At 33.9% G+C, this 72,089-nt stretch overlaps 1 protein-coding gene and 1 long non-coding RNA gene across 3 annotated transcripts; one reads left to right on the top strand and one right to left on the bottom strand.

Annotated features, from left to right (window-relative positions):
• Positions 1–29,011: 29,011 nt before the first annotated feature.
• On the bottom strand, positions 29,012–32,152 carry LOC141661707 (uncharacterized). Its single transcript, XR_012550094.1, has 3 exons — positions 31,983–32,152; positions 31,167–31,308; positions 29,012–29,478 (listed from the first exon to the last, which is right to left on the bottom strand). It is a non-coding gene; the product is annotated as an uncharacterized LOC141661707 (long non-coding RNA).
• A 1,494-nt stretch (positions 32,153–33,646) lies between these two features.
• On the top strand, positions 33,647–51,753 carry LOC141661692 (uncharacterized). 2 transcript variants are annotated; one of them, XM_074468706.1, is made up of 14 exons: positions 33,680–33,779; positions 35,100–35,358; positions 41,167–41,387; positions 41,468–41,594; positions 43,919–44,046; positions 44,125–44,194; positions 44,310–44,412; positions 45,735–45,852; positions 45,933–46,014; positions 48,891–48,952; positions 50,430–50,502; positions 50,586–50,669; positions 50,752–50,832; positions 51,470–51,753. In XM_074468706.1, exons 3-14 carry the CDS (start codon positions 41,191–41,193, stop codon positions 51,638–51,640), a joined length of 1,296 nt encoding a protein of 431 aa, XP_074324807.1. In that variant the 5' UTR covers positions 33,680–33,779; positions 35,100–35,358; positions 41,167–41,190; the 3' UTR covers positions 51,641–51,753. The 2 variants fall into 2 exon arrangements, with proteins under 2 accessions (XP_074324801.1, XP_074324807.1); XM_074468700.1 differs by lacking the exon at positions 35,100–35,358 and having other exon boundaries at positions 33,647–33,779.
• Positions 51,754–72,089: the final 20,336 nt, after the last annotated feature.

Below are 72,089 nucleotides of genomic sequence, written 5' to 3'. Positions count from 1 at the left end.
TCAACAGTTAAGTATTTAAGGGGGAGTTTCTTTTGAAACTATAGTCAAATTATTTAGAGTATGTCGAGATAATATTCTTCGACGATCTGAAAGTATTAGTATGATTTTCTGAAACTCAAAAAATATTTTAAAATAGGTTTTATGATTTTTAAATGATATTAAATCATTTAATAATTATTTAATAAATAATAATATTTATTAAATAATTAAACCTCAAATAATTATATTTTAGAAGAATAATTAAAATTATATTCCTTAACTAATTTATGTTTAGAGAATTAAATTAATCTTTAATAATATAAAATAATTGGTTTTAAAATAAAATAAACGTTGGAGAATACTTCTCGCTTTTTAAATGAATACCTGAAATAATATTCATTGCTCGGGTAATTAAATAGAGTTGAAGGAATACGATCTTTAGAAATTGTTTTTAAATAAAATTCGAGGTATTTAATAAATCGTAAGAGGACATTAAGTCCCTTGGAATAATATAGATACGGAATTTTAATCATCCAAAACGTCTCCGGGATGATTTACCGGGTTTATACTTTATGAAAACTGACCGACTCTCGGTCTTATAACTTATACCTCATTCTCTACTATAGCGTTAAAATATTCTACGATATATTCATCGTAATCTCGATTGTTATTTGATACGTAAAACTTATATTTTTACTGTCATGGCGAACATGGTATTTGTATGAAAATAGAAAAACAATCTTCACAACACAACATTATGTAGAAAAGGGTTCATGAACTTGCCTGGGTGTTTTGAGGTGGAGGGTGCTCTAGGGTCCGCCCGGAAATCTATAATCATAAACAATTTATCGTTCCGTTATATTCTGTTCGTATTAATCGTTACTTGTACATATGTGATACTTACTATTCCTTTACGTGACTCCCTTTACTCTCATTATTCCAATAAGCACAAGTACGTGTCATATTCGCTTTCTTTTCGAAATCCCTTATGTCCGTTAATGTCCTTTACATTTTGTCCCTTGGCTATACTCTCGATTCTTAAGGGTTTCTATTCGCGCGATTTCGGCTCCGACATTTTTATAAAATTGAAAAATCCATATTTTCACTTGAAATATTTATTGCTATTAATAAACTCCATTTCTTACTCTCTGTAAAAATTTCATTATTTTTAAATATTTTTAAGTCGATCATTTCTATTTCCAAAATTCGTAATTTGTAGCAGTTTTTATCGCGTAAATCGTTTTCATTAAGACGGACTTAACTTTTGAACCGTAATTCGAATTCAAGCGATTCAAGCACCTAAACGATCCTAACAACAAACTCTATCATTTTTAAGTATTAATTTCAAATAAATCATATTTTATAAATTCTATATTTCTTCAGAAAAACTTATGGTTACGTTTATCTCATTTTAACGTCGTTACGCTCGCGACTCGGGTTTCATTTTCGCTCTAAATCATTAAACAACCATCAACCATCCCCATACCATCATTTTAACACTTAATCCTCTTAATAACATCATGTTCTTGAGGCCTCAACATCAACCTTAATAACTAACTAACTAAACATCAAGAAAATATCAAAATAATCATCAAAACTAGGTTTACAACTAAGATCCTTAATCTTCTTGAAACTTAAACCTTAAACAAAGTTTGGGTAAGGTTTTATACCTTTATTAAAAGCTTGGAATATTTTCTTCTTGATGGTTAAACCTTGGGGAGTCTTAGTTGTGGCACCCTCCAAACCCGGGTCAGAAGTTTGGGGTTCACACACACACACCTTATTTATAACCTGCTTATAACAATATTAAAGATAATAATAATATGCAGTGACCCTACTTACCAACTACCGCGGATCGCAACAGGTTAAAGTATGCACACAAGCCACACACACACTTATATTACAAACGCCCAAATCTCAACTATTTAAACTTAACCTGAAATCCTAGCTCTCGCACTGGATTGGGGATCCTCGCTACCAACCAGTTCCTTCTTAACTAGAAAAGAGTACAAACAAAATCGCACAAATGAGCTAACTAGCTCAGCAAGTCACATTGACAATACTGAGAATAAATAATGATCAAGTGAAATGAGTTAAGGTATCAAGTGAACAATGAATAATGATTTAGAATTGGATATTAGATTTTCATTTTAAAAACCAAGGTTAGGCTGTTGATCAGTCATGCACTAACCCCGAGCAAGGCACACAGTTTTGGAACTTGAAGAATCTGATAGTACTCTTAAATCCTTTGTTTTGGTTACTAGAGCTTCCCAAGCAGATTTCAATAACACCTCGAAATTAAAGTTTGATTCCTAGAAGGTTATAAGAAATTAGGGTTTTTCTCTGTAAAATTATATAATTACTGGATGTAAATAATTTTCTGTACAAAATAAAATACGGTAAGGGCTATTTATATTTACGGAATATTGGTACCCCGTTGGATCATACCGGATGTAAAATAGTACGTTTATTTATAAAAACAGATCCAAAACGGTACCGGTTTCGGGATAATTATCCAAATCTGTACAATTTGTACTACGGTCTTGGTCTCAGCGCCTGGTTACACGTATTTCGAGGTGATAATTATAATAGTTTAATAAAAAAATCCCGTTTAACAAAAAAACGAGTTTTATTGATTTACCGAAATAAATTTTGTATCAAAAATATTACGCCGGGACCCGCACAGGACAAACCGTACGCCGCATCGAAAAATTTAAAACATGGAAAATGCTCGGAATATTGCAATTAGGTTAGGAAGAAGTTCTCGGAAGAGTTTCGGGCTATAAAAACCTAAAAACGGGTGAAGTCGGTTGGTTCCCGATTATATTATATGATTTAAAAAAAATACTCGGAAAAAGAATTTATTAAATCCATAAATTTTCTATAAAATCATAAATCAATATAAAAATAAATAGAAAGATCTGACAATTATCTATATTTTATTTTGGACATATAAAATTTAAAATACTCAATTTATATTATTTTTAATCACCCAAACACATATACCACTTAACAAATAATTCACAGAATACATACTGAACATGCGTAATATTTATTTATTAACCAAAATAATTGCACGATATATCTCAGATATTACATCCTTCCCCCCTAAAAGGATTTTGTCCTCAGAATCTCCTAAGAAAAAAAATGTGGGTACTTTTCTCTCATATCACTTTCTAACTCCTTGGTTGACTCTTCAACCTTTGGGTTTCTCCACAATACTCTTACTAACTTTACCACTTTATTTCTTAACACTTTCTCTCTTTCTTCTAGAATCTCTATCGGACTCTCTACATACGACAAATCTGCTTGAAGTTCTATTGGCTCGTACTCAATTATAGGCCTGGAGTCTGGATTATACTTCTTAAGCATCGATATGTGAAAAACATAGTGAATGTGCTCCATGTGCGGGGGTAACGCCAACTCATAAGCTACGTTGCCAACATGCTTTAGAATCTCAAAAGGTCCGACAAATCTAGGGCTCAGTTTTCCTTTCTTCCCAAATCTTGTCAATCCCTTCCACGACGACACTTTCAGCAATACTAGATTTCCTTCTTCGTATTCCATATCTTTCCTTGATTGGTCTGCATACTTCCTCTGACGGTCTTGTGCTGCTATTAATCTCTTCTGGATAACTTCAACAACTTCCTTTGTCTGTTGCACCAATTCAGGCCCAAGTATCTTGTGTTCTCCTACTTCATCCCAATATACTGGAGATCGATATCTGCGTCCATAAAGAGCTTCATATGGTGGCATCCCAATACTGGCATGATAACTGTTGTTGTAAGCAAATTCTACCAAGAGTAAATGCTCATCCCAACTTCCTTTGAAATCAATAGCATAAACGCGTAACATGTCTTCAATTGTCTGGATTGTTCGTTCACTTTGGCCGTCCGTCTGTGGATGGTAGACCATACTCATATTCAGACTCGTTCCCAAACATTCTTGAAAACTCTTCCAAAATCTCGAATTAAATCTCGGATCTCGATCGGATACGATAGACACAGGAATTCCATGCCGAACTACGATCTCTTTCAGGTACATATGGACCAACTTGTCTAGTGAAAATCTTTAATTTATAGGCAGAAAATGAGCTGACTTGGTAAGTCTGTCCACTATAACCTAAATGGCATCGTGATTATCTTTTATCCTTGGTAATCCGACTATGAAATCCATGGCAATTTGCTCCCACTTCCATTCTGGAATCTCTAATGGCTGCAACAATCCACTTGGTCTCTGGTGCTCTACCTTGACTCTCCGACATGTATAACATCTGCTAACCATTCTGCAATCTCCCTCTTCATATCTGGCCACCAATAATTTTCCTTTTAATCTCTGTACATCTTTATACTCCCTGGATGGATTGAATATCTCGAATTATAAGCTTCCTGTAAAATTTCATTCTTCAACTCCGTTACTGGTGGAATTCAAATTCTAGAAGAAAACCTAAGAATACCTTGATCGTCCTTTTGTGTGCACAACTCTTCACCTACCAAACGATTGATGTCCTGATCCATTATCTCCTCTTGACACTTCCTTATCTTTTCTAACAACTCTGGCTGGAAAGTCATACTATACACTTTCACTTCATCAAGCTTGCAAACTTTGATCTCCAATTCCAATTTCTGAAATTCCTTGTATATCTCCTCGGGTACTGATAACACATTCAACTTCTCTTTTCGACTTAACGCGACCGCCACAACATTTGCTTTTCCGGGATGGTAGTTAATCGTGCAATCGTAATCCTTAATCAACTCTAACCATCTTCTTTGTATCATGTTAAGCTCTTTTTGTCTGAATATGTACTTCAAACTTTTGTGATCTGTATAAATCTCACATTTTTCTCCATATAAATAATGTCTCCAAATCTTCAAAGCGAATACTATGGCTGCTAGCTCCAAATCATGAGTAGGATACTTTTGCTCGTGTGGTTTCAGTTGCCTTAACGCATATGCAATAACCTTATCGTGTTGCATCAGAACACATCCTAGTCCTTTATGAGAAGCATCGCTATAGATTACAAAATTCCCTTGGTCATCTGGAAGTGATAAAATAGGTGATGTAATTAATCTTTGCTTCAATTCGTGAAAGCTTTCTTCACATTTGTCGTTCCATATAAACTTTTCATGCTTTCGTGTAAGCTTTGTCAATGATGTTGCAATCCTCGAGAAATTTTGAACAAATCACTGATAATATCCCGCTAATCCCAAGAAACTTCTTACTTCTGTCGGTGTTTTCGGCCTTTCCCAATTTGTAATAGCTTCAATTTTTTTCGGGTCCACTTTGATCCCTTCTTTACTGACTATGTGTCCTAAGAACTGAACTTCCTATAGCCAAAACTCACACTTCGAGAATTTAGCATATAACTTTTTCTTCCTCAAAATCTCCAAAGCGGTCCTCAAATGTTCTGCATGTTCCTCTTCTGTCTTTGAATAAATCAAAATATCATCTATAAACACAATAACAAACTTGTCCAAGTATTCCTTGAAAATTCTGTTCATCGGGTCCATAAATGCTGCCGGGGCATTGGTTAATCCAAAAGACATCACTAAAAATTCATAATGTCCGTACCTTGTTCTGAAAGCTGTCTTTAATATATCCTCTGGCTTAATCTTTAGTTGGTGATATCCCGATCTCAAATCAATCTTGGAGAAGTATTTGGCTCCTTTCAACTGGTCAAACAAATCGTCAATTCGAGGTAACAGATACTTGTTCTTGATTGTAAGCTTGTTGAGCTCTCGATAGTCGATGCACAGTCTCATGCTCCCATCCTTCTTCTTGACAAATAATACCGGTGCACCCCACGGGGATACACTGGGTCTGATTACTCCTTTCTCTAACAACTCTTGCAACTGCTTTGCTAATTTCTTCATTTCGACGGGTGTCATTCTGGACGGGGCCTTGGATACTGATTCCGTTCCAGGTGCTAAGTCGATTGCAAACTCAATTTCTCTGTCTGGAGGAAGTCCTGGTAACTCATCAGGAAACACATCTAGAAATTCATTGACTACTGGAATATCTTCAAGTTTTGCTGGCTCCTGACTTCTATCAATTACATATGCAATGAAATGCTCGCATTCTTGTCATAGCAACCTTTTAGCTTGGATCATCGCTAGGAACTTATTTGCTTGCTTCTGGCCCTTAAACGTTACTATCATTTCGTCTGGCGTCTTTACAATCACCTTCTTATTACGACAGTCTATTTGGGCACCGTGCTTAGATAACCAATCCATTCCTAAGATAGCGTCAAACTCTCCTAGCTTAAATGGTATCAAATCCACACAGAACTTATTACCAGAAATCTCAATTTCACAATTCCCAAAAACTTGATTAACAGATACACGTTCTTGATTTGCTAATTCCACAGTCATTATTTCATTTAAATACTCATCTGGACAATTTAACTTACTAAAAAAATCTTGAGAAATAAAAGATCGAGTTGCTCCCGAATCTATTAACACTTTGGCACATAAAGAATTCACATTAAGCGTACCTGCCACGAAATCAGTGTCCTGAATAGCGTCCTTCACAGACATATCAAAAACTCTAGCCTTTGGAGTTTCATTCACTACTGGAGTAGATCCCATAATCCTCAATGCATTATTGACTGGGGCTGGTGTCTTGCAATCCCTGGCTATATATCCTGGCTTCCCACATTTAAAGCATGTAAATCCAATGGCTAGAACCTTAATTGTTGGATTCCGGGTAGGCTGATCCTTGCTCACTTGCTCTCTTGCTGGCTAGTTGCGGCACTCCCTCGAATAGTTCCCTTTTTTATTACACTTGAAAGAAACCACACTCAACTTATTACAAACTCCACCGTGCTTCTTCCCACATACCTGACAATCTGGAAAAGTTAGCCTCAACTAATTTGGCTTATTCACAGTGGATGGACGGATGCCTTGACCTCCGTCGTCTGCATTCTGCTTCTTGAAATTAGAATTCCTTCCTGGCTGAAACTTGCCCTTCTTAAAATTTGGAAACCTCCATGGCTGTGACTGTCCTTCGTTCCCTTCAAACTTCCTTTTCTTGCTTTCCTTCTCTTTCTGTGACATCTCGCTCTCTGTTTCTGCAATCATGGCCTTCTATACAACTCCTGCATAGGTATCCAATTCAAATATGGCTACCTTCCCTCTGATCCATGGCTTTAGACCTTGCTAAAATCTTTTAGCTTTCTTCCTGTCAGTATCCACATATGATGGCACAAATCTTGACAATTCCTCAAACTTACTTTCATAATCAGCTACCAACATACTTCCTTGCTTTAGCTCCAAAAATTTCAACTCCATCTGGTCCTGAAAAAACTGGGGAAAATATTTTTCTAAAAATAATTATTTAAACCTTTCCCAAGTAATAGCATCTGTACCTTCCAATGTCTTCACAGTTTCCCACCAGTAGGTGGCCTCATTCTTCAAATAATAACTTGCAAACTCAACCTTCTATTCTTCCTTTACCTTAACTAAAGTAAACGACTTCTCTATTTCCTTTAACCAAACATTCGTTTCGATTGGATCTAAGGAACCCTTGAATTCCGGTGGATTCACCGCCTGAAAAGTTTTGAAAGTTACCTGGGGGTTGGTCTGTCTTTGTTGCTGTTGAGTCAGGTGAACTGTTTGTTGAGCCAAGATCTGAAGAATTTGGGCTACTGCTGGGTCTATAGGTCCTGGGTTTGCATTCTGGTTGGTATTATCTTGGTTGTTGTTGTTGGTTTCTTCATTCTAGGTGTTGGAATGGTTATTTCTTCTGGGAGGCATTTTCTGTAAAGAATCAAACAACTTATTTAGCCTTTAAATCAAATTCTTTGAATAAAAGAAAAGTTTTGTAAAACAGAAATATCTCTTTTTGAAAACAGTTGTAACAGTTGAACTAAGTAAATTGCATGCTTCTTTACAGAATGTAAACAGTTAAGGGGTTAGGGTACATGGTATCACAAGAGGTACAACTGGTGTAATAAGTAAAGTAGATTAAAATAGGTGCAGTAATGTAAATGATAATGCTGGAAAGGAAAATGTACTGATATATATAGATCAAAATTTTAGGTAGTACAAATGTAAAAATGCTTCAGAAGTAAAACCAAAAGGGTACAACAAACCTACTCACTAGTCAGCAGATCTAGTCTATAAATACAACCCAAAAGTCTACGGATATATACTACACACTACTGTACATAATAAACAATCACAACAACATTGCTCAGCATCTTCATCTCTGTATTTCTGTCTCTAACTCCAACAAAACTCTGGTCCGCCTAGCCTCTCGAGGTCCTCCATCAGCTCCCTAGCCCATCCCATAAATGCATCAGGGTCGGCTAATGTAGCTCTATGCAATCTGGCCTCAAGAATCCTGCATGTCCCATGGATCTCCTCTCGAAGCTCCCTCACACTACGATCAACATCTGTAGTCCTGATTATATGCTGCAGCTCTCGAATCTGTGCTAACGGGGAATCACGTTCCTGAAGAAGAGCCTCATAGCGGTAATAAGGAACAGGATGCAATGTAGACTGTAATGGAGCACCCACAACTGAAAGCCCAGTAGAATCTAAATCAGCAGGTGGGGGTCCTCTGATAGGTGGCCTCATACCCGGGGGTGGAATGGCCTGCAGTGGTACGGGCTGCAACATAGCTAGGGGTAGTATAGCCAACACTGGCGGAGCAACATGACGTGGATCTGAAGATGGTCCTCCAACTGAGGGCTCAGAGTGGTCAGCTGGTACTGGGATGAAAGAGTCGGTCATAGATGCTATCCGAAATCATATCATAAAATAAGAATCTCGAACCATAGCGCGAATCATACTAATACCTGTTATACTGTTGCACTCAACCTCTCGATGTTCTATATTTCTACTTCCTTACTTCTAATCCTAACTCTCTACCCATTCCCGTCAATTTAGGCTTGTGTCAGTGACTTATAACCTGTAGCTCTGATACCAAACTTGTGGCGCCCTCTAAATCCGGGTCAGAAGTTTGGGATTCACACACACACACAACTTATTTATAACCTGCTTATAACAATAATAAAGATAATAATAATATGCAGTGACCCTACTTACCAACCACCACGGATCGCAACAGGTTAAAGTATGCACACAAGCCACACACACATATTTATATTACAAACGCCCAAATCCCAACTATTTAAACTTACAACTGAATATTAAATATTATTACAAACTACACAAACTTAAACTATTCCAAAAGCAGTTAGCTAGCTTATTCCGATCAACCTGGAATCCTAGCTCTTGCACTGGATTGGGGATCCTCGCTACCAACCGGTTCCTTCTTAACTAGAAAAGAGTATAAACAAAATCACACAAATGAGCTAACTAGCTCAGCAAGTCACATTGACAATACTGAGAATAAATAATGATCAAGTGAAATGAGTTAAGGTATCAAGTGAATAATGAATAATGATTTAGAATTGGATATTAGATTTTCATTTTAAAAACCAAGGTTAGGCTGTTGATCAGTCACGCACTAACCCCGAGCAAGGCACACAGCAATATAAATAACTGGAATCAAGGTTTAGGGTTCAGTGCTTCAGATCACTTGCAATATAAATAAGAACTATCAACTATTCACAGTATATCTCGAGAAAGTTCAGAACACTTGCCTTGTATCAATCACAACCTCTTATTCCTCGACTACTTACTTCCCTTTCCTACGCCTTGCCTCTTCTGCTTACATAGCATAAGTATCTATCAATACTCAACTCATATGATTTTACTCGATATAAGCTTCTATCTACCCTCCGTTTTACCCAAATCCGATTTACGGATTTAAAGATACGATCAAAACAGTCATATAACGTACACATACGCATTTAACACGTTAATCAATGCACATATAACACATAAAACGTAAGATATTTGATTGAAAATACTTTTCAAAGATGGTTTGATGTTAAAAGGATTTTTCAGATACTTCATATGGATTTTAAAACATTTTTCGGAATTTAAACGGGTCGTTGAACCATTTTTGAAACAATAAACAGGGTTTGGTTGGCCGAATCTGAAAATAATTTTATAATAATTATCGAGCCTTGAAAACAATTTAGAATAATATTATAAAGCTCGAAACTATTTTTCGGAATTTTTAAATCAAAAATAAATAACTAAATATAATTAAATAATTAATTAAATCAATTAATCAATTCATTTTCAAATTAATTGACCAATTAACTAATTAATTATTAACTAAAATTAATTAACTAATTAATTCAGATTTTTTTTGAATTAAAAATAATTTTTGGAATTAAAATAATATTTTTTAGAATTTTTAATAATTAAAAAGAATGTGTGATTAAAATAAATGGAAAATATGATTTTTGAATAATTTATAAACAACAATCCTATTTTTGTAAATTCTGGAAAGTTCAGGGACCAAACTTCATCGTTTTCAAAAGTACAGGGACTAAAGTGCAATTTTACAACCCCGTCGCCGGAAAACGCCCTGTCTCGCCGGAGACGGCGTTCCCGGGATCCTCACACCTCCACAAGCTCCAGATCACTTCTCCTAATCACCAGGAACACAGCCCAACAATCAAATCGTTCTAATAACCCCGGAGTTGGCCGAGAAGTTCGTCGGTTCCGGCGAACTTTGTTTGCTTCGATTCGAGCAAACCTGTAAAATACATGAATCGATTGCAAATTCAACAAGGAACACGATACAATCAACAAAAACATCTAATAACCCCTAGAACAAAAATGCCCAAATTTCAATTAAAAACATTCACACGAGTTATAAACCCTAATTTTGAAATTCGAAAATTAAACCCAATTTTGAACATGTATTTGAACTCCAAATCAGTCATATAATATATCAAAATCATCAGTAAGAAAAGCTCTACAACATGCAATCATCAAATCATCCAAACAATCATCCGAACAAAAATTCATAATTTTAATCAAAATAATTCGAAAATAAGTAAAAATATAGAAAATAAACCTTGATTTCTGCAGTTCTGAAACTTGAAGAATATGATAGTACTCCTTAAATCCTTTGTTTTGGTTACTAGAGCTTCCCGAGCAGATTTCAATAACACCTCGAAATTATAGTTTGATTCTCAGAAGGTTATAATGTTAGATATATTTGATAATGTCATGGCTAATATGTTTTATGTTTAGATTTCAGATCTTATTTGAACAGGACAAATCAGTTCTTAACTTTAATCAGCTACTGTCCTTATCTGATCATCCTTCAGCACTTAAGTTCTGATATCTATCTCCTGATGCTTATCTCCTGATAACATAAGTACTGATATCCCTTAAGTCCTGACTTCCAGTATAAGTACTGATCAACAGTTAAGTACTGATTTGTCCTGTTCAAATAAGATCTGAAATCTAAACATAAAACATATTAGCCATGACATTATCAAATATATCTAACAATCTCCCCCAACTTGTAAATTAGCAAAATATACAAGTTTAACAGATATTTGATGATGTCAAAAACATTAAGTACAAATGCATGAGAATTAGACAAGATAACTACAACTTACAGTCCTTAAAGCTTTTACCAATTCAACTTCTGATAACAACTTTAGTCTGTATACCCATCAGAATTTAAGCAGTTGTAGATCTTCGACTTGGCTTCATCATTTTCTGATCTCTCTGATGTCAGGAGTTGTTCTGAGATAATTCTTCAACAAACATTTCTCAGCATATCTGAGTTCATCAATCATTCTCCGTTTGACATCTTTAAGCTCTGCAGTATCTTCACCAGTTTGAAATATTGCAGCTCTGAGATCATTAATCTTTGCTTTTCTCAACTCCTGATCTAGTCTTATGACATAAGCTTTGTCAGACTCTAGATTGAATTCAAGCCCCTTAATACCAAGATATGTTCTGATCTGTGCAGTATTAGGCTTCATATCAACAATATCACCATTGTGATTTCTGTACTTTGGAACATATATGCTGTCAGACTTAACAGAATAAAGTCTTTTTTGTCTCTGAATCTGTTCTTTCAAATAGTTTGCAGCAGTCCCTGTCAATCTGTCATCCACTTGAAGTAAGAATAATACATGCTCCAATTCTTCAAAATACTTCAATGGAATGGCATTTTGTCTTATATGATAAACCCTACCATCTGTCATGAAATACAACAAGATGTGTTCCTTCAAGTAGGTATGGTAAACCATTTGTACAGATTCCAGTTGATTCAATCTTTCAGGAGTTGCTCCAATACCTGGTTCACTCAAGGAAGTTGGATCATTGGTAGTGTTGTGTACTCTTCTTTCATCAGCACTTCCCAATCCAGTTTTATCTCTTGCTTCCTTTCCAGTAACTACTCTAGCTTCAAAACGACTTGCAGTAGTCTTCAAAGATTGAGTTTGTTTTGCCTTAGTGAATCCTGGTAGGAGTGTTTTTGATCTTCCTTCTGATATCAAGTTAACTTGAGCTGTGTCAGAGGTTACTTGCTTCTTTTGAATATCAGAACTTTAAATTTCTTGACTCTGAACAACTTGAGCCATGTCAGAGGTTATTTTAAGAACTTTTCTTGAAGTCAGAGCAAGATTATCTTTGCCATCAGTAATTTCTTCATCTTCAGGAGGTACATAAACTTTAACAGGTTCACCAACCTTTTCTTTACCCTTGGATCTTGGATCTATCTTTGGTTGTGATTTAGAAAATGTTGCTTCAGTTTGTGCCTTTTCTTTAATCACAATACCTTTCAGTTTTGGAAGTGACTTTTTACCAGAAGCTTCAGATTTAGATGTGGCTTTCTTTGATTTAAGTCTAGCTTCTTCTTCCTTTAAACTTTCCAAGTCCATTCCTGGATTTTCTTGAAGAAATAACTGTCTTGACATTTCTTCATCAAGATCTAGAAGTTCATCAGAATTTATTCTTTTACCAGTATCAGAACTTATTCTCTTCCCAGTATCAGAACTTATCCTGTGACTTGCAATTTCAGCATTTCTTGATGAGAATCTTTTACCTTGACTATGACCTCCACCCATTCCAGAGTTTCCTTGGTCATCTTTTTCATCATCCTTTCCTTGCAGTGTCTTGTCATCCTTGCATTTGGACTTAATTACTTTCTCCCCCTTTTTGGCATCAGCAGGAAGTAGAAGAGAGATAAGCAATTCCACTGAAGATTGGATTTCAGTCAATTGTGATTGCTGAGAAGCTTGATTTTGCAGAATTTGATCAATCTGTGCTTGTTGACGATCTTGAGTCTTCTCAATATAAGCAATCCTGTCAATAGAAGGTTGAAAGAACTTTTTCTTATAAAGTTTCCAAACTTGTTCCTGCTTGATTAAGTTCTCCTGAATCTTGTGTATTTCTGCATGAGTGGTTGAATGAAGACCTTGTAGATGTTTAGTACTCAATGCAGTGACACGAAGCTGGGTTTTGAAATCATCAGAATTTAACATTTCATCAGCTTTAGTCAAGTGCTCAGTAAGATGTAACGCAGATGGAATACATGAAACTGAGTTCCATTCCTTAGTCCACTCCTGACCTGCAGGAGTTTCACTCCAAGGCACTGGTGGTTCCTCTGTAACAAACTTCTTTACTAGTTCAGACTTAGAAAGAGGAATGTGTCCTGAAGGACCTGCTGCATCAGTATTTGCAGTTGGAGCAGCATCACCAGTATCTCCAGCATGTGCAGCATCAGAACTTATAGAATCAGTATCATCTGATATAATAGCAGTGTGAGTAGCAATGGAGGCGTCAGCATCCTCTAATTGCTGATCTGATGCTAAGTTCTGATCAACAACCATATCCTGATGCTCACCTAAAGTCTGATCATCAGTGTCTAGATGCAGAGAAGGTGACTTAGATAAGTCCGGAGTTTGAATAGCATCAGTAACAGGTGTTGGCAAAAGGTTTGTTGCTGTTGGAGCTTCTAAGAAAATTACTCCAGGCACAACTAAGTGTTGATCAGCATTATCAGCACTTGTGCCTTGATTACCAAGAGACACAGATGGGAAATTAGCCTTGTCAGATACAGTTTCCTGAGATGGAGTAGATGGAGAAGAAGTAACTGGATCAAATTCTTTTTCTTGTGAGATCAGAGATTCCTAATCCCCTTCCTTAGCTGCTTCCTCCTCATCATCTAAAACTGGCCTTTTTGCCCTCTGTTTCTTGTATTTCCTTGGTAATTTAGAGTCCTTGGAAGTTTCAGGAATTGTCATTTTTCTAAGCCTCTTGAGAAGCTTAGATCCTCCAAGTTCAGAATCCTTCTGAGAAATCTTTTTCTCAGCTGCAGTTACCACAGGTTCTGAAGAAAGAATCTGTTCCTCAGAATCTGATTCATCTCTCAAAGTAATCCTCCTCTTCTTCTGAGGTGTTTGAGAAACAGTCTTTGTTCTCTTTGACTTAGAAGATGTAGGCTTCACATAGGACTTGAGATATGTTCTGAGAGATGGTTGAGAGGTTTGAGGTGGCTGAGTAGAGGTGGTAGGTGCTGATGAACCAGGTTCTGATGTTTGAACATCAGGATAAAGTGCAGTGTACTTAACAGGATCATAGGTGATTAAGGCTTGTTTGACAGATAAAGGTATTAAGAGGGGTCTTAACACAGCCTTTTTAGTATCAGAAGATAATAAATCAGTAAAAGCTCTCTTAGCTATTCTAAAAGATGGAATTAGATCACCAAAATTTTGGGGCGAATTACAACAAAAACTATAAATAAGCTGACAAAATCTTGCAAAATATACAGTATTGCGATCTTCTGTCATCCTATCCCCAATAAAACCTAAGACTGCTCGTGCATAATCAAAATCAGTGTGATTTAGAAGTGCATACCCGATTTGTTGGCTGAATATGGGAATTGCATCAAAATTTGAACATTTGTTGGCGAAAGCTTTGGTAATGCAATCAAAGAAGAAACTCCATTCCCTCCTTATGAAAGATCTCTTCAACTGTCCAAGCTTGGTCAATGTTCCTTCATATCCCAGACTAACCATCATGTTTTGAAGAACTGAGTCATCAACAGTAGAATAAACACAGTCCTCAGGTAGCTGTAATGCCTGTCTAACCGTAGACAGAGTCACAACATACTCATTTTCCCCTGATGAAAATATTAAACTTGGGGACCCTTGAGCACCACCATTGTCATATACTCCACTCCTCCAAAACTCCAGTACTTGAACTCCAGAAATGGATGTAGGCTCAGTTAGAGCAAACCCAATATCAGAACTAGTGAGAAAGTCCTGAATGAAATGAAGTTCAGAGGGTGCCTCTGTAGTGTTTAGTATCGCAGAGAAGTTATTAGGAACAAACTTTGCTCCATCAAAGAGAATGTCCTTGGGTGCCATTATGTTTGGAAAGAAATCGGTAACCTGTAATGTGTTTGAGAAAATGCCTCTTAAAAGAAAATCGTCAGTAGATGAGAGAGTTGAAAAGTAAAGAGAGAGAGATAAAATATTAAGGTAAATAAAAGATTTGACAATCTTTTCTCTCTTTTACTTATACACAAAAAGTAACCGTTGAGGACACCTGGCAGACATGCATTTAAAAGTAGTGGTAAATACCTTGACACCTGTTATACATAGAGAAGGCAAAAAGTAATGGGCATGGTAAATAAGGAATAATTACCACCCACTTGCAGTTTTTCAAGGAAAAAACCGTTCCACTTACCTAGATTCCATTAATCAAGGTGAATCAGTTTTAATTTAAAATTGAAACTGTTCCCACTAATTCAAATATTTTACTCTGCAATATCATTATTCTGAAAAAAAAACTGTGGGTGAGAATGAGTAAAATCAATCAGTTAAGTAAGTACTGATAAAACATTATCAAAACTTAAAGTCAGACACAATTTATACGATCATCAGAATATTTATCAGGATTTATCAATGCGTATCAAAATTTCTCAGAGACAAGATCATAAGACAAAAACAAATTCCATTAATATATCAAAATAATACATTGATGAAATTGAAATTACATCAGAACTTTTACAATCTTGTCCTAAGCTTCTAAATCTAACATCAACAGCCTTAGTCCTAGCTAAGAAGCCTGACAAAGCTGAGGATGAAGAAGAACAGGAAGAAGACGAGATTAAGTCATCTTCCTCTTCCTATCTTCGACAAACAAGATAGCGAGTCGAATGATTCGCTCTTGCTGACGGATAGCTTTCCGCCTTTCCTCCTCCAATCGATCAAGATGAAGCTGGTAGTCCATCTCGAAGAACAGAAGTCGGTTCAGCACCGCCTGTGGGACAGAGCCCCATATCTCTTCAGGAATGGCAGTTACATGCCACTCCTGCTGCCAGTCGGCGCAGCTTAGCTCCATATGAAAATTTTGGTAATTCAAAAACATGTTGAATCGGACCATGATGTTTTTGAAAAAGAATATGAAGTTAAGATTGTGAGAAAAATTGATGGAAAGGCTAATGTGAAGTGGCTGTTTATATAGGCAAGAGAATGCCAGGAGACGCGAAGATATTTAATGCTGACAGATAGAGTTAAGTCTACCTCGTCTCCCTAGACTTGAAAAAGAATAACAGTCATGTGAAAAGGAATGTGCACATGTAACAGGAGTGAACTGTTCAAGGATGAGTGCCATTAGTCCTACCCATAGACTATTAATCTTCCACTTCAACATATTCTCAATTAATCTGAGACTGTTACCAAATTTTACTCACAGATAAGTCAAGTAAAGGGTTAGACTGAAAAATCAGAACTTAGACCTATACCAGAACTTAACAGTCATCAGAACATAATGTCTTAATTCGAACAAGGAATATCTATCTTAGTAAGTTTTCATACAAGTTCTGAGTTATAGTCTTCAGAACTTAATCATCAGAACATATAACTAGAACGTGTCCTCAGAATTTGTGCAAGGTGACACAGTGACTGTTTGTCTAAAAGAACATAGACCACCACAAAAATTTCATCATTCATATGGAGTGATTTGTGTGTGCATTAAGCTAAATAACTAATAAAGAGTAAAGTCTGATTTACTTCAGTACATCTTAGAAATAAGTCATAATTAAAATTTTGCTAAAGAGCTGTCATTATCCTGAAACCTACTGATAAATGAGTTCATGCATGAGTCCACCTCAACTGTTTTTGTGCTAATTTTATGCATCTTTTTAAATTCTATTTTATAGTGGCTTCTCAGTGTAAGTGAGTTACGACTGCTTATCAGAATTTATGCTATTATCAGAGTATTTCTCCAGTAATCATAGAGTGTGAAAAGTCACCAAGAAAATATTTTGCTTTTCTAATGCATATTTACTTAATACCAGCTATGCACTTGGTTCGTCCCATTCACATTTTTACTCTAGATCTCAAAGGAGTACCTGATATTATTCTTTGATTCTTTTTCTTCTTCTTTTGATAAGTGAGGTTTATCAGCACTTAGTACATTCAGCAGTTTTACTAGAATCAGAACTTAACAGATGAATAGCATTATTCTAATTTGTGACTTAGTAATAAGATGAACAAAGTAAACTTAACTAAGCTCAAGTATCAGAATTTGCTTGTGTCATGAGATTTCCACAGAAATAATTACTTCTTTCATGGGATCATTTGTTTATTGAAGACTAGTAGGTCAGTATCTAGCACAATTATCCTCATAGGATTGAATGATTACTTAAACAGATATATCACTTATTAGAGTTAAGAGATATATATCAGACAACAGTCAGTACTTAAAAACATTTATCAATTAAGCACAGAATACACAAAGAGATTAATTCTGTAAATACTGATCATAAAGTCTGATAACATAGAACAAGTTTAAGCAGATTTAGAGAAAGAACCTGAAATCATTCCAAGTTCATTTACCAATCTTGTAAAGGTAGCTTCACACAGTGGTTTTGTGAAGATATCTGCTACTTGTTGATCTGTGGGAACAAAATGCAATTCCACTGTACCTTCATCCACATGTTCCCTGATGAAATGGTACCTGATGCTGATGTGCTTTGTCATAGAGTGTTGAACTGGATTACCTGTCATAGCAATAGCACTTTGATTATCACAGTAAATAGGGATTTTGAAATATGTTAACCCATAATCCAGTAACTGATTCTTCATCCAAAGAATCTGTGCACAGCAGCTTCCTGCAGCAATATACTCTGCTTCTGCAGTTGATGTGGAAATTGACTTTTGTTTCTTGCTATACCAAGAAACCAATCTGCCTCCAAGAAATTGGAAGCTTCCACTTGTGCTTTTCCTGTCAATTTTGCAACCTGCAAAATCTGCATCTGAGTAACCTATTAATTTAAAATCTGATTCTCTAGGATACCATAATCCTAGATCAGCTGTTCCTTTAAGATACTTAAAGATTCTTTTTACAGCTGTTAAGTGAGGTTCTCTTGGATCTGCTTGAAATCTTGCAAAAAGACAGGTAGCAAACATGATATCTGGTCTACTAGCAGTTAGATAGAGAAGTGAGCCAATCATACCTCTGTAATCAGTAGTATCTACTGAATTACCAGTATCCTTATCCAGTTTTGTTGCAGTGGCCATGGGAGTGGATGCACTTGAACAATCCTGCATTCCAAATTTCTTCAGCAAGTTTCTGGTGTACTTAGATTGACAAATAAAAGTGCCTTCTTCACTCTGCTTGACTTGAAGGCCCAGAAAATAACTAAGTTCTCCCATCATACTCATCTGATATCTTGACTGCATTAGTTTGGCAAACTTTTTGCAAAGTTTGTCATTTGGAGACCCAAAGATGATATCATCAACATAAATCTGGACCAAAAGTAAGTCCTTGCCTTGGTTGAGATAGAACAGTGTTTTGTCAATAGTTCCTCTGTTGAATCCACTTTCCAGAAGAAACTGAGCTAAAGTCTCATACCATGCTCTAGGAGCTTGCTTAAGTCCATAAAGTGCTTTATCAAGCCTGTAGACATAATCTGAATGTTTGGAATCTACAAAGCCTGGAGGTTGTTCAACATATACTTCCTCCTCCAATTCTCCATTGAGAAAAGCACTTTTCACATCCATTTGAAAGACAGTAAACTTTTTGTGAGCAGCATAAGCCATGAATATCCTTATGGCTTCTAACCTAGCAACTGGCGCAAATGTTTCATCATAGTCAATTCCCTCATGTTGAGAATATCCTTTTGCAACCAGCCTTGCCTTGTTCCTTACAATTATGCCATCACTGTCAGTTTTGTTTCTGAATACCCATTTTGTACCAACAACAGATCTATTCTTAGGTCTTGGCACTAAGGTCCAGACTTTGTTTCTTTCAAATTCATTCAACTCTTCCTGCATTGCTTGCACCCAATCAGTATCTTGAAGAGCTTCTTCCACTTTCTTTGGCTCAGACTGAGAGAGAAAAGAATTGTAAAGACATTCATTCGAAGTACCTGTTCTAGTTCTAACACCTGCATCAGGATTTCCAATTATCAAATCAGGTGTATGTGATTTTGTCCACTTCCTTGAAGATGGAAGGTTTTCTCTAGAACTGGATGTTCCCCCATGATTCATGCTGTCTTCGTTTTCATTTTCTGATGCTCCCCCTGAAACTATGCTCTCTGAGTTGGATCCTTCAGCATTTAGATTTTCAGCACTGTCAGTACTTGGCTTATCAGAACTTGACGAATCAGAACTTGAAGAGCCAGATGTATGTTCTGATGCTTCTTGAGATGTGATAATATCTTGAGTATGCTCCCCCTGCATTGGTGCATCTTCCTTTGACGTAGTCACCACAGTTTCAATAACATCAGAGTTTAATCCATCAGAGTTTACAGTATCAGGACTTAGACTGTCAGGATTTAAGGTATCAGAATATGAATCTTCATTTTCAAATCTCAGCTGATCATGATCAATGCAATCTTCAAGTCCAGTGATCTTCTTGTCATCAAAAGAGACATTGATAGATTCCATGACCACTTTTGTTCTCAAATTATAGACTCTGAAGGCTTTTGTGGAAAGTGGATATCCAACAAAGATTCCCTCATCAGCTTTTAGATCAAACTTGGATAGCTGTTCAGGATGAGTCTTGAGAACAAAACACTTACATCCAAATACATGAAAGTATTTCAGATTTGGCTTCTTGTTCTTCACCATCTCATATGGTGTTTTTCCATGCTTGTTAATGAGTGTTGCATTTTGAGTAAAACAAGCAGTCTGCACAGCTTCAGCCCAGAAATAGGTTGGAAGCTTTGCTTCTTCAAGCATTGTTCGTGCAGCTTCAATGAGAGTTCTATTCTTCCTTTCAACAACTCCATTTTGCTGTGGAGTTCCAGGAGCAGAAAATTCCTGCTTTATTCCATGATTTTTGCAGAACTCTTCCATTATCAGATTCTTGAATTCAGTGCCATTATCACTCCTCAAAATTTTCATAGAATCTTTGATCAATTTATCCAGACGTTTGACATGATCAATCAAGATAGATGTAGTTTTACTTTTTGTGTGCAAGAAATACACCCATGTGTATCGGGTGAACTCATCTACTATGACCAACGCATATTTCTTCTTTGCAATAGACATGACATTCACTGGACCAAATAGATCAACATGAAGTAGATAATAAGGCTCAAGAATTGATGATTCAGTCTTGCTCTTGAATGAAGATTTTCTTTGTTTGGCCTTCTGACATGAGTCACAAAGACCATCAGGAGCAAACACTGATTTTGGCAGTCCTCTCACAAGATCTTTCTTGATCAGTTCATTTATCTTGTTGAAATTTAAATGAGAGAGTTTCTTGTGCAAATTCCAGCTTTCTTCAATTGAGGCTCTACTCACTAAACAGATTGCAGAACCATCAGAACTTGTTGAAAGCTTAGCTTCATAAATGTTACCACGCCTGAATCCCTTCAGAACAACTTTTCCTTTAGATTTACTAACTATTTCACAATGTTCTGCAAAGAAATCAACATGATAACCTCTGTCACAGATTTGACTTATACTCAGTAAGTTGTGTTTAAGTCCTGAGACCAGAGCTACATCTTTAATGATGACATTCCCAAGATTGATATTGCCATATCCCAAAGTTTTTCCAATGTTGCCATCTCCATAAGAAACACTTAGGCCAGCTTTCTCCACAAAGTCTGATAGCAGGGCCTTATTTCCAGTCATATGTCCTGAACATCCACTGTCCAGAACTAAAATATTTTTCCTGTTGCCCTGCAATCAAAAAGACCACTAATTATTAGTTTTAAGGACCCAGACTTGCTTGGATCCTTTGGCCTTTTTAAGTTTGTTAACATTTGCAGCGGATTTAGCATCAGATTTTATGTTAACAGTTTTCTTATCAGAACTTATACTACCAGACTTTGAATCAGAACTTACACTAGAAGGAACAACAGAAACTTTCTTTAAAGAAGGTTTTATTTGATAATAATCATAGTACGAACTATGATATTCCTTACAAGTATAAATGGAATGCCATAAACTACCATAATGAAAACAAGGATTTTGTGGTTTGTATCTAACAGACTGACTCTTAACTCCTGATTTTGAAGATAAGGAGTTAATATTCTTATTCTTCCTGCAAAAAGAAGCCAGATGGTTAGAACTTCCACAGTTATGACATGCTTTCCTAGGAGCATCAGGAACAGATTTATAGTTATTGCTTTTATTCACACCTTCCTTTCCATTCCTGTTTTTCCTAGGTGATTTTACCTTGTTTGCATTCTTAACATCTTTCAGCTTATGCTTAAGCTGCTTCTTTGTCATTAAGCCTATGTTAACTTCAGCTGTCTTTTCCTGTTTTACTTTGTCAGAAGCTAATTCCTTTTTAACTTCTGATTTCTCATTTTCAGATTTTTCAGTTACAAACTTAACAGGTTTTAACTTCGGCTTTTGCTTATCAACAGGCTTAATTTCTACAGTTCCTTTTTCATTTTTATTTTCTCCATAACCTAAGCCCTCTTTCCAGTTTCCACTGCTTAGCAAATTTTGAGTTGTTTTGCCAGAGTTAGTCCAAGTCCTAATAATCTCTCTCTCCTTTTCTAACTCAGTTTTTAGAGATTCATTCATTTTTAGCACTTCATCCCTAACATAAAAAGCATCATCTCTATCCTTCTGAGTTTGATGGAACATGACTAACTCTTTTTCTAAGAAATCATTTCTTTTCCTAAAAGCAAGATTTTCAGAAGTTAATCTTTCACATGTTAAAGTTTGATCTCTATAACTAACAAACATGGTTTTAAGATATCTTCTCAACTCATTAATATCATCAGTATGAAAAGCATAAGTAGTCTGAGGTACCTTTGTTTCAGCAGCTTCAGAACTGCTCTCAGAACTTGATTTATCAGCATTTGCCATCAATGCATAGTTCTCCTCACTTTCAGAGTCTGAGGTGTATGTCCAGCTTTTCTGCTTTGTGACAAGAGCTTTGCCTTTGTCACTCTTGGTCTTCTTGCAATCAGGAGATATGTGGCCTTTCTCACCACAATTATAACATTTAACATTGGCGTAATCTCCTCTGTCAGACTTTCCTCCTCTTCCTTCAGATCTTCTGAAATTCTTCTTATCAGAACTTATGCCTTTCCTGGAAAACTTCTTTCCCTTCCTGAACTTCCTGTATGCAATCTTTGTGATTCCTTTCACCATAAGAGCACACAGCTTCATCATCTCCTCATCAGCATCAGTTTCAGGCAAGCTTTCAGAATCTGAGTCATCATCACTCTCAGAACTTGATGACTCAGTATCAGACTTTATGAAAAGAGCTTTACCCTTGTCTTTCTTTGAGGAAGGTGCTTTGGGGGATTCCTCTTCAGCCTTGAGAGCAACTGTCCTTAACTTTCCTCCTTTCCTCTTGCTTCTTTGTTCCATCTCAAGTTCATGAGTCTTGAGCATTCCATAGATTTCATCAAGAGTTGTTTCATCAAGATTGTAGTTGTCTCTTATTGTTGTTGCCTTCAAATCCCAGCATTCAGGAAGAGCTAACAGGAATTTTAGGTTGGTATCTTCAAGATCATACTCTTTATCAACCAATGACAAATCATTCAAAAGTTTGACAAATCTATCATATAAATCATTCAATGACTCATTCGATTTTGAGTCAAAATGTTCATACTCTTGAGTGAGTATTGTCTTCCTGTTCTTCTTAACTGTTTCAGTTCCTTGACACCTTGTCTCCAGTGCATCCCATATCTCCTTGGCAGTCTTGCAGTTGATTACCCTGTTTGACATTACATTATCAATGGCACTATGCAGTAAGTGTCGTACCTTGGCATCCTTAGCAATAGATGTTATATCTTCAGCAGTGTAATCACTCTTTTCCTTTGGTACAGTCTTTGCTGCTTCACCTGCAACTACAACAGCGAGCTTGGTAGGTTTGTGAGGCCCTTCCTTGATTCTATCAAGGTATTCTGGATCTGTTGCTTCCAGAAACATGGTCATCCTTACCTTCCATATGGGATATTCAGATGGTCTCAGTATAGGAATTCCGTAAAGAATGGAATACTTGGAAGAAAAGATATCTGATTGATATATATTAGGAAGCAGAATTATATTCCATATCAATTAGCGATTATCTTGTAACTGTGTAATATATAAACACAGACATAGGGTTTACACTATAAGTGTTATCATTATCGAGAATATTATTTACTATAACCCTAGCAGCTCTCGTGATATTTTGTTCATCACTGAGAGATAACAGTTCCAGATTGTAACAGAGTTTATTGTTTCAATAAAGTTTGTTTTCTGTTACATAAGTTCTTGAAATTTGATTTGATTGTAATAAACACTGTATTCACCCCCTCTACAGTGAAAGTGTGACCTAACATATAAGAAGTTAGGGTTTTTCTCTGTAAAATTATATAATTACTGGCTGCAAATGATTTTCTGTACAAAATAAAATTCGGTAAGGGCTATATATATATTTACGGAATATTGGTACCCCGTTGGATCATACCGGATATAAAATAGTACGTTTATTTATAAAAACAGATCCAAAACAGTACCGGTTTCAGGATAATTATCCAAATATGTACAATTTGTATTAAGGTCTTGGTCTCAGTGCCTGGTTACACGTATTATGAGGTGATAATTATAATAGTTTAATAAAAAGATCCCGTTTATCAAAAATACGAGTTTTATTGATTTACCGAAACAAATTTTGTATCGAAAATATTGCGCCGGGACCCGCACAGGACAAACCGTACGCCGGATCGAAAAAGTCAAAACATGGAAAATGCTCGGAATATTGCAATTCGTTTAGAAAGGAGTTCTCGAAAGAGTTTCAGGTTATAAAATCGTAAAAACGGATGAAGTCGGCTGGTTCCCGATTATATAAAATGATTTTAAAAAAATAATCAAAAAAAGAATTTATTAAATCTATAAATTTTCTATAAAATCATAAATCAACATAAAAATAAATAGAAAGATATGATAATTATCTATATTTTATTTTAGACATATAAAAATTAAAATACTCAATTTATATTATTTTTAATCACCCAAACGCATATACCACTTTACAAATAATTCACATAATACATACTGAACATGCATAATATTTATTTATTAACCAAAATAATTGCACGATATATCCCAGATATTACATTAGTTGTGCTTAAGGATCCTAAATCATGGCATGAAAATCAAGAAGTGTTACTATTTGGCACTATTTATCATCACTTTCATGAAATTATTTTCCTACCCAAACCTTAATGAAATGCTCTCAAAAAATTTATCTTACCTTAGTTTGATACGTAGTAAGCTTAGGAATTAATTGGAGAATTTTGTCATGGCTTGAACTTGGATTTTAAAAATTGATTTCTCCTTCTTTTTTCAAGGGCCAAATAGAATGTTTCAAGAGAGAGAAGAGAGAACGTTTGGTTCTTGCTTGGTTGCTTCTTGTAATTTTTATGTGTTTATGTGTGTATATCATCCTAGATATGCATATCTTTAGTACATATCTTCTAGCTTAGCTATTTTCCAAGCTATCTTGCTAGCGTAGTACCACATTTACTATTCATGACACTATTTGCTAGCTAGGTCACTATGTTCACTAGGTAGGTTACTATTTGGTTGCTAACCTTGGTTACTTTCTTAACTTAGTTAGTTTGCATGGTTTACATTGCTTGATACGCTTTATTTATTCACTTACGTGTTCGCTTGGTCGCTTATTCGTTTTCATAATAAATCTTCGTAAGCGGTTTGCGGGGTAAATCCTTTCTTATACGTCCTTTATACTTTGAAGCCTTGTACCTGGGTTTGAATTTTTAGGATTTTAGATTCGTAATTACATTGTGATTCTCGTATTCCTCAACGGTTCGTAGATACGGCCGTTTTTCTAAGTTCGTTTTCTTCGAAAACTAATAGTGTTTACATACACTTATTTGGTATGTATAATCACGTTATCGACTCGGAAACTAAATTTCCCATGCATAACATAGTATGGGCTAAAATGTTTTCCCCGATTGTCAGGGTTACTATTAATTAATCGTATTACAAAGTTTCAAAAATTCGAGTTATTACACTGAACATATCTGTCTCATTTGTTAAGGATTCTTCTTTCGATATGATTACCAAGGTCATCTGGTTGTTTTTAGCAAAAAGAAAATATGGGAGTTGTATTAGAAACAGATGAGGAAGATAAGGCTGCAAAGTACTTTTGACAGGCTGGTCGCTCCGGGGGTAGGTCACCTCTCATTAGTTCTGTGGTGTTACATATTTCCATATGAGTAAGATATATGGTTTTGCCTAAAAATCAAGGAGATGCTCAAGGTCAGGAAAACACCCACGTTTAAGAAAACACTCAACTTTAAGAAAATATATCTGAGAGTGAGATGACATTTATTGGATGCCACTTCGTGAGATGTCTCGCTAAGAGATGTTTCTACATGAGATACTTTCTGCATCCCTTGAGTTTCATCGAAGATGGAAGCCTTCTAAGAATATTGATCTTTGATTTGGTTTTGTTGCATGAAGATTCTGTAGAAGACCCTTATCGAGGTAGATGCTCCTCTTACAGAGGACGCGCTCTTCAAGGATGAAGACCTTGTCGAGATAAGCTGCTTCTCTTAGAGAGGACGCGCCCTTCAAGGATGAAAACCCTTGCTGGGGTAGATGCTCCTCTTATAGAGGACGCGCCCTCCAAGGATGACTCTCCTTGTCGAGGTAGATGCTACTCATACCGATGACGCGCCTTCCAAGGATGAAAACTCTTGTTGAGGTAAGTCGCTCCTCATACCAAGGACGCGCCCTCCAAGGATGATTCTCCTTGTCGAGTTAGACGCTCCTCATACCATGGACGCACCCTCCAAGGATGATTCTCCTTGTCGAGGTAGATTCTCCTTTTACAGAGGACACGCCCTTCAAAGATGAAAACCCTTCTCGAGGTAGAAGCCCTTCTTAAACAGGACACGCCCTCCAAGAATGAATACCCTTGTCGAGGTAGATGTTCCTCTTATAGAGGACGCACCCTCCAAGGATGAATACCCTTGTCGAGGTAGATGTTCCTCTTATAGAGGACGCGCCCTCCAAGGATAAAAATCCTTATTGAGGTAAGTCTCTCCTCATGCCGAGGATGCGCCCTCCTAGGATGATTCTATTTTTCAAGATAGATGCTCCTTTTACAGAGGACGCGTCCTCCAAGGACGAATACCCTTGTTGAGGTAGATGCTCCTCGTACCGAGGACGCGCCCTCCAAGGATGAAAACCCTTGTTGAGGTAGATGCTCTTCTTATAGAGGACGCGCCCTCTAAGGATGATTCCACTTATCGAGGTAGATGCTCCTCTTATAGAGGACGCACCCTTCAAGGATGAAAACGCTTGTTGGGGTAGATGCTCCTCTTACATAGTACGCGCCCTCCAAGGATTATTCCCCTTGTCGAGGTAGATGCTCCTCTTATAGAGGACACACCTTCCAAGGATGAAAACCCTTGCTGAGGTAGATGTTGCTCTTACAGAGGACGTGCCCTCCAAGGATGACTACTCTTGTCAAGGTAGATGCTCATCTTACAGAGGAAGCTCTCTCCAGGGATGATTCCCCTTGTGGAGGTAGACGCGCCTCTTACAGAGGAAGCTCACTCCAAGAATGATACCCTTGTCGAGGTGGACGCTCCACTTATAGAGGATGCTCCCTCCAAGGATTTCCCTTTTCAAGGTAGAAGCGCCTTATACAAAAGACGCGCCCTGCAAGGATGTGACCTTGTCGAGGTGGTCGCGCCTCTTACAGAGAAAGCTCCCCCCAAGGATGAATACCTTTATTGAGGAAGACGCGCCTCATACAAATGACGCGCCCTCCAAGAATGAATGCCTCCTTCGAGCAAGACGCTCCTCGTAAAGAGGACGCGCCCGTGAAGGATAAAAACCTTGTCGAGGTAGACACTCCTCTTAAAGAGGACGCGCCCTCCAAGTAACTTACCTTTGTCGAGGAAGACGCTCCTCGTAAAGAGGGCACGCCCTCTAATGCCATTAATTTTTTTAGGAAGACGCCGCCACTATAAAGGGCGCGCCCTCTAAAAATAGATGATTGTAGAAGATCGTAAAATTTTGACTTTGATTGGAATAAATGAATCACAATATTTATGAAAAAGACGAGATCAGCGATTTGGAGTTATGATTTGGCAATAAGTAAGAAATCAAATATGGAATGGTATTGTGTCTTCGGTGGAAGGATCACTCTCACCAACAAGGCACGTCCTCCTTGCATCAAAGATTATTTATTACTTGAAGATCGGAGAGCTAGTCTTTTATTCTGGTTGCGCCCTCCTATGATGACCCTTTCAGTTTAAGGCGCCCATAAGAGACCAATATTGGGATGAAAAAGTTAGAGAACATCCTCAAACATTTTTAATGGATTGTGCTTTTCCAAGGTATGCGAGGTGCACGCTTTTGTACGATTTCTCTTATTTCTTATGCCGCATTAGCTCATGTAATCTTAGAGATGTGGTGCATAAGTGGTAAATCTCTCTAGACAAACCAAGGTTAAAGCCATCAAGAAGAGAAGTGATAGAGAGTGACAAATGTTAGGCTGGGGGTGTGGAGTTGTGATACAGATTCATGAGATGCGCATTCATCTAGGGTGCGCCCTATGGTGTTTAAAGAAGAAATGGGGGAGGATGAAGAAAGGGTAATGAATAAGTTCGTAAGGGTACACCCTCAAGTTGGTAGATGCTCATACAAAATTTTCAAGTTTGACAGGGGGTTTAAAATTTCAATCCCATTTCCAATGGCATATGGAATTTGGGGGGTAGTTGTTATGCCCAAAATTTGGTACGAGCAGTATTCGGGTCAAAATCAGGTTAATTGGACAAAATTGGGCCAAAAATATGAAGATCACCTCAAATTAGGGCTTGCCCCCTTTCTGATAAAGAAAGGATGCGCCCTCTAGGGGAGGAAATCAGGCGCGCCCTAACTTATATGGTTATTAGGGTGTGCTCTGTTGTTTTGTTGGCAGGAGATGGATTTTTAGGCAGATTCTTTGGACGCTTCGTGAGGATGAGAAGACGATGGATGATTAATACTAACATATTTTCTGCAGGTACTCTATTGAAAAACTCATTCCTGTAATGCAACCACAGAAAGGCGGTGTCCATGGTCAGAGACCTCCAGGGGTATGCCTGGACGGAAGGTCTCCTCCTGTAGTCAATGGGTGTTCTCATTGGGGATGTGGGGTAAATTCTGGTGTGTTCTTTGGGAGCTTTGTCTCTGTAGTCAATGAGTCCTCGTTGGGAGATTTCGGAGTATTCTGTACTTTGCACCCAAAAGCCACTACACCATAGATTACTTATTGCAACGCCGAGAAAACATTGCATTAAGTGCAATTTATGTTGTAATAGATTCTATGGCAGCAAATATGCAAAAATTGGGTATTGCATCCGAGTGCGTTGCAATTGGTCGATTTAGCAACGAATATAGTAACTTATATCAACAGATTTAATTCATTGCAACGGATCGATATTCGATATAGAAACAATTTGTAGTATACATCAACGCCTAAATAATATTGCATTAGCTTAGACCCTTATCTTTTTATGACTTTAAGACAACAATATTGGACCAATTGCAATAATTTTAACCAAGATATTACAATGATTTCAAGCCTATTGCAATAAGTTTTTAATTTTTTAGCAAGATGAAATAATAAAATTTTAAAAAAATCATAAAATTCTTGTTGTAAATACAATAAGTCAGGCATATATACCACAAATTCAAGCATCATTTGACAAATCCAAGCATCAAATATCCAAGAACCCAAAAGCGGTAAAATCACTGTTCAAATATCTTCATACAAACTAATTCATTTCTAAGTCGATATAAAATGAAAAAATCACAAACATAAATTGGCTAAAAATAAGTTACAAAAGCAGTTAACATGGACCCACTCTAACAATATTAGCATCCCTTCAGTTCATCAGTATCCCAAAGGCTCATATTTAAATATGCCAATTTCCTTGGGCTCTTAAGAAATAACAAAATCTGACCTATCTACTGGATTCTGCTATGGCTTTTGCAGTTTCTAAACCAGCAGGAACAATGGAGTGAATGCTCTTTTTGTCGTGCTTATGCGCTTAATGGAATTGAACACGAACTAGCGAAATTTTCCGTGCTTGCTAAAATTGAACACGGACCGGAGAAACCTTTATAAATATTTTACCTGTTACCGGTGGCAAACCTAACTAAAACTGGTGTGGGAGCAAATCCATTGTCCGAGTGAGTGAGGTCATCAACATTACATGGTGAATAAGAAAGCAACAAAGAAAAAACTCAATTATTAAAATAGTAGAAGCAGAGACAATGTTATTTACTATTATAAACATTTGTAATATACTCCCTCCGTCCCTTTCAATTGTTTACATTTTTTAGAGAGTGTCCGACAAGCATTTTAAGATGCATATAAAGTATAGTTTTGTAATTTTTTTTTACAATTTTGTTTTTCTGAATAAAAATTAAAACATTCAACTTTTATTCGGAAAAAGAAAATTATAAAAATAAGTTATATAACTATACTTTTTATGCACCTTAAAAAGCGTGCCGGATACTTGCTCAGAAATGTAAATAATTGGAAGGGACTGAGGGAGTACCTCGTATGCATATGCCCGAGCAATAAACTATTCTGATGCCTTTTTAAGGCTCAACTATTAATGAATTTGTAAAAAAAATGATGTCTTGATTATGTACACGGGGCATGATCCATTACTCTTCCTGTTAAATTCAGTTACACATAGAAAGTAGAAACAACCAAGATTAATTAAACAGTTGGATAAAATATAATATTAATGTATCATTAAAGATGAGGTGGCTATAAATTAACAAGCTTCTCTGTAATATATATAAGTCAGGACTGGAACAAAACGTCAAGAAGTGGCTATTAAAGATGTGACTTTAATGCTAGCCACCTTAAAATATTTTTGCAAACTTCAATCCTTCGTTATTCACAAACCATAAACTTATGCATGCCTGATCTGTTTAAATTAATGGTTGTCATATCACAGACAGAGATTAGCGACATAGGAGCACATTTTGGCCCCTTCATATACATATTTGTTCATCATTAGAAGATAACAAATACACAAGGAATCAACTCCTGCCAGTTAAAGAATATGAAGCAAGCAAACAAATGGTATATTATGGTGACAACTGAGATTAGTTATTTTTTAAGGAGTACGATTTACAAACCAGATTAGATTAGTGTGTTGAGTTTTCTCGATTTTATCAGAAGCAACAATGAATTCAGCAAAGAGTTTGGGGATAATAATAGTTGCCAGCCAATACAGAGGACTATGGGTTTACATGGTTGGTCCTATAGCAGGTGGCGTAGCAGGTGCATGGGTCTACAATATCATTAGATATACAAATAAGCCTTGCACGAGATAACCAAGAGTGCCTCTTTTCTTAGATCCTCGCCTCACAGTTGATCAACTTCTTTAATATTACTATACAATGATAATTATTCTACTTGGATTTACGGTTTGATATATATATCAACTAATGAATAATATGTTCCGGGAATGCGGTACTTTGTGAAATTGCACAAAATCACCTACATATTCACAAACAAGTAGTCCATGCACAAAAAGAGTGTTTATTTTAGAATCACTTGCTGTAAATGACTATATAGCCTATTATACAAAGACAATAATGCTGAAGCAGTACATTACAATTTATATATACAACAACTTATGTAGGTGAATACTTGTAACAAAAACATGATAACCTTTTTACCTTTGCAATTATAAAATAATGCATTGAACATAAACAATTTGAAAGAAAGCATTTGATATCGACATCTTTATTGAAAAGCATACATCTTGGGATGAAGATTCATATTCTTTGTTAATACAACAAAATTAATAAGCTTCAATATACTTACATTGTCGACTAGCAGGCATTGGCTGACGCGTGATCAGCTGTAACCTGTTTGCCACCAGTAACATGTAAAGTTTTAAACTTTGATAAGCTAGCTGAACTCTCCTTCAACTTTTGTGTCAATACTTTTCATACTGAGTAGACTCCTGGAGTCAAACAAAATTTAAATATTCAAAAACCCAAAAAAAAATTGAAATTAAATAGAAAGACTGAATAGATTGAAGTGTTTCGAGACGGCACAAGTGTGTTGTGTCTCGGTCGATAGAAAAAACATTGCTATGAGTTTCCATGTCCATGTCTATATCTTGTATTGAGAGACATCAACCTTATCCCATAAAATTCACATATACTTTGCACTAAAATTATACAAGTGGTTCCGAGGAGGACAAGATAATCAGTCTGCCTATTAGGTACATTTATCCAGCTACACAAAGATAATAAAATTAACTTCTACATAATAACATAGATTATGTAGCAAACACGAACAAAGCATAAAAATTTAAAAATCCCAAATACAAAAAGAGAATACAAATTTACAAGAACCCATTCAAAAATGAAGCTTACAAAGACAATCATAGAAACTGATCCCTAATTTAATAGGATTACGGTCACATTTGAAGCCCTTATTTTAAAATTCTCAATTTAAAAATTTGGAAAAAATCAAAATCGAATCCCTAATTTTAAATTTATTAACACAAATTGTCAATTGAAAAGCCTTAATTAACCTAAAAATTGATTTATATTTTACCAATAATTCACAAACAACCCCTAATAAAAATGGATCTGGGAAGAAAATCGATTGTAAAGTTTATACTTTTACCTTCAATCTTAAATATTGTCTGAGCTCGACTATTTTTAGAGTTTGAATCTTCGATCTTCAAGCTCGAATCTCCAAGTTTAAATCTTCGAGTGGGAGCTCTATTTGTCGCCCTTGACCTTGAGTGTAGATTGCAGTGCATGTGTTCTTTAACAAACAAGGTAATAAAAGAATTTTTTAATTATTGATTTATGGTCTTGTTTGGGAAAGGCAGGTAAAATAATTGGATATCCGCTTTCTTTTTAGTAACCGGGAAAATTTTGGGCCCAAAATTTTGAATTTTTTTGCTAACAGTTTTACAAATTCGTTGCAAGCTGTTTACATTTTTGTCAAAAATATATTGTTTTGTAACAATTAATAAAAACATTACAATAGCCAAATATTTGTTAAAATTACTTCACAAATAGTAATGTTTTACTAACAAATTTTCAAGTTAGCTTTGCTATAGCCAAAATATGGTGCAGTGAGCTTGGTATCACTTGTCCTGCAATCTGGCAGGGGCTCCTTATCCCGGGGACAAGAATGTGGTGGACCACAGCTACACCTGTGTCCACGGACTAGAGAAGCAGCCGGTAGTGGAGGGTTATCCTCGGCCGGGAAGATGCCCTGTCCGCGAAGTCTGGAAGCCGTGGACGAACCTTGGGTTTTTGTGGTTGAGCCCTATCGGCGGACATTCTTAAAGCTAGTAGAACTTGGTTTACAGTAGGTTTCCTACTGGGTTTGTGTCTCGGGATGAGAAATCTAAGCTCATTACGTTTCTTGTCTCTTAAGAACTACGTTGGTTTGATTCTCTATAAATAGGGATACGTAGGAAAATCGCAAGGGATCGGAAGCGATGGCCTTAAGGAACCCTCATCAACTCTAAGCAATCTCAGCCCTCAATTCATCACAACCACTATACTCCGTTCACCTTCCGTTCACCTTTCAGGTGAAAAACCACCATCGTAGATTTTGATTCCGGCGACGGATCTCAAATTTTTTTGTTACCAAATTTCTCCGTTAACAGTGTTGATTGCTTGAAATACTTATTTTCTTGGGATAATATTGCTATCGTCCGTTTCAGGATCAGTCCCGCCATTACTGTTTATTACCGACTAAATGATTTTTTCATCCGTACGTGATTACATAACCGCATCATTGTCGTTTGGATAATTTAAGCGATGCTCAACATCCATAACATTCTCATATCATAAATTAGAGATAGCTTCTTTTAATTATTCGATAAGTTTATTTATCTCACCAAATTCTTATTCATCATTTTCTTGTGGACTGAATCTTGCAATGCCGAAAATAATTTGTAATTGGGCTTGTTTTCACATCCATATTCAATAAAGTAATAAAATATTACTTTCTCGATAAATTAATAAAATATTATTATATCGATCAAGTAATAAATTTGATAAAATAATATTTTTTTCCCTATTCCGAAGGTATTACTTTAATGAGGTTTAACCGGATACATCTTAAAAAATTTCTAAAATTCTACATAACTGATCAAACCCCACTCATTCGATTCACAAATATGCACAAAATCTTATGCACCATTTAATTAATAAATATTCTTTTAAACTTTTCCCAAGAAATTTTATCCTAGAGTTGAAATGGTTCCATGAATAAATTTTGGAATTTTTTGGATTTTAATTTCACAGACCATTTTGGAATAAATTTGGGGTTTAACAAGAGCTCCAGCAAGACTGAACCCACATCCACTCAATGAATAAATAAAAAAACATTTTCTGTTCGGAAAAAAAAACACATACTCAAACACATTGTGGCGGTGTAAATTCACAGCAACCAATTGTAAGTTTTCTCCCTTACGTAAAACCCTAATATACACATTGTGTGCGTGTAATTAAACAGTTGCGCTTCTGATTGAGTATAATTATGTATGTATATGTGTGTGCTTATATGTACTTGTTTTGTTCTCTAACTAGTATAGTTGTTGAGTCCCTGTTAAGCCTAGAATGTGATTTTAATTTTGTAAATTTCGTAATTCTAATGTGATATAAGATTGGAATAGATTTCGTAAGCGAAAATAGATAAGATAAGGAATATATGAAATAAGAATAGGTTGTTACTGTGATATATACTTGGCTTTCGAAATTTTGATTTTTTAAATGTGATACTGTCCCAGCATTAATAGTTCCCTAGTGTTTTTGATATTCTTTGTTTCTGTTAGTTGATTCACTTTGAATCGAGTAGTGGAAAGTCCAAGTGTAGTCAATTATGAGAGTTCTGAGAAGTGAGAAGATAATTCAGGATCTCGACTTATTATAAACTTATACAATCTTCTTTATTTTGAATGATGTCAACTAGATGTCGAAGCCGCATAGGGTTCTTCTGGAACAAATAAATTGGGGACACAACATAATATATTGACACTATTTTATAGATAAGAATATGTAGCAAATTAACAATAACACTCGTATTAAACATGCTTTTGTAAGACCTGGAAAAATACACACTTTCTTTTTCCTCGGTTTTTTATTTATCTGAAGTTCATCCATACGTGGTCTTTCAGTTGATGAATGTATCCACATTGTTGTAAAAGGATCCAAAGCGGAATTTGTGTCTTGTCCATGTGCCACTCTCACATGTATGGTTGCCGAAGCTGAAAAGTCGTTTTAGAATAAAGGAAAAATTGTAGCATAGTAGCAATGTAATGGGAAGTTGGTCCACATTCTTACATAAGTTTGATAGTTTGCAGAGTGGGGTCTGTCCCAGAGTTAACAGTTCCATGGTACTTTGAAATTCTTTGATTCTGTTAGTTTATTCACTTTGAATCAAGTAGTGGAAAGTCAAAGTGTAGTCAATTATGAGAGTTCTGAGAAGTGAGAAAATATGAGAAGATGGCATACATGACTTGAAGAGATTTAGAAGAAATTGAACCTGTAAGTAAGGAAGAAATTTGATAGTAAGGAAGATATAAAACAAACTGCGCAGGCTACTACTAAGAGATTAAGAGGAAATTGAACCTCTTAGTTATGTTGCAAATTGACTACCTTGGTACCTATACATTGGCACTATAACATAGGTAACAAGAAAATATATATGAAGATTTCAAAATTGTCAGTTGCTAATGAACATCCATTATTCATGACCGTCTTCTTCATATTACAGCCTAGGAAGGAGCTGTGATGTATAAAAAGTAGATCCAGAAATTAGGCCGAGACTGGCCCATATACTTCCAGACAGGTGTAGTTAGTCGTGCAGGGGAATTGTTCAGTGTGGGTGGGCGGTGCAGGTGGATTTTATGAAACATTGAATCATTCTGATTTTCTCAGTGAAGTGATATGTATTTCTGACAACACAGAGCTTCAAAATCCAATTAATTACGTTCGGTACTTAACAAGGAAAAAATAACGGTTATCAGGCAGTGGTAAATATACATACCAATCAGTATCATGTTGCTGCTTATTTTAGAAGCTTCAAATTTAATTTGGCACTAAAATATATGTTAATAGAAAATTTGGAAATTAAAGAAAATGTAGGGCTATTCTTCTTATTATTCCATCCTGGATACTAAGACATGTATATATTGTCTGTTCTATATAGAAAAACAAGAAGAAATTATGGACAAACCCACTCATAATGCCAGATATTTATTTGTAATCATCTTAGATTCTTAACGTATCCATCTGATTTTCACGTCCCCGCACTTTTATTTTTCTATTAATTTAGGAATCTCTGATTCTTCTAATTACGAAGTATCCTTATATTTGTGTGATAGAGTGAAAGGTCCTTTGATAGGCGCCTGAGTTCTGGATCGAGTTACGGGACCTTTTACGGTGAAGTCTTGGTCGATTCTTTCCCTTAACGGGGTGTTATTCTTATTCTTCCTACCTCTCTGTATGTTTGCTTAAATGCAAAGAATAGGAAAATACTAAGAGCTTAGTTAGAGAGAGCTCACTGATCTCATTTGATATCTGATAAGGAATATTTTTCTCCCTTTTCTTATTTCTCAATGAACCTTTAAATACTTACAAGGACAAAGCTAATAATCAGTAGCTACTAGCAATAATTCTGCTTCTAACAAATAGCCTGAAAATCTGCATCAATTAGCAATAAATCTGCTACTTTTATGAAGCTAGAAATCTGTAATTAGCCCAACTAAAAATCTGCAATCAAACAGAATCTTCTCCCATAATTCTAGCTTGCTTGTTTTGACTGCGTCTCTTGTAATAATGACGAAAAGGAACCACCTGGACACTTTGTTGTTGACGAGGTGTATTACTTGTAACATTACTCCTTTCCTCCAAAAAGCGTTTGACCTCAGGAGCGAATGTTGGATATTGTTTCTCAATAATTTGAGCTGATTCCCATGATGCTTCAGAAGGAGATAAGCCATCCCAATGAATTAGAATATGATACTCTCCTGCAATAATCTTTTTGTCCAGTACAACTTTTGGGCTTGGCAGTACTTTCCCTTGGTGAATATCTGGATACGTAGGTGTTGTCTCATCAATAGATCCCTATAAAATTTTTTTAAACAGGAGACATGAAAAACTGGGTGTATTTGGACTACTTTAGGAAGTTGAAGACGATAAGCTACAGTCCCAATTTTTGCTTGTATGGTAAATGGGCCATAATATCGAGGAGAGAGTTTTTTGTTCCTGTTAGACGCTAGAGATAGTTGCCGATAAGGTTGTAACTTCAGCAACACCAGATCACTGACTTCAAAGTGCACTTCTCTGTGAGATTTATCATAGTTATTCTTCATGATATCTTGGGCTTGCAATAGTCTATCACGAATTCCCGATACAATCTGGTCTTGAGTTTTGAGTTCCTGCTTCACAGCCTCCACTCGACTTAGCCCAGAACAATAATTTAGAGGGCGAGGTGGCGCTCTCCCATAAATGACTTCAAAAGGAGTTGTTTTCAGAGAAGAATGGTAGCTAGTATTATAGCAATACTCAGCCCAAGAAATCCATTGCATCCACTTGCTGGGTTGATCACTGGTAAAACAACGAAAGTAGACTTCAATGGTGCGATTAACGACTTCTGTTTGCCCGTCACTCTGTGGGTGATAAGCTGAACTAAAAGTTAACTTTGTTCCACTCAATTTGAAGAGTTCTGTCCAAAAGGAGCTTGTAAAAATGATATCTCTATCACTTCACAATTGTTTCTGGCAGGCCATGTAACTTGAATATATGATCGAAAAACATTTTGCCACTGAGATTGCAGAATATGGGAGAGACATGGGAATAAAGTGCGCATACTTTGAAAAGGGATCCACCACAGCAAAACAGATTTCCCAAATGAAGGAGGCAAGGCATCAATGAAATCCATTGAAATATCATCCCATACTTGCAAGGGAACTTGCAAAGGTTGTAGCAAACCAGCTGGTTGTAAATGCTCAGATTTGTTCTTTTGACAAATTGCACAACACCTGATGAAATCTTGGATATTTTTCTTCATTCCAGACCAATAAAAGTCAGATGCTATGCGAAATAGACTCTTTTGGTATCCTTCGTGGCCATGGTTATGCAACGTTGAAATAACAACTTGGATGAGAGGGGAATTAGAATCCAAATATGCTCTCTTTTTGCAGAATATCAGTCCATTATCATATGACCATTGTGGTGGCAATTTTCCCAACTTGATATTGTTGATAATGGACTGCAATGTTTGGGAAGTTTCTACCTCCTCCATCAAGGCTTTGACAAGTTCCAGTTGTGGCCCAGAAATTGTTGCAATCAGTTCGAAATTGTCATCTCTTCATGACAAGGCATCTACCACTCGATTCTCCCGGCCTGCCTTATACTCCACTTGAAAATCGTAACCCAGGATTTTGCTTATCCAGTGTTGTTGAGGGGATGTACTGATTCGTTGATCAAGTAGATACTTGAGACTGAAATGATTTGTATGGATTATGAATTTTCTTCCCCATAAATAAGGTCTCCTATGCCGAATAGCTTGTGAAAGCGCAATGAGTTCCTTTTCATAAGCCGGGAGCTTGATGTGTCGTTGAACCATTGGTTTGCTGTAAAAGGCAATGGGTCTGCCTTCTTGTTGTAACACCGCCCCCATTCCATAATCAGAAGCATCACATTCAACAGAAAAGTCGTTTTCAAAATTGGGTAATGCCAATACCAGGGTCGTTGTCATGGCACGCTTTAAGTGTTCAAATGCAGCCATTGATTATCTAGTCCAAGTGAAGGAGTTCTTCCGCAACATATTGGTTAGAGGTGCTGCAATCAAGCCATAATTATGTACGAATTTTCTGTAGTAACCGGTTAGGCCGAGGAATCCTCTAAGAGCTCGAATAGTTGTTGGTTTAGGCCATTGAATCATAGCCCCAATCTTTTCAGCATCTGCCATCACTCCCTCTGCTGATATAATATTGCCAAGATAAGAGATCTTAGATTGAGCCAATGAGCATTTAGATTCCTTTAAAAACAACTCATTTTGTTGTAAGACAGAAAAAACCATTCGTAAATGGTTTAAATGGTCAGCCCATGTGCGGCTATAGACGATTATGTCGTTGAAGAAAACAAGAACAATCTTACGAAGATAAGGCTGGAATACTTCATTCATTAAAGCTTGGAATGTAGAGGGTGCGTTGGTAAGTTCAAATGGCAACACCAGAAACTCAAAATGCCCATGATGCATCCGAAATGCTGTTTTCTCCACATCAAGTAGGTGCATGCGAACTTGGTGGTATCCGGATTTTCAATCCAGCTTTGAGAAGTATGTTGAGCCATATAATTCTTCAAGAAGTTCATCAATGACCGGGATTGGGATTTTATCCTTGATTGTTTGAGCATTCAAGGCACGATAATCAACACAAAATCGCCACAAATTGTCCGCCTTCTTAACAAGCAAAACTGGAGATGAATAAGGAGAATTGTTTGGTCTGATTATTCCCTGTTTTAGCATCTCTTCGCACTGTACTTCAATTTCATCTTTCTGCATATGTGGGTAGTGGTAAGGTCTCACAACTACTGGGCCTGATTCGGGTTCCAGTGATATTCTGTGATCACATGCACGAGGAGGGGGTAGACTAACTGGTGTCTTAAATATGCCATGAAATTCTGAGCACAATTGCTTCAAATTCAGCTCTCGTTCCGCTTCTAATTTCATAGTTGAGAGAGATGGTTCTGATTTTTGAGCGGGATCCATAAGACCATGCAACTCTACTTGTTTACCGTTCCAAATAAATTTCATCTTCATTGTTGCAAAATCCCAACATATTGGCCCCAATGTCTTGAGCCAATTGACACCTAATACAACACCAAACCCACATAAACGAAGTAAAAATAAATCAAAAGAAATTTTTTGATTACCCACTTGTATTGGAAGCTTTCTGCAAAATCCCAGGCTATTCAATTTCTCTCCATTTGCTACCATGACTCGAAGGTTATCCTTGGGTTCAACTTTGATTTGAAGCTGATGCATTAGAGATTCGTCCACAAAACTATGAGTAGATCCTAAATCAATGAGGACTACCATGGGGTGCCCATTTATGCTTCCCTCTACTTGCATCGTCTGATTGTTCAATGTTCCTGAAATTGCGTGGAATGAGATTTTTGGGTCAGTTTCTGGTACACCTTCCTCGTCAAAACCTTCTAACCAAAACAACCGTTTACACTTGTGTCCAACTTCATATTATTCATCACAGTTAAAACACAATCCTTTAGACCTGCGTTCCTCCATTTCTACTCGCGAGAGCCTTTTAATAAAAGGAGTTTTAGGACCTCCTGCACCAGAAAAAGTGCCATGACTTTTACGAGGTTGGGTAACATCTTCCTTCCCCTTTCCAGTACGCCGCTCATAAAGTCGGGCCAGGCTCATGGCTTGGTCAAATCTGGTGGGTTGTGAAGCTCCACTTCAACTGTTATGGCTTCCCTCAAACCGCTAATGAATATCTCTTTCTCCTGTTCAGTGGTCAAAGATGTGGTTTGCGCAGAAAGTCTTTCAAATTGCCTCTGATATGCCTCAACTGTTTCTGTCTGTTTTAATTTAGATAGCTCTCCCAGTTTACTGCTTCTGATTGGAGGCCCAAACCTCAAGTGACATTGGTTCTTGAAATCATCCGAAGATATATTTGGTCGATCTCTTTTTAGCTTCAGATACCACAATTGTGCATCTCCTTCAAGGTGGAACGAAGCCAACACTACCTTGTCCTCTTCTATAGTCCTCTGATGGTGAAAGAAGTTATCGCAGCAACTTAGCCACACCAACGGATCAACAGTGCCATCATAACGAGGAAAATCTAGTTTTGTATATTTAGGAACGAAGTTGTTTCCATTTGTGTTGGTCTTGTCAGATTGATTTTTGGGTTCTCGAGGTGTTCGTTGGGAGCTTCCTCCAGTTGATTCTCGGTCATGTCCACGAGAATGCACGGTCTTCGCAAGTTGTTCCAATTGAGCAGTCATGTGCTGATGTCTTGCTTGGTTGGTTGCTTGCTCTGATTTGTTGACATTAAGGAATTCCTCAAATTGTTGTTGCAAAGTGCGCTGTTCCCCCATAACTACTGGCTCTGGTACCAATTTGATAGGCACCCGAGTTCTGGATCGAGTTACGGGACCTTTTACAGTGAAGTCTTGGTCGATTCTTTCCCTTAAGGGGGTGTTATTCTTATTCTTCCTACCTCTCCCTATGTTTGCTTAATTGCAAAGAATAGGAAAATACTGAGAGCTCAGTTAGAGAGAGAGCTCACTGATCTCATTTTATATTTGATAAGGAATATTTTTCTCCCTTTTCTTATTTCTCAATGAACCTTTAAATACTTACAAGGACAAAGCTAATAATCAGCAGCTACTAGCAATAATTCTGCTTCTAACAAATAGCCTGAAAATCTGCATCAATTAGCAATAAATCTGCTACTTTTATGAAGCTAGAAATCTGTAATTAGCCCAACTAAAAATCTGTAATCAAACAGAATCTTCTCCCATAATTCTAGCTTGCTTGTTTTGACTGCGTCTCTTGTAATAATGACGACGAAAAGGAACCACCTGGACACTTTGTTGTTGACCAGGTGTATTACTTGTAACATCCTTCCTGGACTTGAGGGTTCTGATACTAAGTTTAGCAGACTATATGCATTTAATCCATCTCTTTCTAGTTAGGATGCTAAATAATCATTCTGATGCATGCATGCTTGCATTAGAAATAAGTCTTGAAGAAAGTGCAAAGTGATATCCTTCTGTTGTGTCTAATGAAATAATTTTCTTAAATTGTTTAGGTGAACTAAAAAATATACTGCTGTATGATGAGAGGAATGGCATCTCCAGGACATATTCTGTCGGTTTCTTGTTCTCCTGTTTTCTCAGTTATCCTTGGGAGAAGAGGAAGATTTTTGCAAAATTCTATTTGTATAACTAGATCACAGAGACTGTGCACTTACTTTCAGAAGCATGATCAACATACACTACCTGTTCAACAGCATCTTTCTCCTTTGTTCAGGTTGGGATCTTGAGGATTACCTTTGCAAAGAAGCTTAATAATTCTTTATCTGTACTTATTTCCAGTTGCTTGATTCTTAGTGTTGCTCCAATGATGGATTGGACGGATAATCATTATAGGACTCTGGCTCGTCTTATTTCAAAACATGCATGGCTATATACTGAAATGGTAGCTGCAGAAACGATAGTTCATCAAACTGAAAATTTGGTAAGTGATGCTTCTTTCCTCATCTATTAAAGAAAAATATATGTATATCAAAATAGGCGACGACGAAATACACAAACTACAAACATCTGTTGTAAGACCATAACGCGTGGCTTTATTTTTGTAGACAAACATGAGCTTAACGAAGTTTCGTATGAACTAAGCCTTTTTTGCAATGTTGATTCTAAATCAAATTTAACACCAGTTATACTTATAAAATCCAGGGTGGTGCCTCACAAGTTTTGTACCTTAGACAGTTTTTAATAGGTTTGTGATGCTGAATATGTTTCTTATCTAGTGTGTACCTTGCGAGTTGTGACCTTTTTTCTTTTTAGAAGGGTTTCAACTGTCTATACTTTAAGTTGTATTGGAAATATATATTTCTGTGTCATTATGGTGTTATACTGTCATTACTTTATTCTTTTTATAATTTTTGGCAGGTTGAGTCAGTAAAATGACCATTGAGCCACTGATCAGTGTAATTATTTATGTAATATGTAATATATAATTCTGAAGGAGTCAAATTTAATTTTGCTCATCTACTATAAACGATTATATATGCATGCAGGAATTAACATGTGGTTTAGACATCATCAGTAGGCAGTGGCGGAGCCAGCATGTAATACACAAGGGGGCACTTTCCAAAATTTTAACATAAGCACTACAAAATATATATCTGGAAAAGTTTTGTTCCTTTTAGTCTTGATAACTGAATATAACTAAACATATAAAACTGAAAATAAGGATGCAAGTGAAGTTCTGGGGGCACATACTGGTATCTTGCGTACTGATGTTATCAAATTTGTGTATCCTGAATAAATAAATATCGTTTTTAAAAAAGCTCATGGGGGCACATGCACCCCAATGCTCCCATGTGGCTCCGCCTCTGTCAGTAGGTATCATTATATACTTAATAATTAATTGCATTTTACACTTTAAAACTTTCGTTCAAAAATGACTTTATACCCGAACTTTGTGATAAACAAGTTGCTACCCTTAACTTTCAAATCTCACACCAATCTCCACCCCTTTGACCACTTTCAGTTATATTTGACCGTTAGCTTTAATTTCATGAAGGGTAAAACAGGATTTCTTGCTAAATAGTATTTTTCAAATTATATTAAAAATGTAAGTTAATTTTAACACTCTTAAAATTTTAATTTTCTAGATTATATTTATAATTTGAATTTCATTTTTACTAATTATTAATTAGAATTTTTTTAATTTTACTAATATGGAATTTCAAACAAATTTTAACGTCAATTTTGATTATTAATTTAATTTTACAAACTTCGTTTCATTAATTATTTTAGTTTGAAGTTATCAATATTTTACTTTGCATTAATGAGAAATTTTAATTAACATAAATAATATATTAATATAAGTATTTTACCTGCTAAAAAGATTCTGGATATAAAACTATTAATTTTATGCAAACATTTCTATTCTGCCCCTCAAATTTTAACGGGGTAATAGTCAGTAATAAAGAAAAATCGTCAAGGGTTGCATATTGCATTCAAATTGGAAGTTAAGGGTAGGAACCTGATTTTCGCTAAATTCTTGTATATAACTGTTTTTGAACGAAACTTGGAGGGTGCAAAATGCAATTACCTCTATACTTCAAGTAATTAAAAAATTTGTAGAACCCCAAATTACATTGTAGCCACTAAAAGTCGCAACCTGTGCAAACCCTTAATGTATAACCCAGATGTATAGGGGTATGTAGCTTAACGTCCCACACATTATCATTATATATTTCAAACGATTATGATGTAGATGTTATTTCAGAAATTGATCAGTGTTATTTCAAAAATCTAGTGGAATAGACCAGGTTTCGATCAGTGTTTGTGTTATTAGATCAATTGTATTGCCACTTTCCCTTAAGTGGTTAAAAAGTTGAGTTATCTCTTGATTTTGTTAGAACCCTTGATTTTGTTAGAAGGAACATGTCGGCGTGGGTTAATGCAATGTCTATTCTCCGTTATGCCTCTAAAACCTTGGGTGGGAAGGTCTTACAATTCAGTAGTCAAGTTACGATTCTGGCAGATCTAACTTAAAAAGAACAACAGTGGCATTATGCTAGGATTGTAAAATTTAGAGACAAATTGGCAGAACACATCGGATAATCTGGTAGCTAGATTATCAATCACTCTGCATTTAAAATGTCTCAAATACATTGACTTGAGCGTGTATAGGAATTCAAAAACTTGCAGCCACCTTAGGTACATTTAATATGAGTATTAAGTTGCATTTATGAGCTCTTGACCAGAACATCTGATATCTAATTTTGTAGGGCTTTTTGACTTTAAATTTATTGCGAATTACAGGATAGGTTCTTGGCATATAGACCAGAGCAACACCCGATAGTGCTTCAAATTGGAGGAAATAAGCTGGATAGACTTGCAAGAGCAACGGAACTTGCAAGCCCCTATGGATATGATGAAATTAATCTTAAGTTTGTGCCTCTCACTTCTGACTTTATCTTGCATTTTGTTTTTGCTAAAATCTGTAAACTAAAGATTTTCCTCTACAGTTGTGGATGCCCTAGCTCCAAGGTAGCCGGACATGGATGTTTTGGTGTCAGTCTAATGCTTGAGCCGAAGGTTAAGATAAATTTCTTTAATATTTTGTCACTTTTTTTCAAATGATTTTTTTTTCTTTTTCCTTTATTTTTTGTCAATGCACTCTCATACAGAAGTTTGGTTTTGACAAGGAAAGTTGGTTGCTGAGGCAATGTCAGTGATTGCTGCCAACTGTGATGTTCCTGTCAGTGTCAAATGCCGGATCGGTGTTGATGATCATGATTCATATAATGAACTCTGTAAGTTTCTTTTTCTTTCCTCATTTTCTGTCAAATCAGTTTCAGTTGACGTACTCAATGTGTGAATTTCCACCTGTTTCATAAGAAATTTGCAGTTATAGATGGTAATATATACACTGGGTCTCTGCCATAGTTTATTCTACATTCTGTTTCCATAAGATGGATACTCAGACTTTCACCACGTGCAACTTTTAAAATATTTCTGCACCTCTTGCTTGTTGAAGTGCACATATGAAACCTGTGAAAGTGACGCTAGATATATGCTAACTTATTCTTGTTACTACTAAACATTATAAGTTCAGTACTTAAATATTATCCGTGAAACAGTGCAGATATGAAAGCTACTGTTGGGTATAAAGGTTTATCACCAATGGTTAATAAACAAATTCAAATTCTCTGATTCTCCTTGTGTTGAATAAAAGTATCCATTTACGTTTTCATATTATAGTCACAAACCCTTTCAGTCTTTCTGAATATTGACGGTGACTGCTACCGCCTACCAGAAATTCAGAAGTCAACTAAATTTAACTTTTCTGATTAGAAGTAATTTATTGGGTACTGACTAGCCCCTTTGAATTCCTTGCAAGTCCTACTGGGTTCTCCTACCCCCAGACTGACAAACTGAAGAATTTTCGACATGTATGCCATTACCACTACCTGTGTTGTCAGAATGTTCATTTTTATGTGCGTCTAGATGCAAGCACTAGTTTGCTTATGTGCAGCGGTGGGCAAAATGATTTTTTTTTTCAAATAAAAAAGGAAATAGAAGCTAATAACTTGTGCTACATTATCCAATTATTCATTTCAATAAGAATAACGTTGATGTTTGATCTACCATTATGAAGTTCGTTTCATGGTTTGCTTTGGAGGTGAACATAAATCTTTAAAATAGAGAAAGGTCATTTAGATTATATGGCCGAAGAGGCGCATAGTTGTCTGGCAGCTGCCATTTTCTATAAAATTTTAGGGTCTTCAATGTAAGCTGCAATGCCAAATTTATGGTCCAGTTTCTCATCAATGGATATATTCAGGTTATGCTAATTGAAATCTTTAAATAATTCTACTTAAAAGATAAATTTCAGTTTAGTTTACAGAACCTAACAAGAAATAGATAGAATCTGATCCGGAAATTGTCGATGGTTACATGAAAATAGATATCCCAAAATTTTTAAAGCAAACTTAAGCAGAATCTTGTGAGTCTTTTATTCTTCTGACATGATAGATCTACCAAGAATTATTCTGGTTGTATTTCTTGCTGGGGCATTCCAAGATTCAGATGGGCCAAGCTGCTTATGTTGTCATCTCTTTTGATTTCTTGTCAGGTGATTTTGTTTCTGAGGTGTCTTCAAAATCGCCAACTAAGCATTTCATTATACACTCTCGAAAGGCATTGCTGAATGGAATCAGTCCTGCTGATAACAGAAAAATTCCACCCTTAAAGTATGTTTTAAGATTGTGAAGCATCTGTTCTTAACATCTCTTTTTCTGTGCTGGATAATACTTGGATAATTATGATGCAGATATGAATTCTACTATGCCCTATTGCGTGATTTTCCAGACCTAATGTTCACAATTAATGGAGGCATCAAAAGTATTGATGAGGTAACTGTCAGTTGCGTCTTCCATAATTAGTGTCGCTTTAATCTATATATAATAACAAAACCACAGAATTTCGTGTAGCCTTCTGGAATATTTCGTTGAATCTATTTTGTAACTTTATAACCGATGTCCATATTTACCTTGCTTTTTGCACCATATGTTCATCCACCATTTTTTTTATTGTTTTTTCGTTCTTTAAAAGAGGTTGAGTTATCTGCGATAGAATTCGTGACCATTTCTCATTGAGAATGACTTAATAAGATGATGATATGGATTACTTAGTAAAGATAAGGACTTATAATTTATTAGTAGAGAGAGCATTTGATAGTAGTGGAGGATTCTAATTTATTAATTTCTCCATGATAAAATCATGGAGGATGTTACCCCTTCATGACAAAAGCCCTCATATTTGGCACCCTTTACTTCGCAAAAATAAATGTACATATTTAATATGCTGTCATATCTGTACACTTAAAATGATCTGGTCGATATGTATATACAATACATATTTTAGTGCAAGGGCCAAGATAGAAAAAGGTTTTATTACTTTCACGGTGCGAAAAAGCTACTACTTTTTTTGTTTTTCCATGAATTCCAGAAATTATTTAGTTTTTTTTTTGTTTTTTACTGGTGATAGATATATTGTTGTCCAGTAAATGTCATTTCTATGGACGAACGGGTGCGAAAGAAATAGGCCCGACTATCTATATAATTAGGTATTTAAACTTACAAATTATACATTCTATCATATACGGTTAATCTTGCTATATTACAAATATGTTTGAGAAATAATTTTTATTTTGCACCTCCATTTTTACGCTTCAAAAAATTGGGATGAATTTTAATATTTTTTAATAAATAATTAAACATCTAAGTTTAAAAGCAAAAAAAGTTTGTGTAAGATTATATGACTTATGATTTTTTATTGGCATTACTTTTGTATACGTTTTGCTCTCTTTTTTATTTGCTTATATTGGTTTAAAAGAGCTCTTGCCTTATGAAACGATTCATGACACTCTCCCCAGCTGTTTCTATAGGCTGACCTTGAATTTGTTGTATAATGGTCCCTAAATTAAGAAACAGGTATTTATCACCTACTTGTTAAGAGTTCAGGAGGGGGAAGGGACATATAGGCCTCCATGCATATACTAATGGCACGACATTGACATTGCTTAAACTCAGTAGCTTCAGTGACATTCACGTAGGCCTCCATGCATATATTGATGGTACGACATTGATGTTGCTATACATCAGGAGCTTCAGTGACATTGTACTTTCTGAAGAGTGTAAGGTTAAAGAGTCTACTCTGTTAGGAGGAAAAACACACACATTCGAGATTCAATTCTACCAATACAGAGTACGCACACAAACACACAACAATATATTTGACGTGGAAAACCCACTTCCCAACTTGTATTATTAATTAAAACAATTATCAATAATACATCAATACATAACAACTCAATGGTGTCCCAAACTGATACTTGAGCCAACCAATGCTCAAGCATCTCTCACACTATACCTAAGACGACTACATCTCTTAAGCATACATCAAAACAATAACATGACTATGTATATATAGCCATCACAAACTTAGGCAACAAGATATACCTAATCTGATTACAATAATAATTGTCTGCCCATACAATTATTATCCATTCCCATTATGATAATAATTGTCAACACATACAATTATTACTCAATCCCATTATAATAATAATTGTCAACAAATACAATTATTACCCAATCCAATTATGTCTTATATCACCAAGCCCATATCACATATTGGATTTAACCCCAACATACTCGTGAGTAAGCGACACATGTGGGTGGGTTGGAAATGGGCTTTATACTCATAGGGGAAGTTTAGCAATCATTTATTGAAATGAACTTCTTAAAATAGAACTGAGATGATGGATGAATCTTAAAAAAGATGACTTACATATTAATCAAAAAACACACTCCCTTGTTCGAATGAAAATCTCTATGTAGATGTTTTTCATCACACCTAGTGCATTTATCTTGGTTCCCCTTATTTTTTAAGTTGATCGTATATGTCATCTTTCCTAAAATGTCTTCCTTGAGTTGATGTCCCGCCTAATAGTGCAAGTCTTTCTATTTTAGTTGTCAATTATCGTTCCTGACTCCACCACCCGAGTCCTCTCAATCACAAAGGCCTTGTTAAGCACTGTCTCATATGTTTGAAGTTCAAAGGTTGCCGCCACTGCTTGTCTTACTCCAACATGACATTTATAGCCGCTGCACAGTGTTTAGAAACTTAGCGTTTGAAGCCTTTATAAGAACAAATCAACGAATAATGTGTGCCCAAATTGATAGCTCTTTTGGACTGGCCTGTGTGGGGGTTGTTGGGGCCAGCATGCATTCAGTTGTAAGCTTGGGTTATTATAAATTGTATCAGGCCGGGGCGACAGTTCAATACACTGTGCGGGTCCGTAAGTTTGTTTGTGGGTTCGACGAGGTTGTCGACCTAATGAAGTTGGGTGTTTGTAACATCACTAAATACCAAAGTTGTTAGCTCTTATGGACTGACATGTAGTGTGTTGTTGGGCCCATTATGCATTCGGTTGTGGGCGTGAGCTATTATTTTATAGGTAACTGATAGTTATAAATATGATTATAGCGTTTGAAATTATTGGTTCAAAGAAGTAGTGGGGTAGTTCTCCCTGCCTTATCTTTCTCGTTTCATTCTTTTGGTGCTTTTAGCCCTTTTAAGCTCCCAATTTGAAACTTGTCATTCTATTTACTAGTAAATTGTTTATTTCATGTTCTTAATAGATGTATTTCACACCATCCTTGCCTGTTTTTTATTAGAGTAATATATCCCTTTGAGCTGCTTTTAATCTTAAACTAGTCTACAGGTAAATGCAGCACGGAGAGAAGGAGCTCATGGAGTTATGGTCGGACGTGCAGCCTATAATACGTATGGAATTTGTTTAGCTGAAGTATATATTATGCTATTAACTTCATATGTTTTAAATTATATAATAAGTAATGAATTATTTTGCGCTTTAGCTGTTTTCCTGCAGTGTGCACATTTGTTGAGCTTGTTAAATCAATTTTCTCTCTTGCCCTTTTTCTCCCTCTTAATTACTCTAAAAGGTCTGTTTTAGCAATTTTTGAGAGGCTTCTTTTTTCCGGTTCCGAAACAACTTGGGCGAAATAGGGTTCTACCGGGAAACCATGGGTTTTTGAGTTTTCTCCTTGGAGCATCAATTTTTGTATAAACCTTGATAGTTGTATGTTGTGCTTGTGTGGATTTTTTCGGTTCAGGACAGATGGACATGCTATGTTCTTTTGTGATATTTCTTTAGATCTCTACTGAGAGAGCCTGACCTTCTAAAGTAAACCAAACATACCTAATGCATGTCGCTCTTAAAGCAAAGTCTGGGTCTGGGGAGGGTAACTTGTACGTGAACTTACCTCATCTGATTGGTTTTGTCACAACATATATATCTATATTGGTATTTAAAGTTTCTATACAAGATGAATAAATGGGGAGTATATATTATGATATGCTACACTAATTATATGTTAACATTTTTATCCTTTTCTTTTTCTTATAGCAGATGATTTCTCCTTCTCTTCAATTCTCATTTTTAATCAAATTTCACAATGTTTAACCAAGAAAAAGAAAATAACTTCTTTTATGCATTTTAATCTCTAATGCACTTTAAAGTTTCTGTATTGGTCCTATTGGATGAATAGTTTGTCCTAGTTTTCATATATATGTTGGTGCAAAACAAGTATCACATGCTCTTAGTCAGCCATACAATATCACTTTGTTTCTCTGGTGGACTTCTATATGACCATGGTTTATCTTTTTGCTTTTGCATATTATGCAGTTGACCACCATGCTAAAGTTTCAGTTTAAGTTTGCCACAAAAGTATTAAAGAAACCTGTAACTTGTTACTTTTTTCTGGTTACTATGAGAAACTTGTAACATGACCTAGATATACATATTACTTATACAGATATAGTCGCCTTTTCTCCTTCTTTCGTTATCCCCTTTTTATTTACGAATATTATCATTGTATATTACTCCCTCTGTCCCAAATCTTGTATTACTTTTTGTCGTCAAACTGACCGAACGAACATTTACGGATGATCCTTGTAATTTACGAAATCGGAAAAATATATATTAAGAGTAGATTAAATGTACTTTCTAATGATATAACTTTTATTAAATTTTTATTTATATTATATATGAACTATTTGGTTAAAATTTGCAATTTGACCGTAAAATGTCAAACAAGAAAAAAGATTTGCGACGGAGGAAGTATTTAGTTTTCTTAATCATATTTTATTTATTTTTCTTTAAGCATTTCAATGACATGCAGTTGGTAGATGTTTTCGGAGTCGTGATATCAGCCTCTTTTTTATTCTTAAATCTGCACAGCCCTTGGCATGCTCTAGGACTTGTTGATACTGCAGTATATGGGGCACCTCATAGCGGTCTTACGCGTCGTCAGGTTTGTAGAATAGTAGTTCAGTTGTTCTCTTTGTATCCTTGGTATTCGTTGTAAATACTTGCATTGTCCTAATTTTGATGTAGGTACTTGAGCAGTACCAGGAGTATGGTGATTCAGTTCTTGGGAAACAGGGTAATAATAGACCGAATATTCGAGATATAGTTAAGGTAAGGGTAACATGTGTCTGATGAGATCTTCGGTTCACTTCACTGTCAAAATTGATGTTGTGAGTGTGTTCGATTGCTGCAGCCTACACTTGGCCTTTTCCATTCAGCACCAGGGAATGGTTTGTGGAAGCGCAAAGCTGACGTGGCCTTACGACGCTGCAAGGTACGTGCTCATTAGGAGTTTGATGTACCTTGTTTAAATGTATCATGCGGTGAACTCCTTTAACTGAACTCGTGAAAAGTTTAGGTCAACAAAAACCATCCTTCTGCTTAGAGTTTCTAGTAGTTTATTACTAATTTTTATTGGATGCAAGTGTGGATACAGATACTGGATTCTTAGTTTTAAGAATTTAGGATTCTTGGTATGGACACGAAATTGGACATGGGTGCGGGAAATTGGCATGTATATTTAACACCTAAAAATATGTATACTCTTCATTTTTTGTGCTCTCTAAAGTTGACATGGCTTTATTGTACATGTATGGAGTAAACTCAAGTCCCCTACCAACACTCATGTGGTAGGTAGCATGTCCTACTTGGGTATGATGGAAACACTGAAGAGTCTGAGTAATGGCAACAAAGTTCCTAGATTATGTTTCTGATCTTTTAGAAGTGAGTCATAGCTTTGGTGGTTATTTGGGTAACCTTCTGATTGATGGACGACTATATGTAATACTTATTCGATCCTTCTATCCGCCCTCGCGTTAACTTCAGTTAGTATGTTCCAACCTTGCAGAAACCAGAAAACTTGTTACCTTATCGCAATGCTGAATTTTATTATATTGGTTTTTATCTTGCAGACGGTGAAATCATTTTTCGAGGAGACCCTGGATGCTATTCCTGATTGGGTTCTGGATGAAACTCTCGAGGAGAAACCTTCAAGCAGTGTAGAGACTTTTGCCAACTCCAAGACATTGCTACCTCCTCCATATACTTACACAGAGAGTGAACAGATTGTACTCTGTGCTTAGTTTCTGTGTAGCTTTTTAGCTTTTCGTATGTATAGACATTAGAGACGCACATAAACAGTCCTCTCATTTTTGTCATTAGACGCTTATTTAATGAATACCACATATTTAATGAATACCACATATACTAACCCATGTACTGATATTCTGAACCTGTTGTCCTTGATTAGTTTCGGAGCGTGACCTAAGGAGGGATTTTACTCGGAAATAAAACAATCCATGTGTTACAAAGAAATTTGAACTTTTTTGTGAAATAGAAGGCAACCAGCATGATAGCACATTAGCACTGACCATATTTAATTCATTTTCCAGATTGGGGGATCGCTTAGCTATATCTGATAACCCTAAAGAGTGAAGACACAAAAATATATAAATCATAAAACATATTTTTATAATTTCTTTATAATCCATAACAATTTTAACATGACAGTTATTTCTATATATTTAAGCATCCTAACATATTAATCGCATACCAAATAAACAAAACCATTTAAACAATTATAAAGTTGATGAATCAAGAACAGCTCAGCGGAGTCCCTGGTGAATGTTATGCCCCTATTTTGACTTCCCCGTCATCTGGGGTTTTGCAATTTCAGGCATCTCAACGGACTATCTACCGTTCCTTACTTCTTCATCTTTATAATTATTATAATAGTAGATGTTTATTGGGTACTTGATTTGTATGAGATTCAGCTTAAATATATATATAAACTGTATGTTATCTTGTTATAGATTGCAGATGTGAGGTTTTTAGCTAGCCATTAGTGTATAAAGAAAAGAAATTTGTATAAGAAAACTCAGAGAGAAAATAACTAAGCAAGTGATAGATTTTTTAAACTGATAAAAAACACTGATACTTCTTTTGTTACAATTCTCCTCTTTTATAGAGGTAGAGATTTCTATTACATGATATCCTTTTCCGACATAATATTCTTTCTCTTTCCTTCTTTTTCTTTCATCCCTTCCTTTTTCTTTTCTTCTGTTTTCTTTTTCCACTTTTCTAACTTTTTCTTCTGTCAACTTATTCAACTTTTGCAACTTTTTCTTCTGTCGTCTTTTTCAACTTTGCAATTTTTTCTTCTGTCCTGCTTTCTCTTTTGTCCATTTCTTCTGAATTATTCTGCCTTCTTTTTCAACTTTGCAACTTTTCTTCTATGCTTTTATTCCTCCTACTTTCTCTTTTTATTTCGTCCACTCCTTTTGATGCATTCTGTCTTTTGTCTGGAATTCCATAATTTTTGGCTGTTTTTACAGTCACCAATTTTCATTGGCCGTAGAATCATATATTACAGTCACCAATTTTCATTGGGTCGTAGAATCATATATTACAGTCACCAATTTTCATTGGGCCGTAGAATCATATATTACAGTCACCAATTTTCATTGGGTAGTAGAATCATATATTACAGTCACCAATTTTTATTGGGCCGTAGAATCATATATTACAGTCACCAATTTTCATTGGGCCGTAAAATCATATATTACAGTCACCAATTTTCATTGAGCCGTAAAAATATTTTCTAATATGTTATGGTCACCAAACTTTGTTTGGGCCATAAATTACTTTAATATTACATGTTGAAATAACAGGAATTATTACAATCTTATTCGAAAGGATTAGAACATGCTCCTTCCTTTACTAAGAGTTTTAAAACTACTATAGTCTTCTTTCTTTGTTTAGTAATAATATCCTTGAAAAACTCCTTGATTTTTGGTGCATGATTGTAATTTCCACTTGTTATCCTGTTATGCATACCTGCTAAATCACTGGTATCTGTTTTCAAAACATCATTATTATAATATAATGTTAGTATTTCTTCTACGTCTCCTTTCATACTTGTTCCTAATACACATGCCTTCCTCCCTTTTATAAGATCTTCAAGTTTGGATTTTAGAACTGATAATCCAATTGCTCTTTTATTTGACATTCATTCTTGAAATCCTTCTATTGTGCATGACATAGGAGACTTGAGACTAGTATTATCGCCTTCTATAGTAGTATTTCTACCATACTTGAATATCTGACATATTATTATTGGTTTTCCTACAAAGTCGGTACAAACATCAAATACCTGTACTCCATATATTCCTCCTGGTCCATATGATTGCATCATTGCACCAACGCTTTCAACTATTAGTGGTGGAAGTTTTGATATGCTTCTTAATATTTCATCAACCATGATTTTATCAATAAATTCCAACATTAATAAGCTTTCTACCACTTTAGGATCAACGTCTTCTTTGCAGATATACCTTGGATATTTATTAAACTTTCCAGTTCTGATGATGGTATTAATGGACTTGTAGTCATAAAATTTTGTTATCTTTTCAAAGGCTTATATATACTCTTTTGGATATTTAATTATGTCTGATATAAAAACTTGAGGTTTTGGTTGTTCTGGTTTGGATATTTCTGTTTGGGTAAGGGTTGATATTGTAGGAGTTGTAGTTAGTCTTGATACAAAAGTTTGGGGTGTAATATTTTTGGTAAGCTTTATAGCTCCTTCAAAATTTTTTATAAGGTTATTAACTTCTTGGGTCAAGATTGCAATTTGTTCATTCTTCCTCTTGATTTCTTCTAGTATCATTTCCATCGGTTGAATATTCTTGTTATCCCTGCCCATTTTCTCTACTAAGAAAATCTGCAAGAACATTTTTAGTACTTGATATATTTTTAATAATAAAATCATAACAACTAAAGAATGCTTGTCAATTTTTTCTCTTATTTAATTCTGGTAAAGGGTCAGTTTTATTGAATATAAATGATCTTACTTGAGTGTTATCTGTTCTTACAACAAATTTTACATGTAGTAAATGATAATGAAATCTTTTAATTTCTAATTTTACCGCTAAAAATTCCTTTTCATTAATATGATAATTCTTTTCATTGGGTTTCCAAGTTCCAGCTGCATATCCACATATTAAAGGGTTTTCTTTATCAATATCGTCTTTTTCAAAAGCTAATAATACTGCTCCCCATCCTATATCACTAGCATCTGTAAATAATTCTAATTGATCAGTATCTTTGGGTAATCGTAGTTTAGGTAAATTTTCTACCTTTGTTTTTAATATTCTTATTGCATTGGTATGATCTTCCTTCCACTCAAAAGTTTTATTTTTCTTTATTAAATCTTGTAGTGGTTTTCTTAATTTTGGTAAGTCTTTTATATAATCTGAAGCGTAATTTACTATTCCTAAGAATTGTTGAACTTCTTTTTTATTTTCTAAAGTTTGTTTAAAATTCTTTATTTTTGTTGATTTATGTTCTTGTAATTGAATTCCTTTAGAATCTATAATATATCCTAAATATTCTATTTTATGTTTAAATATTTCTGATTTCTTTTCTAATAATAGGATTCCATGTTTTCTAATAGTCTGAATAAATATATCTAGATGTTTTGAATGATCTATTAAATTGTCACTAAATATTAATATATCATCTATATATACTAGAATAAAATCATTCATTTCTCTAAATATTTTATCCATTCTTCTTTGAAATATTTGTGGGGCTATTCTTAATCCAAATGGTAGTACTATCCATTCATAATGTCCTTGTGGTACGCTAAATGCTGTTAAACATCTAGATTCCTTAGTTAATTTTATTTGCTAGTATCCGCTTTTACAATCAAATTTACTAAACCATTTTTTATTACTTGTTTGGTTTATTAGATTTCTTTTATATGGTAGGAAATATCCATCAAATATAGTCTTTTTATTTAGTTCTCGATAATCTATTACCATTCTAGTTTTTCCTCTTTTTACTTCATTATGATTTCTTACTAAAAACGCAGGGCTACTATGTGGACTTTTACTTTCTTGTATTAGTTCCAAATTTAATAATTCTTTTATTTGAACTTCTAACTCCTTTTGATCTGTTGAACTATATCTTATTGGTCTGTTTCTAATTATATCATTAGGATTTATCAGTTTTATTTCAGTGTATATTTTTTCTTTTTTCCATAGTTTCATTGGATGTTCTCCAAAATTTATTTCTAAGGCTTTCAAATGTTTTTGTTTTAATAGTTCTAAATTAGTTTTTCTTTCTACTTTAATATTACTTATTTCTATTAATTTTGCAGGTACTATTCTTTTTAATACTATCCATTTTTCGCAAGGTGTTAACAAACTTATCCTATCTTGTTTTATTATTTGAGTTTTAAAAGAATCTAAAAAGTTATTTTCTAGTAACATTTGTTGTTTCATATTATTTTCTTGGTATATTATAGGTAACCTAAACCTTATTTTTCCTAATATAAATCTTACATTTTCTGCTATTATATCTATCTCTTTTTTATGGTTATTGAATCTTGTTACTATTATTCTATTTTAGTACGTTTCCATTTGTGTTGAGTAAATACTTCTTCTTTATCTAAATAAATATCTGCTCTGCTATCTATAAATATCTTTTGTTTTATATATTTAGTAGGTTTATATTCTACCTGTGCTTCAATATATATAGCTACCATTTTATTCTATTCATTAGTTAAACTTTCATCATTACTATCGTTTTCATTTATATAATTTATTTCTTCTGGTTCTGTTTCACTTATATAGAATACTTCTTCATCATACCAGTTATTATTATATTCTCTTATGTATTCTAATTTCATTATTAATTCGGTAGTATCTATGTATTTTACTCCTTTTTGTTGTAATTTAGGACACTTATTTGCATAATGTCCTTTTCGTTACAATTCCAATATTTACAATCTGCTATTTTTGTTTTATTTCTTTTTCTAAACTTTCTTTTATATCTAAATCTCTTTATATTTTTAGGAGTATTTCTATATTTTTTAAATTTTCTTCTTTTAAATCTTCGATTAAATGGTTTATAAGGTCTATAGGTTTTATTTTGTTTTTTATAATATTCATTTTGATTATTATAATTTATTTTTCTATATTTCCTATATTTCTTTCTAGTTTCATAATTTTGATTATCACATCCAAATATTAATTTTTTCTCTGTGAAGTTACAGATTTCTCTTAATCCTTGTTTTTTATCCTTTTTAATTCTCTGTTGAATTCTATATTGCTCACATTTTCGAGTTAAATATGCTCTTAATAATCTAATTCTTTCTCCTAATGTATTTTTTTTAGGTTCTAGATTATTATATTCTTTAGTTATTTCGGTATTATAAGGTGAAGGTAAATGATCATAATACAGTTGTTGATATACTAAGTTTTCATTAATTAAAAACTTAACTTCATAAAAGAATTTAGTAAAACTTATAGTATATTCTGGTAATTTACTAATCCTACAATATTTCATATTATTTAGATACATTGTTATCTCTAATTTTCTTTCTACTGTTATATTTTCTTGAGTTACAAACCATCTTTCTCTTAAAAATTCTCTTTTTAATAATATATCAAATGCGTTTAACGTATCTTTTCAGCTTCTAGCATACATTCTTACTTGTCCCTTTAATTCATAAATAATATTTTCTAAACAAAATGCTGCTTTTCCTACAATTGTTTTTGATATTAATTCAAAAACATAATCCAGATCTTCTATATTTTTTGAATTCATTAAGGCTATATACATCCCTAAATTCCAATCTTTTATTCTTCTACTTATTTCTTGATCGTCGTAGACATTGTCTAAATCTAGAAAATATCCATTTATATTTATTCCTTGATTTATCAATCCTATGAAATCCTGTACTTCATTTTGTTGTCCTATAGGTATATTTTCTGGCATTTTAATATTATTTTTAGTTATTATATGATCTTCTATTTCTTCTTCTGGTATGCATCTTCATCCATTATATTATCTGATTCGGTTTCATAATTTGTTTGTTTATGCGAAGTTTCTCTTTCTTCTATATCACTTTCATCGCTTTTTTCTTCATTTGTTATAATTGCATTTACGGTTTTTCCAAGGGCTTCTAATATTTCTTTATTTTCTTTTATTATTATTTTCTTTTCCTCATTATCTGATTCTTCAAAGTAATTTAATCATTCTTCTCCTAGATTACTATCTGATTCACTTGTATTACTACTTTCACCTTGTTCTTTATTCGTTTCTGGATTACTATCGTCAGACTTAATAATTTCCTTTCCTTTTAATTCTATCTTTAATTGATTTATCTCATTTTTTAAATTATCTATTTCTTTTAATACCTTTATTACTTCTAACTTTGTTTCTTTTAATTCTTTCTTTTGGGTTTTATATTTTCCTTTATAAAATTTATATTTATTTAACCATTCTATATTGGTTTTAGTTTTTAATTTAGCATTTTCTTTTCTTAATTCTTCTAATTCATCTTTTCTCATTTCTTATTTTATAGGTTCATATTTTTGTCTTTCTTTTTCCATTAACTCATTTCCATATTTTTTAAGAAATGTTATAGAACTATGTTCTCTTATAGACAGTCTTCTAGAATTTTCCTGATTTATGAAGTTCCGCTAAACCATTTATTGCTCTTTTAACCCCTATAGTCATTTTAGGTTTCGATTTGCTTATATCCATTAATATAGGTTCTTTAGTTCTTCCTATTACCGTTATAGGTACTATTTCTGGTTCTTCTCTTTCGTCTTTAATTATTTTCTTTTCTTTATTTTGTTCTAAACTATTTTGTATAATGGTTAACTTATCTAATATTTGTTTAAAGATTGGGATTTCTGACATATTCCATAACGCTGTTATTTCTTCCTTAATTTATTTTTCTATTAATTTCTTGATTTTCTTCCATCTTTTTCAATATAGCGTTTAAACTTTCTTTTATAAATATTTCGTTCCAAATATCTTTTGTTTGGTTTTCAGTATTATTCATTTTTATAAACTCGTTTTCTCCATTCTCGTTCAATTATCCATGTTTTTCTTTTCTTACCTTTTATTTTCTCTAATTCTTTTACTTCTTCCTCTAGTTTTTCTTTTTCTTTTAAGTATTGTAGTTCTTTTTCTTGAGACATAATTAATATTTCTTTTATTATCTTATTAATAGTTTCTATTTCATCTTTCTTGTTGTTTATCTCCTGTTCAGGGTTCATATTCTTTCTATAAATCTTAATTTATTCTGATCATTTATTTCTATTCCTTCATTTGTTATATTATATTTTATTTCATTTAAGAAATCCATTCATAATAATAGTTGATAACTAACGTCATTTTCTATCACTCCTAAACTTATATTATATTCTAAGTCTAAAATTTTTAATCTTAATTTTATACCTTTTGTTATTATTGTTTCTCTCGAATTATTTGGTTTAGTTATTATTTGAGATTCTATTTCCTCACATTTGTTCGAGTCAACTTTAGTTATATGTATTTGACTTTTTGTTGCTCCAGTATTTATTTCTGTTATAACTTCTTTGGCAAATATTCCATTAAATATTATTGTTCTTATTCTTAATTTATCTGATTCATAACACGGTAATTTTATTAAATCTAATTTCTACTAGTCATACTCATTGATCTAATTAATTTTATAGGGTTTTGTTCTCTTCTAAAACTTAATCTAGATCCTTCTAATATTGGTTTAATTCTTTGTGTTGGAATTATTTGTCTATTACTAAAGTCTTTTGTAAATTCTTCTAGGATTGTTATTTGAGATTCTTCTTTATGTTCAATTTTTTATAATATATCATTGTATAATTTTGGTACTATTATTCCTAATTCCGTTTGTTTTTTTAAATGATGGTTTCTAGTCATAGCATAAACTATTTTAGTTTCTATACTAATTACTTTACTTCCCTTTCGCAATTTTATTCCATCTAATTTATAATATAATATTAAAGATCTTTCTTTATTTTCATCTCTTAATGATATGCTAAAATTAGGTTGTATTATAAATTTTAATTTCTGATATATCAAGTTTCCTTTTACTACTGCTATTAATGAATCTTATATATTTCCTATTATTCTATCGTCTAGTACATATATCTGTATAGGAATATCAATATTTTTCTGAAAATATGCTTTTATTGTAAATTCTATTGCTCCAAAATAAATATTTTTTAGTTTATTTGCTTCCTTTTGTTTTAATTTAGATAGTTCTCTTTTTATCAAACCATCTGTTATTAGATTTATTTTTGCTTTTCCATTTATCGTATCTATATCTATTATATTTTCATGTTTTTGAGCTATATATCTAACTTCTTTATTTCTTTCAAAATATGAAGTTTTGAATATCTTTTTTATTGTTAGTTCTTCTGTTTCACTTTGAATTTAATTATATATATCCGGTTTAAAACTTAGAGTTTGTGATGTTCCTTCTTCGTATTCATCCATTTGATAATATACATTTTGTTTTTCACTTGATTTTTCCAATGACATTTTTTCAAACTGTATTATTATCCACTTATATTACTTGATAAAATTATTCTTCTAAGTACTTGTATTCTTAGTTTATTATTTCTAAATGTTATTATCATATTTCCAAGTTGTTAATAACATCTTATTATTTCATCCCTATTTTCTGTTGTCCATTCAATTTTATTTTTTCTTTCATGCAATTTATCTAGTTCTATTTCTAATTTTTCTTAATTTTTTATTAGAAGTTTTATTTTTTTATTATTTCTAGTTATTGCATTGGGATCTATCCAATTCATTTTTTAATTTTTTTGTCTTAAATCATTTATTAATTTATATTGTTCAGTTAATACTTCTTTTAAGTCTTTTATTTGAATTTCTAAATTAGTTTCCTTAATAATTTTTTCTCGTTTTATTAAAAGATTTTCTTCTTCCAGTCTTCTAATTTTTTCATCTCTCTCTTCCAACATTGTTCGTAACCTAGCTATAATATCTAATTTTTCATTTATTATTTGCATGCTTATTTTACAACTTTCAATATGTTGATTTATATCTTTATTAAAAGTAAAGTTTTTATCTGCTATCATTTTAATATTTTCTAACTTATAATCTTCCATTAATCGAATATTTATTTATTTTATTGATATAAATATATTAGCTGTTTATATAGATTTTTCTTACACATTTGTTTTGTTTCTTTATTTTCTACTATAAAATAAATTAATAGATTTGCTATTATTTTAGATTTATAACTTTTATTATTATCTCTTAGTATTTTTTCCGGGGGTCTCATTTAATTTTCAAATTTTAATATTAAGATTTCATTTTTTACTATTCATATTCATAATTACTATTCAATTTTCATAATTACCCTAAATTTTGAACTTTGCTCCAGTCATCTTTTAATGTTCCCTACTATTTGCTATAGTAAATTTTACTATCTTTCATGCTTGCTACTATTTGCTATGATTATGAATTATATTTTTGTTGTTCATCTTCTCGACCTATTTTCTAGCTCTGATACCAGATTGGGGGATCGTTTAGCTATATCTGATAACCCTAAAGAGGGAAGACATACAAATATATAAATCATAAGAATTATTTGTTTATATATAATAAATATATAATTTTGTAAATAAGCACATGAAGTGGAACACCTGAAATCGTTCAATTAGGCAGCTTTAAATGCCTCATTCTTGTTTGATATATCTGTATTATTATATTATAATATTTGAAACATTAAAATTTTGATAGTTGATCGTTCGGTGGTCGGTACTTACTGAAATTATCTAATTATCCTTACTTAATTATTCATATTATTTTTACTTAATTGCCCTTAATTTATTATGTTTTGAACTTATTTATTTTAAAATTATTTAAATCCTAATTAGTATATAAATTAATTATCTTTTTCAATAAAAACACATTAATTTTTTTTAAGTAAAACACCTCCTTTTTCTAACTGATCTGTCATGTCAACAGGTAGAATGTCGAAATAACACACAGAGAAACCACATACTCAAGTGATAGGTGATATATGCAACAGAGAGCTACACTACCCTTCAAATAATAATACGGAAAATTATTAACCGCTCAACATATAAACTCAATTTCTTATTCTACAAAACCAATCACACAAAACTATAAGAAAGAAACATAAATTACGAGATATCATATCTAGATCAACAAGTTTAGAACTATTTAACATAAAAAGTTTGCATCTTTACCGAATTAATCTCAAATTTGGTAAATAACAAAACCGCTAAAATTAATTCGCTAGTCGGTATAACGAATTTAGCAGATTATAATGAAATTTATATCCGATTATACTTATTGAGACATTCTTATTCTTTTTAAAAAATATAATTAATAAAATAACAATTATTTAAAACAACCGTGCATCTCAAGGGTTTTAGGCTATTATTATGTAAATCTAAAAAAATAAAAGAAATATTGTGATGTGGATATAAGACACAATGATACATGTGTTTAATTCAAAATATAAATAACAATTTACTAATTTTAAAAGATTTTTGTACATTCTACACGTTTAAACAAAATTGATAAAAAAAAATTCATAAAAGTTTTAAAGATTTAATTGAGATTCTATCAGAATTTTCAAAATTTCGTGGATTTGTTATATTTTATTTAGAAGTACATAATATATCCATAAATAATCCCCCGTTTTATCACATAAAAAAATCTGCAAATTTTTAAAATTCAAATTAAATACTACCAAATTTTAATGAATTTTTTTAATTTAAATTGAATATCCCGTCTTAAGAAACTTTTAAAATCTTTTATTTAATACAGTAGGAATTTAATGAAAATTTTAAAATCTAAACCAATATCCCCGAATTCTAAGTATATGTAAATTTGGATTATGTAAATTCCGTTAAATATCAACAGGGTGTAATATTTTGTTAATAATATGATTTTACCACAACATTTCTAATACATGTTTAAGATAATATAGTTAAAATATGAATTAAATATTGTAACATTTCACATTTATAAGAATATGGGTGTGTCACTACTAGAAAAACGTCAGTAGACATCGGCTAAAAACTGTCTATGAATGCAAAAATCCGATATCTTCGTGGGTGATGTTAAAGACCCCCATTTAATATCGTGTTTAAACTGATGTTAAATACATCATATAATATCAGTTCTTTATTTAAAACCGATATTTGTATCCTGATATTAAATTTCTCATGCATATCTAATCTTCATATATCATCATAATATGATATTTTTATCAATTTAAATATATGTGAGCTAAGCAAAATCTTTCAATTTAACCAATAAACTAAGGTTACTAGTACCAGTAACAACGGTTTTCATCAAAAACCGATGTTAACAATACCTTTGGCATCTGTCTTCATTGGTAACCAATGTCTATTTGTGACAAACTGATGTCTATAATGCTTAATAACATCAGTTTTTTGTTTCAAGCTTTTTTTTGCTATAGTATTTAACATCGGTTTTTACTGATGTCAATGGTCAACTAGAACAGATGTATTAAGCTTTGATAGACATCATTTTTTTTTATTTTGTAGTAGATGTTTATAATATTACATTAACATCAGTTTTATGTAAAATAAGATGGTAAATGACTTTGTTTTAAAATCAGTTGCTTTGTATAAAATTATGTCTGATCACCTGTTTTATTTATGCAAAGATTAGAAACACAGATGCCAAAAAATTGCCAGAAAATCAAGTAATTTCCATTTAACAACCAAATTCAGCTCCAATATTTACCAAACTATCATTCCAATTTCCAACCATCCAAATTAACATCCCAATCTCCAAACATCCAAATTATCATCCCAACATACTAGCTACATAGTTTCAAATCTGAACCACCAAATATGAACTACTAGACATTAGACATTCATCCATAATCTTTTCTAATTACTAGTTACAATCTAAATACATGCAACCAAAATAAAGGTGTTTTTCAGATTATAATATTGGGACCAGTCGCCAAGCTAGAGTCGCCAACAGCTACATGATGGATTGGATATAATCAAGCGTCTCATAGCGAACGACGCCAGGGACCTCCTCTGTATAAGACTTACGACTCTTGGAGGCCCACTGGAACGCAAATAAACCTATGTCATTCCTCAACCAACTGAAAAGTAATCATAGAATTAAGCAAGGTAAAGAATGTACCTTGTCTAACAACTTCATCTCCTGGTCCTCAATTAAATCTTTCATATATCGCATGACCACATATCCACATTCTGTGCCACCTGGTTGTTTAGGGCATCCCTATACATTCCAAAAAATTGTTGACAATTAATGACATCGAAGATTAATCATAATTCCATATTTTACAAAAATGAAAAATTAAAAAATCGACTAAATACTCACAACAAGGTTTTTAACTTTGGGATTCTTGTTTACCCGTCCTTCCTGAGCATTATAATTTCTCACTGCCCTGTAAATGTTATAATTATAAAATACAGTGTCAAATCCGTCAATTACTGATTACATTCTATATATAATTATAAATTGAAGTAAAAAATTACCGCATGAAAGCCTTTTCAAGGTCCTAGGGATGAGGATGATGAGGCAATGGATTAAGGATGAAAATTTCTGATTCCCAAAACACGATCAAAATCCAATGTAAACTGTTTTCATTATAAACAAATTAAAGTGAGCAAAATGCAATTTAAAAAAATACACATCCGACAATTTAAGAAATTACATATCCGACAATTTTACATATATTATAGTTAATTTACCAACAACTATATGACTAATCAAGGCCGTACAATATTTTAAAATAGGACGCGTAACAAGAGACATACTTGTAGTTATAAGGCATAAAGTTCATCCGAAGAACTCCATCTTTCAGCCTTTGCACAACATATTCATTAAATTCATCATTCAGCTTGTATGTGGACGGATGAATAAAAGCAAACATCGGTGACAACTAATGTGTAACAAAATTCTTAGTTTTTTCGGATTAATATGTGGTGGGTTGTTGGGTCCGATATGTATTCAGTTGTGGACTTGAATGTTATAAATGGTACCAGAGCTGTACTCGGCACGAACTGCAGAGGCAGTGCTCGATTTTCCTATGTGTGTTTGTGAGACCGACGAGGACTTCGATCCTATAAGAGGGAGTGTCTGTAACATCCCACGTCGATAAAAATAAGAGTAATCGAGTCCTTTATAGATACAAGTCAACAACTAATATATACCAAATTGCTAGTTTTTTCGGATTAATCTGTAATGGGTTGTTGGGTCATGTATATATTCGATCGTGGGTGTGGATGTTAAAATTGTTAGTAATTGTGCCATAGAAACAACATTATTATGTTTTAGTTTAAGACATTTAGATTATTAATATTTATGTTATATCGATTAATCCTTTTATAATTTATTATGTCTTTATTTACTGTGATATAATGTTAGATTAATAAATCTCCTTGAAATATGTTATGTATTTTATATCTCTAAGTACTTGACTTAAAAATAAGATTATGAGAATAATATTCGAGTATTATTATTAAGGGAAAATAATAATATATTAAAACTAGTGCGTTTTGTTAGGATTCAAGCATAAATCCTGATGATAAACAAATCACAATACATAATTATGTAAAGGCAATTTGTAACCTACTATGACTAACCATCCTAAGGGATAGTCATTGAAGGAGTAACCCATCAACTGATAGACTTTATGTAACATTTTTTATAAAACTCATGTAAACAGATAATAATGTAGTTATTCATTCAGAAGTCATGCTCACTCAATGGATAATGTAGAATTGGGTGGCTAAGTGTAAATATTTGATGTCATGGAATTCGGATTAACTGAAGTGAGTCTTCAACTGCTAAATGAGAAAATAGCATTAACTGCTATCCAGATTTGCCCATCAACTGCTAAGCACGTAACTATCAATGGCTAGGGAAAGTCGCAGTAAGAGACTTTCAATGGCTAAGAAATTCTGTAGCTAGTTACTATCAATGGCTAATAATATACCCATCCACTGATAGTGACGTGATAATGGTCAAAATCCAGGACTGTCACAACTCATGAGTTGATAGGAATCTCAGAAAAGAAAATCAGAAGTCAAGACAAATTTTGCATTTGATTTTGGATGCTGAAGAAGAAGAAACATTCCATTTTCATGCAAGACAGATTTGAGGGATATTTAAATAAATATATCAGGCTACAATCCAGCCTTATTTGTCAACCATCACGAGAAAGAGAATGGAGAAGCAAACTTGCCGGACCTCGAATACTGTGTTATGCATTGTCCAGAAAGTATTGTGACTTGGTGATATATGAACCAAGTAGAAGCAGATGTTTTCACTTAAGAAACAAATTTTACATTCTCATAGAGATTTAGAGATAGATATCTTCCTATGAGTGAAACACTGTAAACCGTAGTTGTGACATTACATTTGTAATTGTAACGAATTATTTCTTCAAATAAACCTCAAGAGGCAAGTCAAAAAATAATCCACCTGAAAATTTAAAACATCTGTGTTCATATTTCGTCTCCCAAATACGAGTTAAATTAAAAAATTTAATTTGTATTCAACCCCCTTCTACAAATTAATCTAAGTTGATTCTTAGTAAATAACAATTGGTATCAGAGCAAACCTTCAACAAACAGAAGGTTTAAATATCTTGAAACTGATTCAATCAACCATGGTTAAGAGGGAGGTAGAAGCCCATATTCCATATTTGTGTACAGAATTTCTAGATCTCTCTCATGGCAAAAGATAGTGATTAAGAAGTATCCTCAAGTAGCAGTCATGTAATTGCAACTGATCTCTCTAGATTGAGTAAGGGTGAATGTCAAAAAACTATCAATGATATGTCTTGTAAACTATACAACTTGCATGTCACTCCGAAGTCTATCAAAAAGGAAAATATTAGGATTAAAAATGTTAATTCCTTATTATTCGAGAGAAACAACTTATTAGAGATGCAGTTGCTTGAATATGAAAATGCCAAGAAAAAATGTCTAATTGCTAAAGATGAATTGCTGAGAATATTAAAGAGAGAATAAATTCTAAAAAGACAGTTAGAACTTGAAAAATAGGTAATTGCTAAATGAAAGGAATCTAAGGATGTAGCAAGCAAATTCACAGATCTTGAAAGTGTTGAGTTTTTCTTTGAAGATGCTTGAAAAAGGGAGAAGAAGAAATTTGAACAAGATCTTATAACTACTCATCAACAAATAATAATTATCCATTAAAGGAAGAGAAATCAAGGGATAAAAATTACTTGCCGAAAGAGAGTATCAGTACTTGCAAACTTGGCATGTTAATTTGAGGAAGATGAACCACTAAGCAAGATCTCATTGGAGAGAGAAGGCATCAAAACCAAAAGAGTTGAGCAAAACAACATAGGATACGTTTCCAAAAAGAAATTAAAGGAGGGGCTTGAATCTAGAATGGGATTTAGGAGAAAGAGAAACAAGAATGAAAATATAGGGATTAACAACCACACTACTGACATATTTGCTTCAAGAAAAATCTATGTGAAGAATGGTAATGTTAATCATCTATCTACTAAATGTAAAAATATTTCCATACCTATTCCCCATATGCCTATGTATGCCATGCCAAACTTGCTTAAAGTGTTTAGTAAGAATAATAAGAGTATCATGTTTGCATCTTCATTCAATTAGATGTACTCTCAAGCCTGTTCATCTGACTTTAACACCAACAACTTTGCTCAAAGATCAATACCTAGAGTAAAAGTGGACCTCAACCCTACTAGTCCTAAGACATCAGTTGGTTTCAAGGAAAAGAAGGAAATCAACATGATTGGTACCAAAAGGATCTGGTTACCTAAATCGGGTTGAAATGGTTTTGATGTGTGCAGGGAAAAAGGAGAAATGTCTGGTATATAGACAATAGTTGTTCATGTCACATGATTTGAAACTTATCCCACTCACTAAGTTTGAAGGGAAAATTGGCTTAAGTATTACCTTTGAAGATGACAGTAGAGGTCACACTGTGGGATATGGCTTGATTTCAGTTGGAAATGTCATCATAGATAATGTAGCACTAGTGGAAGGACTCAAGCACAATTTGCTAAGTGTCAGCCAACTATGTGATAATGGCTCCAAAGTCATTTTTGATAAAGAAGTATGTGTTGTCATTAACAAAAATGATAACAAGGTCTTTTTATCTAAAAAAAGGGGGAATGTGTATATAGCCGGTTTCACCTCAGAAGATGCGGAATCAATGATTTGTCTGCTTAGTGAGAAAAATAAGGATGAAAAATGGCTAGAACACAAGAAGCTGTCTAACTTGAACCTTTTAATCAAGAAAAATTCTAAAGGAGAATTATTAGAATTGGAAGTGTCCAAGAATGGTCCTCATTATACTTAACAATCTGATAAGAAGAAGATGATTATTTACAAGAAGAAGAAGACAGAGTCATTGATCAACAACCCTCCTGCATTTTCTACATAAAAATTCTTCTAGATAAGATCATGTTCTACAACTAAAGATATTCTATATTATGCTCACTAATTATATCTCAAAATTTACTTGGAAATACTTCTGGATTTTAGAATTTAAAGCTTTTGAAATCATCATTAGTCACATCAAGGAATTCTGTGCAAGGAAATAATTAACTTTTGAGCTTTCTGCCTCAATGACTCCACTTCAGAATGGAGCAGTGAAAAGGAACAAGGGACTATTCAGAGATGCAGGAAGAGCAATACTTGGAGAATCAAAGATATCTACATATCTCTAGAATAAAGCCATCTACAATATAGGCTTTACTCCGAATGTCTCTTTGATCAATCAAGTATCTGAAAAGAAAAAAAACCGGAAATTTCTTCATGACTTTGGCTGCAGATGCCTCATTCTAGCTCAAAGGGAAAATATTATCAAACTTGAAGCTTAAGCAATAAGAATAATTTCAGTTACATGCTCAAGGAACTACAGGTCTTCAATCGGGAAGTCAAAAGGAATGTTATGGAGTCAATCCATAGTGCACCTGATGAGAAGAAGACTCAATAATTGAAAGGTCGGATTGTTAGAGATGGTTTCAAAATAAATGATGAGAAGTATGACTGGAAAGTTAATGGTTGTAACATTTTTAAAGAATTCATCATGTCAACTGCTAAACCAAATTATATGGAAATAGCAGTTGAACAGCAAAATGGAACAACCATTGATCAATTCAAAGAGATAGTCATTGATCAAAAAGAGGTAGCCATCGATTAGCTATTAGTTGATAGAGGAACTAGAGTGACATCAACTGCTTATAAGGCTCAAGTCTCTCACTCAGAGAGAGTTTCAAGATATATCAATTATCACACTTTGCAGCTCAGAAATGTCTCATTGTCAATATCGAACTTTCCTCATCAAGAAAAATTAACAAGTAGTCATATTCTCAACTCATATTTCGAAGACATATTATCAAGGAAGGAACCAGAGGAATCACCTGAGAGGAATGCTTGTACAAAAACTTTCTACTCAGAAAGAACCCAAGAGAGTGAAAGAAGTTCTTCTGGAATCAACCTGGTTTGCATTCAATCAACAAGTGTCAAACCATCCTGAGACAAACAAAGTCAAGGAGTTGGTGCCTAAATTAGAAGACAGTGCAGTCAAAGAAAAAAATTGGGCACTCAGAATCACGGAGGATGAAAATGGCATAATTTCAAGGAGTCAGTTCAATCTAACTGGAGACTATCCGCGGAAAGTAAAGATTGACAGTGATGTTTTCACTGGTAACCGGATAATTAATGTAATGGTCCTTAGACTTGAAATCTTTATATTTCTATACGAGAATTAATGTACTTTAGTTACATTAAAAGTTACCTTTGACCGGATAATGATAAAAGTGTATTTCAGATATATTATGAATCGTATGAGAAATATATATATGATCTAGAAAGGATTTAACCCTCCTATTTTATAAGAGATATTATTGGCATTTGTGTGAGCTAGACTATGAAATGCGTGACCGCACTCAAATATTGATTTATTATGATAGTCTACTCATTGATCAAGGAAACCTGGATTAAACGTTGATGGGGATGACACAATACATGCCTCTAGTTTAATCTATAATATGTGGTTAAAGAGATTATATTACATTGTACATTATTCACAGAAAGTTTAATCAGTCACCAATTTAATTATTATTATTTGGGCAACAATGATGTCTTACTAGATGCCGCTCATTGTTTACGATTCTAAATTACATTTAAAATTCGCTTCCAACGTAATAATAACCTATTGGGTCACACACAAAGAATACTTGAAGGATTATTTAATTTAAATTGGATTTAAATTAAATTAAAGTAATTTGATTTATTTATAATATTAATTAAGTCTGACTTAATTAATTAGATAAATAATTATATTCAAATTTATTAATATTAATTATGAAATTCAGTTGTTAAATAATTAAGTGAGACTTAATTATTATACAAATAGAAATTTCAAATTAATAATAACTCCTAATTTGTTAAGAGTTATAATTTGTTAAGAGTTATAATTTGTTTTTATACTCTCTATATATATCTTGTGATTGATTTTTAAAATAAGACTTTTATTAAAAAAACTCTAGCCACCAAGAGAGAAGATGGAGAAAGCAAGTAGAAATTATTTTATACTAGTACACATTCAATCCTTGCATTCAAGCATTCGTGTGGATACTAATAAAGTGTAGATCGCGAGAGCGAGATGCGTGGTGATTGAACAAGTTTTGGATCTCTATTAGTCAACCAATTTGTAAATCTTTTTAAGGTAAACAATCTGATTTTTCAATTAATTATATTTTTTTGCGTGGATCCTGCGTAGGGTTTCGAAAAATTTTAGTTCTTCACGGTTCTAATTACTATTTCTGTTGCATTTTATACCTCGAAATCCTTTAAACAATACACCCAAACTGTATATAATATTATTTTACAAATATGATTTTATCGCCACATTTCTAATATCAGTTTAAAACATTATAGTTAAAATTAGAGTACATCTCTTTTAATGCAAACAAGTTATGAAAGGGCTAAAAACTGAATTGCCTAGTTTTGTGCTGCCAACGACCAAAATACCCACATAGACGGATGGGTGACCTAATTACCCACGGGACACACCTTTGTCAAGGGCGTAGTGAAGGATTTTTAGCACATAAACGCAACGAAAACGTAAATTTAAATCTTAAAAAAAACCGAAATCCTCCGCAAGATCCATGCGAAAAATAATATTAAATTCGTACTTCAGTATGTTTACCTTAAGAAACTTTACGTTAATGGAAAGATGGAAGTCTTTAATAGCGATCCAAGAACGATGAACGGAGATTCCTAGCAGCTGCTCCTCAAGTGTGAAGCAATCCACCGGTATCCACCAATAGATCAATGTAATGGAAGAGGAAGATGTTGAGAGAATTAGTTGCCTCCCTCTTGTTCTACTTTAGAATTAGGGTTAATTATTTGGATTTTGTAAATCTTTTTGGTTGAGGCAAAAATAGGGTCTATAATAGGATAATTTATAGGCAAAATTTTCGGCTGAAAATTTTCCCATAAAATATTATTATTATCAACCCTTTATTATTCTCACTAATAATTAAAACACCTTTTAATTATTAATCATTTTTCAAAACTCTTTAGAAATAATTCTCTCACTTGATTCAATTTTCAAAAATTAAATTCTTAATTAATAATATTAAGAACCTTTTCTTAATTAATTTATAATCAATTAAATCTCATTTAATCAATTATTAAATTTGCCAATTAATTATTTATTTAATAAATAAATAATTACCAGCCATTATTAATTAATTCCTCCACCATTAAATCATTCTCTTTTATGGTGTGACCCTGTAGGTTCAATATTAAGCCGGTAGTAGAAATAAATAATAATAAAACTATTTTATCATTATTTATATAAATTCTCTAATTCATTAAATATGATTAATTAATTAATCATATTTATTCAACATCGTGAGGGATACTTCTCAGCATATCGCGACTATCCGGATAATACGAATTCACTGCTTAGAATACCAAGAACCTATTCAATGAGTAGTTACCGTACAATTAATTCCTTCCACCCTGCAATGTCACGATTAAATACAAGGCATGGAACTTGTGTCAAGCCTATCTTATTTAATCACTTGCTTTCCCATTCACTACGCTTAGTTCTATTTAATGTAAATTAGAAACTCCTTTCTGAATTTCATTCACTTTGGCCAGAGATTCCTGAACTAACATAAGTGGATCAGCATTGAACATTATCTTCCTACACTGGAAGGGGTAGATCCTTTATTGATCATACACTATCTTCGTGTACAAATTCCTATACCCAGTAGAGCCCTTATAATTGTCTCTTGAGACTAAGAACTAAACCAAAGTATAGTTCAGTGTACATAAGATGACTATGATGACCTCAAGTCTAAGGATACTTGTACAACTATCACTATGTGAACAACTGCTGACACGTGAGTGAACTTATTCTATAATAAGCACCTACATACTAGCTATAGTGTCACCACACAAATGTCTATGAGAACAGACATCCTTCATAATGAAGCAAGCATAGTATGTACCGATCTTTGCAGATTATTAATTACCGGTTAGTAATCCTACGACCAGGAACTATTTAAGTTTATAGTTATCATCTTTTAGGTCTCATTATTATGATCTCATCACAATCCATAAAAAGCTTTACTCTAAACTGTGGTATATCTTATTTTAACAT

The sequence above is a fragment of the Apium graveolens genome, chromosome 1 (assembly GCF_009905375.1).
Source record: "Apium graveolens cultivar Ventura chromosome 1, ASM990537v1, whole genome shotgun sequence".
Classification (NCBI taxonomy): Eukaryota; Viridiplantae; Streptophyta; class Magnoliopsida; order Apiales; family Apiaceae; genus Apium; species Apium graveolens.
The sequence above is the reverse complement of the archived record's forward strand: the minus strand, read 5'-3'. Positions and strand labels throughout refer to the sequence as shown.

What these genes read in the sequence shown, in the direction of transcription:
- LOC141661692 (XM_074468700.1), top strand. Translation starts at nt 41,191, where the DNA reads ATGATGAGAGGAATGGCATCTCCAGGACATATTCTGTCGGTTTCTTGT. An exon ending in AGAAAAATTCCACCCTTAAA is followed by an intron (nt 45,853 to 45,932) that starts GTATGTTTTAAG and finishes ATTATGATGCAG; the next exon opens with ATATGAATTCTACTATGCCC. An exon ending in ATATTCGAGATATAGTTAAG is followed by an intron (nt 50,670 to 50,751) that starts GTAAGGGTAACA and finishes CGATTGCTGCAG; the next exon opens with CCTACACTTGGCCTTTTCCA.